Below are 72,089 nucleotides of genomic sequence, written 5' to 3'. Positions count from 1 at the left end.
CGCATTTAAAAACCCCGATCAAGGAGAGAAACGAAACGAACAACTTCGTGTACCTTCACTTCTGCGTGTCATCCAACCGCTCCCTCGGGCCCCCGTGGCCCCCGGGGTCCTACTGCATCCACAGCGTGGGCCAGTGCCCCAGCGGCTCCAACCAGGGCTACGTCTACGCCACCAGCGAACACACCCACCCGGCTTCAACCAAATCCGGTCACCTCCCCACCATGAACGCCGGGCTGGACTACACGCAAACCTTTTTCTGTTGCCGCTCCGACGGTCCGGCATCTGAGCCGGTGTACCTCCCCACCGCCCGCCCCTTCTACCTGTACAGGTACAAGGGCGAGTGTCAGAGAGTCGAGGGGATGTCCGTGTCCAGCGAGCGCCTGGTTCTAGACACGGATGACGTCAACACAGACGTGTTCCAGAACCAGTTCCACCCAGATGGTGACATCAACAACTGGGAGATAGAACTCTGCTACTATCAGTAGACATGAAACAATTATTTAAAGTTTTTATAATCTCGCTGATAAGCTAGATACATTAGAAATGATACATTAGCTCCTGCTTATAAGTTATGCTACTTTAGACTTTTCAAATAAAGTAAAACAAGCTTGCTATAACTATAAGGTAGGCTTGCATGGTTTACAAGCTATAAATTGTATCATAGTTTACGCTAAGGTGGGCTTGCATAGTTTACACGCTGTAATTGTATCAAAGTTTACGCTAAAATAGGCTTGCATAATTTATACGATGTAAATGGTGTTAAATAAGCTGTGCATATTTTAGACTCTTTTAATTACATTGTTATAAGGCTCGCCCTCGCGTGTTTCAAAGCCATGAACATTGTTTTCATTGTCGAGAGTTAAAAATTTGTAAACAGAGTTTTGTAAATGTTGTATTCTTTTAATTATTAGTTAGAACAGTTTCATGCTTGTTAATAGTAAAGAAATAAAAAAATACAATCAAGCTTTCCGACTTTCTTGGGCCTAAGTAAAAATTGTATTTTCTTCAACTTCAAAAGCTCCAGAGAACTCTCTTTATTTCCCTCAATACAATAAGAGCAGATGAAGTAGAGTTAACCTGTTTCTGTGACCTCGGCATATGAAGAGAATGTAGTCAGAACTACCCCCAGCTGCCTTTACTTTCCCTAACCTGAGTCAGGTACCTATTAGGTACCTATTAGAGCTGAGTGGACTCAGGCTCGTCCTATAGAATTGATCCCGGATTCGAACTGGGGACTTTCAGGTTAGTAGCCATGCGCTGTACCATCCGGCCACGTCGTCCCGTACATTGAAGACTGGGCAACGTCTTGGCTGCGTTTAGTACCTTAGTCTACCCGGAGATGATGTGTACCTAGCCTACTGACCAGAGAAACTGATGAACTCTACTTCATCAAGCTGACTAATACCCTCTGGACCCATGAGACAGACCTACATTAAATAATATAAATTGATCTGGTTAAAGTAAGCATGATACTGCTGAGACCCAGAGGCGTAGCGACCTTTCCCGGCGCCCGGGGACAAACTTTCGATTTGCACCCCCCCCCCAGGGGCGGAACTACAGTGCCGCCAGACCCCGCAATGCGGGGGGCCCACGCCATTTAGGGGCCCAGAGCCGACCATAATACATTTTTTTATAGTTAAAAAAAAGTAAATTTTCTTTCATTTTTGACTTGATGGTTGTTTTGTAAAAAATTACCGTAGCTGCGGTTGGATTATCTTTATTCTATAGACACCACCCCACGCTCTTGTTTCATCTTTTTCCCTTTGTTTTTAAACAACTTTGAAAGCCGAGTATTTCTCCTACAATTAAACTTATCAAAGATAAGCAAATGTTCAAACCACTTCCATGACTTATTTCCCTTTTTAAAAAAAATTGTCAAATAGGGGTAATCATAAGCTCCTTTTAATAGATTTGTACTAAACAAATTAAAAAGCAATCACTTCTCTTAATTATTATTGTTTTATAAGTAATTACTAAAGAATAATATTGTATAAAAGGGAAATGTATTGAAATGTATTAAATCAATAATATTTTAAACATTACTAATATAATTACGAGAAAAAACATAAAAATAAACATAACACGAGACACCATTACTTATACAAAGCTTTCATATTTTATATTATTTTGACCGACAGGATGATAAGAGGGCTTCTATCAAAAATTAATTAAAACTGATTTCACAAAACACGCTAATGACTCCTGCTGTCACGTGCATTTGACCTTCACCCCCTTTACTGTTATGCCCCTCAATTTTGTATAATGATATACATGACATCTTGTAAATATTCATTGTGTACATTTGTAAAACCTTTCGTTTTCATTTGATGTTCGAAATTATGTCTAGAATTTGATGTTGATGTACTTGTTTTAAATTGCAAATAAAAGTATTTAAAAAAAAAAAAAAAAAAAAAAAAAAAAAACACGCTAATGCACTTACACACATGACATGATGTTGAAATTTTTTTTTTATTGATGCTTTTCAAATCCCGAACAGGACAGAAATGAGTATCCTATGTTCGTATTATGTGATTGCATATATATATATATATATATATATATATATATATATATATATATATATATATATATATATATATATATATATATGGGGGGCCTAAAAAATTTTTTTGCGGGGTGGCCCTTTTTTTCTAGTTCCGCCACTGCCCCCCCCCTCGAACTTTTCATTTGCACCCCCTCCTCAAACTTTCAATTTGGCGCCCCCTTAGGTCGGCAACCCGGGGACATATGTCCCCCCCCCCCCCCGCCCCCCCCCCTCGCTACGCCTCTGCTGAGACCCCAAGCTTTGGGGGACCAATACTTTATCCCTTCAGGTCCACTACCTTACACAAGCACAGGCTGTGTGGCTGTGTGTAATCAAACATCAAGGTAAGCATTACACCCTGATATTACAGTGAAATGTAATCAAACATAATAGACATCATTACCCCCTGATGTTACACACGCCATTACACCCGGATATTACAGTGTAATGTAATTAAACATCATCGACATCATTAGACCATAATATTACAGTGAAATGTAATCAAACATAATAGACATCATTACACCCGGATGTTACACACGTCATTACACCCGGATAATATAGGGTAATGTAATAAAACATGGTATTACACTCTCATTACACCCGGATAATATAGTGTAATGTAATCAAACATCAAGGTCATCATTACACCCTGATATTACAGTGTAATGTAAAACTGCTACACCTGTCCAGGTGTTGCTGGTGACCCACAGAACCCAAGGTTTACGGTACCGTCTGCAGGACGGGCGGATGTTACGTCACATCCCCCCCCCCCACAGGATGTTTATCTAAGCCAACCAGCAACCACCTGGTTGGACTGATAACCAGTTCTAAGACAGGCTAAACTGATAGGGCGTTGTTTATCTGGGGTCAACCGGAAACCAGGACCTTAGCCATCATTACCATGGCAACGAAGGCTAAGGCGCAACACGCGAACACAATAAAAATAAAAATCTAAAAAAGGATATGGCCAGATAAACATTTTTTCCTGTTGCCAAAGATATGAGCGCAAAATCAAGTGATTGTAACAAAAATGGCGCATATTTTCAAATCAACGAGTCAGGACATCATGTGTCTAGAAATTTCAAAAATCGTAACTCGTGTCACAACCAAATTATGATAAGAGTGTTTTCATTAAAAATTAAGTTTTAAAACTTTCCTTAGCATAATTGAGGGGTCTCCAAACTACGGCCCGCGGGCCAGATGCGGCCCGCTAGGTCCTCTCATCCGGCCCGCGGCGATCTTTTTGTCCACGGAATAAATGTTTGCTAGAGTTAGCTGAGAAACTTGCCCAGAAAATTCAAAACAATTTGAAAATGTAGCTTTGGGTGCAAATACCATTGGCCGCCGAGTTGCAGAAATCGGTGAAAACATAGTGACTCAAATAGGGAAAATGCAAGCAAGTTTGGCAATTTTTTAATTGTAATGGATCAGTTGCTGGACAGCTGTTCCACATCTCAACTGCTTATGTTCATTAGAGGTGTGGACGAAGACATAAACATAACACAAGAGCTGGCTTCCCTACATAGAATGTATGGCACTGTTACAGGAGAGAATATAAATAGTTCAAAGACAAAGTTAAAAGACAGAATCGCAAGATTTACCATATTTCACAGCAGTAAGATGGCTAATTTGCGAGAAATATTTTTGAGCAGAGTATTTCGTTAAGAAAGAAAAAGGTGACTTCCTTGAAAGTACAGTCAAGCCACAAGCTGATGTACTTACTGTCTGATGAAGAGTGGGTATAGAAATTGGCCTCTGCTGCAAACATAACTAGTTATTTAAATTTTCTGTACCTAAAACTACAAGAGATAGAAATTTAGTTTCTGATCTATACACCCACCTAAAGGCTTTCAGATCCAAACTTGTCATGTTTTTGTAAGCAACCACTGCATTCCCCACGTCATTTACATACGAGATCATCAAAGACGTCAAGCTGCAGTTTCAGTAGCGGTCTTTGGACTTGGATTCAAAGGCAAAAAAAAGTGAGACTGTTTCAGAACCCATTTGAAGCAAATGTGGCCAGTTGCAAAGGTTACCTGCAGCTGGAGGTCATTAGAGACACGTTCAAAGAAGGGCGGGTGGGTTTTTATAAGTTTTTGCAAAAGGAAGATTTTCCTAATATTAAAAAAATTGCATCAAAGTACCTTTCAAATTTTGGAACAAGATACCTGTGTGAACAAATATTTTCAAGATTGAAATACGTGAAGAACAATTTGAGAGCAAACTTGGACCTTAAGTGTGGTTTTGGCCACCGACAGTGTTTCTTTCAGACTTTTTCCTCCGGGGGGGGGACACTTGAAATTTGTATATAGTTCTATATGAATTATATTTCGTTAAGGGGGGGGGGGGGAGGTACACGTTCTTCGGGGAAGGGGGGGGGGGGGCGCTGCCACCCCGAAGAGATGTCTTGAAGAAACTCTGGCCCCCGAACTGATATTTGATAGTTAATGCGGCCCTCGGGCTGAAAAGTTTGGAGACCCCTGCAAATGAAGCAGGCGAAGCAAGGACTCTAACTCCAGTTGTATAATAAACACAATCCAATGGATCGGTTATGTCCCTTGTTTGTTGGATGGGAGGAATGGGTGGGAAACATAAGAGGGGGGGGGGGGCTACCGCCTTTTACAAGATTTATTACATGGTCCAAGGCCTAGTTATCAAGCCGCCTTTAGCCGGATAGTTTTATTAGTTCTATTATTTCCGTTAAGTGGTCTAATTAAGGAGGGGTTAGCCACAGTAAGGTAGGGCGTTTTAGTTATGTGAGAGATTAACACAGTAGCATATGGGCAGGTGATGGACCACAGTAGCACATGGGGTAGGTGCTGGACCACAGTAGCACACATGGCTGGACCACAGTAGCACACATGGCTGGACCACAGTATAACATGTGGTATGTGATGGACCAAAAGACCACAGCAACAGGACCACATTGACAGGACCACAGTCACATATGACATAGGGCAGCTGTGGCAAGACCACAGTGATTGGACAACGGCGACAGGCCCACTGTAACAGGACCACACTGGGCTAAATGTGCCAGCACCACAGTCAAACCTCACATCTCAATCCCTTTCAATCCCACTCAATCCCTCAAACACCACCCAACAATCATCGCTTGTCTACCTGTCTATTTACCAAGTCACCACCACAACCGACCACGTCAACCATTGACCAACCAATGATTCAACAATTGAAAAAAAAATAATCTCCCGTTAGTTCTCCACCTGCGGCTAAGTCAAGCCTTTAAAAAAGCTCAGCCTAAGCCACTCATGTCGCCAACCAAACCAAACATTTGACCTTCTTTATCAATTCATTGTTTCGTTATTTGACCTGTGTCAACCGGTTTCAACACGAGTTGTCTACCTGTACTGGAGTTGTCGCTCTTTGTTAATTAGTTGACATTTCGCCCTTGCTATCGACCTGTGGATCTGGTGAATGTTTCACGGGTGTGTTGATGTGTTTGGTGGTGTTGGTGGTGTTGGTGGTGGTGTTTGTTGATTTTGATGTGTGGTGGGGTTTTGATGTTTAGTGGGTGATGATTTTGGTGGTGTTGGTGGTGGTGTTTGTTGATGTTGATGTGTGGTGGGGTTTGATGTTTAATGGGTGTTGATGTTAGGTGGTGTTGGTGGTGTTGGTGGTGGTGTTTGTTGATTTTGATGTATGGTGGGGTTTGATGTTTGGTGGTGTTTGATGTTAGGTGGTGTTGGTGGTGTTGGTGGTGGTGTTTGTTGATTTTGATGTATGGTGGGGTTTTGATGTTTAGTGGGTGTTGATGTTAATGGTGTTTTCGGTGATGTTGTTTGTTGTGTTTAGTAGTGTTTGTGGTCCTGCGATGTATTATGTGAAACTAACTAAAAAAGTGAAACAAATTAAAAAAGTGAAACAAACTTTAAAAAGTAAAACAAACTAAAAAAGTGAATCAAACTTTAAAAAAGTGAAACAAATTTAAAAAGTGAAACAAACTTTTAAAAAGTAAAACAAACTAAAAAAGTGAAACAAACTTGAAAAAAGTGAAACAAACTTTTTAAAAGTGAAACAAACTAAAAAAGTGAAACAAACTAGAAAAGTGAAACAAACAAACAAAGAAAGTGAAGAAAAAAAGTGAAACAAAAAAAAGTGAAAAAAAAACTAAAAAACTTAAACAAACTAAAAAAGTGAAACACTACAGTGACGTAAAGCTGACAGATAAGAAGCCAACAAAACGGAAGCCTGGCCCAATGGTTTAAGTAAGCCAATAGATAACGTCATCGTATGTGTAGATTAGCTTGTATTACATTCACTACACACTAGGAAATACTAGGAATTACATTAGTCACTATACGACACACTAGGAAATACTAGGAATTACATTAGTTATTATACGACACACTAGGGAATACTAGGAATTACATTAGTTATTATACGACAAACTAGGAGTTATATTAGTCACTTTTGACACAATAGGAATTATATTCGTTAGAAACACTAGGAATTACATTAATCATTATACGACACACTTGAAATTAGACCCTATATTAGTATCTATTTGACACTTTCATATAGGGACATACATTGACACTTTCGTATATCATATATGTAAGTGTCAATGTCTGTTCCTATACGAAAGTGTCAATCAGTCTGTCCATACATGATATATGGACAGGCAGTGACATAGACAATATTATATAGGGACAGACATTGACACACTGCGACTAGTTTGACTTCCCCAACCACTTCCCCTCCCCTTTCGCTTCCTTTAACAACAACAAACAAACTGCATTCAACAGCTAGCCCTAATGTGTTACAAATTCCTGACTAGGAAGTGCAATTAACACAATTAATTTTAATCAGCGCCGTCATTGAAGACTGTTGTGGTTTGTGGTGGGGTACGGAAGGGGAGGTAAAGTGCGAAACACCCACTCTCTAAAGCTGTTTGATTTTTTTTGTTTCTAGTAAACAAAGAAGGACCACGCACTAAGGATAAATGATAAATGATGATTGTGAAAATTAATTGGTTATCGTTATGTTTTTTCTCTCTACCTGACGCAACCTCCCCCGCCCACCCCCTCTCTCTCGCTCCCTCTTTCCCCGCCCCCTCTCTTCCTCTCCCGTCCTTTCTCTCCCTCCCTACCCCGCCCCTCACTCTCTCCTCCGTCATTTCTCTCCCTCCCTCCCTCCGCCGCCCCTATATCCATCCCCGCCCCCTCACTCCCTCCCCCGTCATTTCTCTTCCTCCCTCACCCGAGACCTTTGAATGTCCATATTTTTACGGTCGGTAGATTTAAACATCATTAAAACTACACAACAGATGGTGAGTTAAAACCAAACAAGAGATATGTGACATATTGTAAACAAATATTCCATAACAAAATAGTGGCAGTAAAAAAAACGAAGACTGCGATGGTTTATCATTTACTATGAACACCACTTCGCCTAGTTAACTTTTTCTCTGAATAAACTTTCAACCTCCGCATAGGATTGAATCAGTAGAGCAAATATGTTAAAACGGTAAAAAGCTAACACCAAATGACTATTTTATAATAGGCCTATGTTCAGCTAAATATTAGTCCGTGGGCCACGTGTTTTTCATTGATCACGTGACCTTAAAACTTCGACTTTTTACCTGACTAGGGTTGAAATTTTGATATAATTCAGTCCCATTAAAACACTGTAGGTGATACGGCAAGTTGCTTTGTATATTGCACTTTTGTCCATCAGGCCAATTTTTGTGCCAATTTTTGTCCATTGGCCCAAGTTTTGTCTATTAAACCAATTTTTGTCCATTAAACCAATTTTTGTCTATTGGGCCAGGTTTTGTCCCTTGAACCAATGGTGCTACACACATATAATACCCTGGTACTAGCTACTCAATATTTAACCCACCCAGAGGCGTAGCGAGGGGGGGGGGGCGGGGGGGGGGGACATATGTCCCCGGGCGCCGACCTTAGGGGGGGGGGGCACCAAATTGAAAGTTTGAGGAGGGGTGCAAATGAAAAGTTCGAGGGGGGGTGTGCAAATCAAAAGTTTGAGGGGGGGGGGTGCAAATGAAAAGTTCGAGGGGGTGCAAATCGAAAGTTTTGTCCCCGGGCACCGGGAGGGGTCGCTACGCCTCTGAACCCACCAATCAAACAGCACCGGCCCAACAATTGAAACAATCGCCCGATTGTCCCATATTCATAATGAAACTAGAGAAGAATACCCAGATTTATATCTACACTTAAAACACTGAAGATTTCCAAGACAGCTCGTCACAACACAGAACTAGTGATAAGTATGTTTTGATTAATATCAATCAAAAGTACGCTCATTGTTGGACAAACATTTTTAGTTTTCAATGGCGAATATAGAGAGAGAGAGAGAGAGAGAGAGAGAGAGAGAGAGAGAGAGAGAGAGTGTGTAAATATAAATATAAATAATATAATATATATTTATCATATAATCCTATATATGCAAGTGTATGTATATATTTTTTAGTGTTATAACCTGTACACCATAACTTACCACACTTTCTCACGACGATACCGCCCCCCTCCCCACCCCAGCCAAGTCACCGCGACATTTAAATAATTTCTTTTAAAAACATTTTGTCATGGAACCACATGCTGGTTAATATTTGATCAGGCGAACAGAAAGAAAGCATCTACAGCAGGCGTAGATCGATAATGCTTTGAACGGGTGCCGCACCGTGCAGCGCTGCGGGGGAAAAGTGCAAAAGTCAAGGGCGATAACTTGCCGGTCTGATAGTTACGAAGTCTTACCCAAATAATCAATGCACACATTGTAAACAAACATGTAGGCCTATATTAAAACAGTATGGTTTTATTTGTATGAACAGGGGTCAAATGTAAAGCAATATGCAGCGTTAAAAAGGATAGAAGAAAACAAGACCTTTTCTGTGGAGTAGCTTAACAATATATTAACACACACGGGAAGTGCGAAATATAAGATAGAATGCATGCTAACAAACAGACTTCTATAAAAATAGACACATAAACACACACACACACATATATATATATATATATATGTATATATATATATATATATATATATATATATATATATATATATATATATATATATATATATATATATATATATATATATATAGTCTTTCCTGTGTGTACTTTTTTGTAGCACTTTCAATACACACACAACCCTTGTGACAACCCATGAAGTAACCTATAAGGAAACCAATAAAGTAACCCATCAGACAACCCCTGAAGTAACCCACAAGACAACCCACTAGACAACAGGATCAACACTTCCGACCATAGTCATCCTCTGTGTTATATTGCAACACATTCTTTCATCGTCCGGTGCGTGTAAGCCCCCGTCACCCATCAGTGAACCTGTAATGCTTTATCCTCCATTCCACCCCCTCCCTCCTCCACACCTGACAACATACCAGCAGACGTAGACACGCTTCACCTGACACCTACACCAATCCCCACCCGAAGAACTAAAATCACTGATGCGCGTCAAGCTACGACCTGTCTAGTGAAACACTGGTATCCGGTAATGATCGGCTTCTGAGAATTCACCCGTGACCTTCAAAGTCACGTGATGATATAGTGTGAAACGTCATGGTCGTCTGCCTCGATCGATCGGCTAGTATCGATAGCACTGTTATCAGGAGTATAGGATAGGTAATCAAAATCACATAGCGTCGTCATACACACATATTGATATGAGAGATTTGAATGTCATGGGTACGTTCACGTCACCTTTGATATGTGCTATACAAGGTGACATACCACACGTGTTATCATATTAAAAACATGCGTGCATCATTTACACGCTATATACAATATTATACAATATATACATCGTACAAATAATAAATAAATCGTGTATTTAATTAAAAAATAATTGTCATTAAATATTAAACACGCGCACAAATATTTACTCGCATAGATACATACATACACGCAGTGGCGTAGGCAGGGGGGTTAGGGGGGGTGTGCAAATCGAAAGTTTGAGGGGGTGCAAATCGAAAGTTTGTCCCCGGGAAAAAATTGGACCCCCCCCCCCTTGAGACGATCCTGGCTACGCCACTGCATACACGCATGCCGTAATACACAAACATATAGGCGCAAAATACAACACGTACATATTCATAAGTATGAGAATCTTATAACTACAAGTGTTGCATGTCTAAAAAAAGCCCCCCCCCCCCCCCCCCCACACACACACAAACGCACAATGTGTTTACACCAAGAGATTAAAGCATTACATCTAACATATATGGCTTTGTATGTGTGTGTGTGTGTGTATGTGTGTTAAAATGTAGGCCTACAGGGTTACATCTAAAATGTATGTGTGTGTATGTGTATGTATGTAATGTATGTATGATAACATGTAGGCATACGGGGTTACATCTAAAATGTATGTGTGTATGTGAGTGTATGTGTATGTGTATGTGTGTATGATAACATGTAGGCATACGGGGTAAACTAGGAAAACAAGAGATTGTGTGTATGTGAGTGTATCTATGTGTATGTGAGTGTATGTGTGTATGTGTGATAACATGTAGGCCTACATGTAGGGTTAACTGGGAAAACAGCCAGCCCACACAGTCTGTCATGTTGTCGTCTTTGTTCAATTGTGACAAATCGTTTTATTTAACCTAATCTGTTTTATCAGGTTTTTCATCATGAGATCTAATTACGGAGTAGCTGTGTAGGTGTGTGTGTGTCTGTGTGTAGATATGCCTGCATGTATACAGGTATATCTATTGGCCTATATATATATATATATATATATATATATATATGTGTGTGTGTGTGTGTGTGTGTATATTCATATACACACATATGTATATATGTATATAACTTTCACTTATAGGCTTAAAAATATATACATACAAATATATACATGTTTTGTAAATACATACACACACGCATATATATATATATATATATATATATATATATATATATATATATATATATATATATATATATATATATATATATATATATATATATATATATATATATTTATATATATATACATATACATATACACGTATATATAATTACATTACCGAATGTTGGAAAAGATGTGAACAAAGAATATAATGAAGCTTTAAACTTTAATGTACTACAAGTAAGCTAAAAAATAACAGCGGGGCATTATAGCTTCTGTTACTACTTTGAAATGGGTGTCCTTAGATTGGAAGGCTTAAAGGCGTAGGTACGTGACAACGTGGCACACAGTTCGGATGTTTTGTTTACATTCAGTGTGGTTCACCTGTTCTCTGTTCCGATTGGGCCGCCTAGATCTACTTGTTTGTCTCATTTTGATTAGACAAAATCGAAGGCCGTACCCACTTTTAAAATAAAAGTACTTTGGGAATAATGTGAGAAATGGTTACGTGCAGTGGCGTAGGCAGGGGGGGGTTAGGGGGTCATAAACCCCCCCCCCCCCATAGACCCCTCGGTATATATAAAAAGTATAAGGGGGGGTGCAAATCGAAAGTTTGAGGGGGGGGGGGTGCAAACCGAAAGTTTGAGGGGGGGTGCAAATCGAAAGTTTGAGGGGGGTGGGGGTGCAAATCGAAAGTTTGTCCCCGGGTAAAAATTGGACCCTCCCCCCTTGAGACGATCCTGGCTACGCCACTGGTGACGTGGAAAATGTGTCCGTAAGGCCACATAGTCACATATAGTCGCAAAAAGTCCGACCTCACTCAAATGACGTCACACGTCTGCCTCTTATGCAAATTTTGTCAATAAAAATATCGCTTATTATTATTTTAGGTTTAAAATTTTGACAAATGCAAGTCAAGATTAGGTAGCCTACTTTTATATAATTGTATTCCAATGTATTAAAGTGTTGTTAAAAAATGAAGTTTTTGTTACTGAAATAAACCTGTTATACTGTGTTAAACTATGAAATTAATTTATTTCTAGTCAGACTGACAAACACAGCTAGCTATAGGCTGCTTTTCGGAACTATAATAGTAATTTCTTTTGGACTTCAAAATATTACATGTATTTAGTAATTTAGCCTTCAGTATTGGCATATAATGTTGGCCCAAATATTAATATTAGTATTAGGCCTATAAAAAATAATTATAATATGGGCTGTATTGCCCCAGTGGGGTGTCTAATGTGGTGTGGGATCCCTACTGTTACAGGCATTATTTACAATTATATCTAATAAAGAACTACTTTAAAAGGAGCCCATGCAAAATATTTTTATTAACTATCGATATGAATATATTGCTGATTTGTTGATATACTTTTGTCCCGCATTTTGACATTCGTTTGGCACTGCGCTCGCAATCAGCTGAGAGGATAAATAAATATACCATGTGATCAATGCTCTATTTTTACACTGAACTATGCGACCAATGGTAGCATGCAGTGGGAGGTCACATGATGCGGAACACTGAAAGATATGACATCACTTAGTACAAAAATAACATCGTTGAAGAAAGGCGAATGGAAACAATAACATTCATAGAATAGGATAGACGTGTCGAATTCGAAAGTGTGTTGCAAGGTGCAGGCATTTGTGTAGTTTATAGCTAACCGTTCAGGTAGGCAACACACGACTAAAATAATGCCCTGCTATTTTCAGTGGAACATTATTAATGCTGAATAATTTATTATATTTATATTGATTAATAAATCTTGCTAGATCTAGATTTCGTTTTCTTTCTTACTTAAAAAAAATTACGGAGGCCTAAAAATTATTAAACAATTAATTCAATTTTAAACCCAAGCGATTGGATTCTAGTTTTGCAAAAGCTTTAGAATTAGAAATAAAAAGAAAACTAGGTCAATGGTTCACCAGGTGGTTGCTTGAAAATATTAAAGTATTTCATAAAATAGTGAAAAAGGTTAGGCCTGCCAATAATAAACGGCACGGTAGGTTGACATCTGAGATCAGGGTGCGCTACTGCTGTGTATCTTGAACTAGAATCTAGAATTTAGATTCTAGTTTTCTTATCTTATTTATACCTAAACAGGCCTACACACTAGCCTACATTAGTAGGTGACTAGGCTACCGAACTGCTACTGTTGTAGACGTAGTGTGGAGGTTTTAGTGTTAAATGTAATGTAAGCTAGTGATCTAGATCTAGATCTAGATTCTATCATTCTAGAATCTAGCTAGAGTAGAGAAGTCTGGAGCGCAACAGCTGGGCGTTGGATCTTCTGTGTAGATCTAGATCTAGATCTAGTCATTGGTCAAATAAAAATAATCTAACTTTCATCAATCAATCATTCAATGGTGGTAGAAAAACAGATGTTTACTTGATTGTGTTGAGTGTTGTAATATTACCGTTAATATTACACGCATTATTAGCCTGTTAGCTGTTACTAATCTAGAATCTAGATCTAGACTCTAGAAAGTCTAGATCTAGATCCTATTGATTTAGTTCTGTATCAAAGTCACCAACAGTGGATTTACTGATCTGTGATAATTTCTGCTAGTTAAGACTTAAGTACTTTAGGTCTTAGATCTAGATCTAGGTCCTAGATTCTAGTAGATCTACTTAAGAGTAAGAGAAGAGTGTAGTTTAGACTGTAAGTGTAGATTATAGGGCCTAGATTAACTAATGTAGTAATGTAGGCCTAACTATTTTAAATAATTTTAGATCTTTTATTCTTTAGACTTAAAAATAAAACTAAAATCTAGATTCTAAGATCTAGATTCTAGTTGTTGGGCCTAACTAAAAATAATTAGGCTTATTGACATTGACTCACTGAGTTATTTATTCATTTTATTGCTACCCACAATTTTAAAGTGAAATAAAAATTAATGTAGATCTAGATCTAGATCTAGATCTAGATCTAGATTTCCTCTAGATCTAGAACTAAAAGTTACTTTTTTTTAAAGCAGAAAGTGAAAGGCCCTTTTTTAATGATATAGGCCTAATTTAGGCCTAAATAATTTATATAGGCCTAAAGTCCTAAAGTCATAACCTTTTCTTTTTTTTAGTCTAGGTCTAGAGTCTAGAGTCTAGAAATCTAGATCTAATGACCTTCATTAAAATATTTGTACAGTATAAAATGTTAGATCTAATAAGTTAAACAGCCTAATCTAGATAATATTCTAATTTATTAATATTATTAATTTCAAGAGGGTATAAAAACTGTTAAAATTGTGTTCCTTACAATAGTTGATAGGCCTACATTTTTGGATATGAAGTCTGTTCTTGAACAGAAGATCGCTGTGATTCCAAATTTAAGACTTAAAATGTAACACCTGAGCTAACAGGAGAGTGTCCAGCAGCCAGGAGTATCAGGTTTTTACAGTTCTGAAAGGCCGTACGAAAACAAGATGGGATTTTTTCATCAGCTGAGGCTGCTCTTGTGGAAAAATTTCACCCTGAAAAAGAGAAGTCCGGTAAGTTTTTTTATTTTTATTTTTTTAAAATTGGGTTTATACAACTAAGCTACACGTTACCATGTAACTTATTTGTAAGTAAATGATGCATGCTGCTTGTAAATGATGTATGGGTTTATGTTATACAACAAAGTTACATAGTACACTATAACTTATGTGGATGTAAATGATGTATGCTACTTGTAAATGATGTATGGGTTTATATAACAAAGTTACAGTGTATGCTGCAACTTATATGGATGTAAATGACGTATACAGTCACAACAACTACTTAACTTATGTTTATGCTGTTGTTGGCTTCTAGAGAAAATTTGGGCTGCTGAAAAACATCCTAAGTTTGCAAGTTGGAATTATAAATTACTTCTTACAGATTTCATAATGTAATATATTATTTGTCACATAAATTACCTCTTACAGATTTTATAATACAACACATTCATTTGATACCCCTTTGTCTTACAATGTCTGTTTTTGTGGAGAGGCCTAGTGATGTGTTAATGTTGTGTTGATAGGCCTAGTGATGTGTTAATGTTGTGTTGATAGGCCTAGTGATGTGTTAATGTTGTGTTGATAGGCCTAGTGATGTGTTAATGTTGTGTTGATAGGCCTAGTGATGTGTTAATGTTGTGTTGATAGGCCTAGTGATGTGTTAATGTTGTGTTGATAGGCCTAGTGATGTGTTAATGTTGTGTTGATAGGCCTAGTGATGTGTTAATGTTGTGTTGATAGGCCTAGTGATGTGTTAATGTTATGTTGATAGGCCTAGTGATGTGTTAATGTTGTGTTGATAGGCCTAGTGATGTGTTAATGTTGTGTTGATAGGCCTAGTGATGTGTTAATGTTGTGTTGATAGGCCTAGTGATGTGTTAATTTTGTGTTGATAGGCCTAGTGATGTGTTAATGTTGTGTTGATAGGCCTAGTGATGTGTTAATTTTGTGTTGATAGGCCTAGTGATGTGTTAATGTTGTGTTGATTAACGAAGTGATGGTTTTTTTATGTTGATTCAGATAATTATGTGGTACTATTGTTAATTTGGATTCAGGTTTTCAGGTTGAGATATACTGTTGTTAAATGTTGATTCAGGTTGGGATGCACCATTGTTAATGTTGATTCAGGTGTGATGTACTGTTGTTAATGTTGATTCAGGTTGGGGTATACTTTTGTTGATGTTGATTCAGACTGTGGTTTGGTATTATAGTTTAAGCCTACCATGTAAACACACCTTCAGATTGCACAAGTGCAATGTCTGCTGTCCCATTATTATTTCTGCACTCTTGAGTGACTTACTGAATTTTAAACAAGAGCCTTCCCCCCCCCCCTCCACACCCACCCCCCACCCCACACAGAGTACTGGCTTGCTGCCATATAGGAGTAATTATTATTCTGGGAAGTTTCTTTCACACTAAGGGTGTATAGTCAAACACTGAGACAGCATGCAGTAGTACATGGTAGACATTGAGCACACCATAATTTTACAATGCAGGTAGAGCACACAGCTCACAATAAAAAAATGGAACAAGAACTAAAGAATTACACCTTACATTGATCCAATATCTGTTATAACAAGGGATATAGAACAACTTGCTAATGGGATATAGAACAACTTGCTAATGGGATATAGAACAAATTGCTAATGGGATATAGGACAACTTGCTAATGGGATATAGGACAACTTGCTAATGGATATAGAACAACTTGCTAATGGGATATAGAACAACTTGCTAATGGGATATAGAATAACTTGCTAATGGGATATAGAACAAATTGCTAATGGGATATAGGACAACTTGCTAATGGATATAGAACAAATTGTTAATGGGATATAGAACAAATTGCTAATGGGATATAGAACTAAAACAACTTGCTAATGGGATATAGAACTAGAACAACTTGCTAATGGGATATAGAACAACTTTCTAATGGGATATAAAACAAATTGCTAATGGGATATAGAACAAATTGCTAATGGGATATAGAACAAATTGCTAATGGGATATAGAACAACTTGCTAGTGGGATATAGAACAAATTGCTAATGGGATATAGAACAAATTGCTAATGGGATATAGAACAACTTGCTAATGGGATATAGATCAACTTGCTAATGGGATATAGAACAACTTGCTAATGGGATATAGAACTAGAACAACTTGCTAATGGGATATAGAACAAATTGCTAATGGGATATAGAACAACTTACTAATGGGATATAGAACAACTTGCTAATGGGATACAGAGGCGTAGCGACCCTTCCCGGCGCCCGGGGACATACTTTCAATTCGGCGCCCCCTTGGGAGCAAATTTTCGATTTGCACCCCCCCCCCCCCTCGAACTTTTCATTTGCACCCCCCCCTCAAACTTTCAGTTTGGCGCCCCCCCTAAGGTCGGCGCCCGGGGACATATGTCCCCCCCCCCCCGCCCCCCCTCTCGCTACGCTACTGATGGGATATAGAACAACTTGCTAATGGGATATAGAACAACTTGCTAATGGGAAATAGAACAACTTGCTAATGGGATATAGGACAACTTGCTAATGGGATATAGAACAACTTGCTAATGGGATATAGAACAACTTGCTAATGGGATATAGAACAAATTGCTAAGGGGATATAAAACAACTTGCTAATGGGATATAGAACAAATTGCTAATGGGATATAAAACAACTTGCTAATGGGATATAGAACAACTTGCTAATGGGATATAGAACAAATTGCTAATGGGATATAGAACAAATTGCTAATGGGATATAGAACAAATTGCTAATGGGATATAGAACAACTTGCTAGTGGGATATAGAACAAATTGCTAATGGGATATAGAACAAATTGCTAATGGGATATAAAACAACTTGCTAATGGGATATAAAACAACTTGCTAATGGGATATAGAACAACTTGCTAATGGGATATAGAACAACTTGCTAATGGGATATAGAACAAATTGCTAATGGGATATTGAACAAATTGCTAATGGGATATAGAACAAATAGCTAATGGGATATAGAACAACTTGCTAACAAAGTGCACCTAACATAACAGCTGAATGTAACCTTGCTTTGATACACAATTTAATATAAACAAATTACAATTCCTAGTTTGCTTTAATTAAGTCTGAATTTACCCCCCCCTCCTTTATGCAGTGTGAGTTTGTAAACCAAAACAAGTTTAATTAAAATGAATTAATTTGTACTTTAATTACCTCAAGGGTTTTCAGTGACAATTAATTTTCAGTGACAATTAAATTCGTCACTTAATCTGAGACATGGATAATTGTGGATTATCATAACTTTGTATAACCAGTGTACAAGGCTGCAGGCTAAATAATTTATTCTAATTTATGTAATGAACTACATGGTGGGGTTAGTGAGGATTCTTATTGTGAATTAATAACATGGTGGTGTTAGTGAGGATTCTCATTGTGAATCAATAACATGGTGGTGTTAGTGAGGATTCTCATTGTGAATCAATAACATGGTGGTGTTAGTGAGGATTCTCATTGTGAATCAATAACAGGGTCAACAATTCTGTGAAACAAAGACCTTGACCCCTAGCATATTTTAATGTAGTGATGTCAGTAAAACCACAGCTAGATGAGAAATATTAAAATACCACAATGTGAAGTACAGTTTGTTGGCTAGAAATAATGGTGAGATAACAGTGAAATAATCTATAACAAAACTTGTGTGATATCAGCCACTCCTAGATTTCTGGTGTAACAGTTTGATAAAGGGGTTTTACCACAAGCAAGTTATATTTAACAAAAAAAAAAAGGTTCAGCTGAGTTTAATACATGTAGTTATGGCAAAATGGTCTATGTGGCCTATTGCATATTGGTGGCACAATCTACACATAATTTTGTCAGTATGTGGCCTATTGCATATTGGTGGCACATCTAAACAAGTGTAAAATCTTATGTTTTCTTCATTATTTTCTTGACTTGATGCTGACCACCACCCCACCCACTCTTCTGTGTATCTGCTGTTTTAAGGTCAAACTATAACTTAAACCCATTTCTTTCAGAAAATTGCAGTGGTTTATTTACCTATTCTATCATACATATAATCATATTTTAGGAGTGTGGTGCACTACTCACACACACCATAACACCATGATCCACTACTCACACACACCATAACACCATGATCCACCACTCACACACACCATGCTCAACAACTCACACACACCACAACACCATGCATTACCACACAAACACACACACCCTAACACCATGCTCCACCACACACACCCTAACACCATGCTCCACCACTCACACACACCATCACGTCATGCTTCACTACGCACACACACACACACACACACACGCACACACACTAACTATAACATCATGCAATACCCCACACACCATAACACCATGCTCCACCACTCACACCATGATATTGATCCACTGCTCACACACACCATGATCCACCACTCACACACACCATGATCCACCACTCACACACACCATGCTCCACCACACACACACACCATGCTCCACCACTCACACAGACACCATGCTCCACCACTCACATACACACACCATGCTCCACCACTCACATACACACACCATGCTTCATCACTCACACACACCATGCTCCACCACTCACACACGCCATGCTCCACCACTCACACACACCATGCTCCACCACTCACATACACACACCATGCTTCATCACTCACACAAACACCATGCTCCACCACTCACACACACCATAACACCATGCATTAGCACTCACACACACCATAACACCATGCTCCATCCCTCACACAAACACCATGCTCCACCACACACACACCATACTCCACCACTCACACACACCATAACACCATGCATTAGCACTCACACACACCATGACACCATGCATTAGCATTCACACACACCATAACACCATGCTCCACCACTCACACACACACTATAAAACCATGCAATACCACACACACACCATGCTCCACCACACACACACACCATGCTCCACCACTCCCCCCACACACACTATAACACCATGCAATACCACACACACCATGCTCCACCACTCACACACACACCATGCTCCACCACTCACACACACCATGCTCCACCACTTACACACACCATGCTCCACCACTCACACACACCATGCTCCACCACTCACACACACCATGCTCCACCACTCACACACACCATGCTCCACCACTCACACACACCATGCTCCACCACTCACACACACACCATGCTCCACCACTCACACACACACACACAATGCTCCACCACTCACACACACCATAACACCATGCATTAGCACTCACACACACACCATGCTCCACCACTCACACACACTATGCTCCACACACACACACACCATGCTCCACCACTCACACACACCATGCTCCACCACTCACATACACACACCATGCTCCACCACTCACATACACACACCATGCTCCACCACTCACACACACCATGCTCCACCACTCACACACACCATGCTCCACCACTCACATACACACACCATGCTTCATCACTCACACAAACACCATGCTCCACCACTCACACACACACTATAAAACCATGCAATACCACACACACCATGCTCCACCACTCACACACACACCATGCTCCACCACTCACACACACCATGCTCCACCACTCACACACACCATGCTCCACCACTCACACACACCATGCTCCACCACTCACACACACACCATGCTCCACCACTCACACACACACACACAATGCTCCACCACTCACACACACCATGCTCCACCACTCACACACACCATGCTCCACCACTTACACACACACCATGCTCCACCACTCACACACACCATGCTCCACCACTCACACACACCATGCTCCACCACACACACACACACCATGCTCCACCACTCACACACACCATGCTCCACCACTCACACACACCATGCTCCACCACTCACACACACACCATGCTCCACCACTCACACACACACACAATGCTCCACCACTCACACACACCATAACACCATGCATTAGCACTCACACACACACAATGCTCCACCACTCACACACACCATGCTCCACCACTCACACACACCATAATACCATGCATTAGCACTCACACACACCATAACACCATACATTACCTCTAACATAACATACATTCAATACTGCAATAATATTTCAGTAAAAGCAACAATCTAAACATAAACATATATTAATTAATTAACCATATTTTTCTTTACAAAAAAATTGTCACACAAAAACAAGCAAATTCCTTGTTATTGATTAGATAATAAATGAACTCCAGGCATTGGTTGAAGGGGAGGGGATGAGTCAGTTGTTTGTTACAACCTGTTACCTGGTGTGGAGAAGTGTTGTTAGCATTGTTTACTGTAACAATGTGGGACTGCATGGTCTAGTGGTAGAGTGCTAGACTGCTAACCCAAAAGTCTCTGGTTTGAATATGGGTTCAAATATGTGGAACTTCCCTGAGTCCACTAAACTCTAATGGGTACTTAATTTTAATTCACGTTAGGGAAAGTAAAGTTAACTGACCACACTATCTCTTCATATGCCGAGGTCACAGAAACAGGTGAACTCTACTTCACTTGCCCCTATGGACTGTCAGGTCCAAAAAGGGAACTTAACTTACTTTACAGTATAATACCTAATATAACAATGGCATCTCTTGTTGCTCACAGTATAAATGATGTAAGATTGTCTAAAGAAAACACACAAAAAGTTGACTTGCCACACCTGGTTTTATAGGTGTGGAAATGTTTGATTGTTGACAGGTGTACAGGTAAACTTGAGGGGTTTACATCTCAGTGTCTTTAGGCAGGTTTCACATTTTGATGGTCAAACTCACACAAACACACACATACACATACACACACACATACATAAACACACACATCAACCCACACACCAACACACACACACATACCTGCTGGCCATTAAGCTAATTTAAGTGTTTAATTGCTGGTCAGATTTAATGAGCTTGTGTGATGTGAGAAATGTCAGTAGCATGTGTGACACTTCACTTAAACATACCATCTTCAATATAGGGTCACTTAATACCTTCAACATAGGGTCACTTACCACCTTCAACATAGCGTCACTTACCACCTTCAACATAGGGTCACTTACCACCTTCAACATAGGGTCACTTAACACCATAACCATAGGGTCACTTACCACCTTCAACATAGGGTCACTTAACACCATAACCATAGGGCCACTTACCACCTTCAACATAGGGTCACCACCTTCAACAAAGGGTCACCACCTTCAACATAAGGTCACTTACCACCTTCAACATAGGGTCACCACCTTCAACAAAGGGTCACCACCTTCAACATAAGGTCACTTACCACCTTCAACATAGGGTCACTTACTACCTTGAACAAAAGGTCACTTACTACTTTCAAAATAGGGTCACTTACTACCTTCAACATAGGGTCACTTACCACCTTCAACATATGGTCACTTACCACCTTCAACATAGGGTCACTTACCACCTTCAACATAGGGTCACCACCTTCAACATAAGGTCACCTACCACCTTCAACATAGAGTCACCTACCACCTTCAACATAGAGTGGGTCACCTACTACCTATTCAACATAGGGTCACCACCTTCAACATAGGGTCACCACCTTCAACAAAATGTCACCTACCACCTTCAACATAGAGTGGGTCACTTACCACCTTCAACATAAAGTGGGTCACTTACCACCTATTCAACATGAGGTTTCTTCACTTATAAAGTTTGACTATGATGAAATAATTCTGTAAAATAAACATCCCAAGCAATTGTACACACATAACAGCAAGCCTTTTTCTATTCTAAGAATTTTACACTAATTATATGTATCACTAGGTCAAAGGTTAATTGGTCAACCTAGCTTAGTTAATGCACTTTACAGCACATGTTTGTATCACATGGAAGTCATTCAGCTAATGCAGACCTCAGATCTCTAATTGGAGTCAACAGTTTTATCTGTGGTTTTTCTTTTTTTTTTAAAAGAGTTGCTGTTAAAATAAAAACCTCAAGTATATTTGTTTAATGGGTTGTGGTAAACTGAAATGTATATTTGAATTTTGTATACAGTTTTCTTCTCTACTAGCATTTAAAAGTTTAATTTTATTAATTTGTACAGGTATATATGGGGTAGGGAAGGCACCCTATGATTGGGTGAGGTTTGGGACCCTGCACCCCCCCCCCGTCCTGTGAGCACAATGGCACCTACGTTTGTTTTAAAGAGTGCCATACAATAGGGATAAAGTGGCACACACCATTCAATGATTAAACTAGGGGTTGTACCCAGTGCCCCTGCAGTAGTGTAACTGGTGGCCCCACAGAACAACCCATAATGCCCCTGACACCTGGGTGGTTGCGGAGGTGTGTTCTAACTATTACACAGTTTTAAAAAGCATGATTTAGTTTATAGATAACCTCTGAAATGGTTTTCACTAAAAATGAGACACTGTCTAAGAATATGCTATCTATTTTTATAATCTTCAATGGTGTTGTAGGGCTTGCACTATTTTTGTTTGTTAAATATGCACAATCCCTTAATGTGTGTGGTTGTTTGGTTGACTAGTAGGCTTACTTTACAGTGTGTGGTTTGTGGTAGACCAGTACCTTAAAATGTTGGTGTATGGTTGAGCAGCATGTGGTGTGTGGTTTGACCAGTGTGTGGTGTGTAGTTGACCAGCATGTGTTGTGTGGTTTGACCTGTGTGTCGCTTGTGGTTTGACCAGTGTGTGGTAAGTTGTTTGACCAGTGTGTGATGTGTGGTTTGAGTAGTGTGGGGTTTGACCACAGCATGTGGTTTGTGGTTTGACCATCATGTGGTGTGTGGTTTGACCAGCGTGTGGTGTGTTGTTTGACCAGTGTGTGATGTGTGGTTTGAGTAGTGTGTGGTTTGACCACAGCATGTGGTTTGTGGTTTGACCATCATGTGGTTTGTGGTTTGACCAGCGTGTGGTGTGTTGTTTGACCAGTGTGTGATGTGTGGTTTGAGTAGTGTGTGGTTTGACCACAGCATGTGGTTTGTGGTTTGACCATCATGTAGTGTGTGGTTTGACCATCATGTGGTGTGTTGTTTGACCATCATGTGGTGTGTGGTTTGACCATCTTGTGGTTTGATCATCGTGTGGTGTGTAGTTTGATCAGTGTGTGGTTTGACCATCATGTGGTGTGTGGTTTGACCACAGCGTGTGGTGTGTGGTTGACCATCGTGTGGTGTGTGGCTACATGGTGCCATGTTTTCTCCCCAGCTTGTCGTGGTCTTTGAGCTGTTCATCCCTCTGGTGCTGTTTGTGATCCTGCTTTTAATCAGGAAAAAACTCCCAGCCTCCAAAATGCCCATTGGTCAGTATTTGATACGTTGGCTTTTAAATCCTTTGACAAGTAAAAGCCAAAATGCCCATTGGTCAGTATTTGATACGTTGGCTTTAAATCCTTTGACAAGTAAAATCTGTCTAGATCATCCACACATACACTTTATTCAGCAGTTACAAATAAAAATTAACATTTTTTAGAAATAAAATATTTTTAAAGTTATAAACAATGGAAGCTTAAACAAGGTTCCAACTCTTATAAGCTCAATAAATGAAATTAAAACAATACAAATAATGTATTTAACAAGAAGAAAACACATTTTTTAAGGTTTTTATTAGATGTTTCAATAATTAAAGTGTTAACTGAAATCAATCAATGTTTCAGAATTTTTAAAATTAAAACCAATCAATGAGAAATAATGTGTTAATTAAAATCAATACATTTTAAATGAATTTTTAAATTGAAACCAAATAACGTTTTTTTTTCTGTGTTCTGTTTGCTTTAGCTTTGAACCACGCCCGAGCCCTACCCTCTACTGGCATGTTGTCCCTCATCCAGATGTTTTGTGAGGGGGAGGGAGAGATTGACCAACATGGCTTTCTCAATTTTTCCACTGAAAAGTAAGCGCCACATAATGCTCCACATAATGCTCCACATAATGCTCCACATAATGCTCCACATAATGCTCCACATAATGCTCCACATAATGCTCCACATAATGCTCCACATAATGCTCCACATAATGCTCCACATAATGCTCCACATAATGCTCCACATAATGCTCCACATAATGCTCCACATAATGCTCCACATAATGCTCCACATAATGCTCCACATAATGCTCCACATAATGCTCCACATAATGCTCCACATAATGCTCCACATAATGCTCCACATAATGCTCCACATAATGCTCCACATAATGCTCTAATTAATTGAGTCAATTAAAAATATTGTCATAATTATTATTTTAATGTTTATTATTATAGATACAATAATAAACATTAAAATAATAATTATCTACAACTGAAATGAACTTATTTTTAATTTTAACATTGACTTGAGCATGAAGATTTGTTCCATTAGATAAGACAGGTGCTAAAAGTAAATTGTGTTTTTGTATGAACCAGTTGATTTCAGTAGCTGTTTCTGCAGACTGACAAGTTAGGCCAAAACTTAAATCAGTAACAATTTGTAGTCAGCAAATAGGACTAATGTTATAGCCAACAACTGTATTGAATTATGTCTCTGTCCAAATGGGCTTACATTTAAAACTGTGTAACTCTGCTGCACCTTCTCTCCAGCCAACTTGGTCGCCTCCTGGAGCAGCTGCAGATTGTAGCAGAAGACCACGACTTCTTCAGGCCTGGCATGTCTCCTGAGGAAATGGATGAGCTACCAGAGACCTACCAGGCCGTCATTGATGACTCGGCTTTCATGATCGATTCTTTCAAGAATGCTTCAGGTGGGTCAGCATGTGATCATCAGTGCAGTGTTGTGCTGTCTTCATCAGTCATGTGCTGTTTTCATCAGTCATATACTGTGTACATGTACATTTTGAATTTGGAATAATTCACTTTTAATACCCACTCAAAGTAAAATTAGAACTGACAGCAGAGGCGTAGCGACCCTGGGGACAAACTTTCAATTTGGCGCCCCCCTCGGGAGCAAATTTTCTATTTGCACCCCCCCCCCCCCAAACTTTTGATTTGCACCCCCCTCCACAACTTTCAATTTGCACCCTCACCTCAAACTATTTATAATTCAAAAATGCAGCTAAAATGACATTTTAATTTGTTTTTACAACCCATTTTGGCGCCTAAGGTCGGCACCCGGGGACATATGTACCCCCCTGCCCCCCCCCCCCCCCCCATCGCTATGCCTCTGACTGACAGTCCATGGGGTGATTATGTGCTCAGCTCTATGCCTGGCTTTTGAGTACCCATTATAGCTGGGTAGATACAAACTTGATGGTCTGCAGTTATGTGCTTGACCATACAACCACATCATCCCACATACCAGTAATAATGAATGAATATTTTTATTCCCATATACTATGTTTTAAATAGAAATGATTTCTGCCACAGATATTCTGTTTGGCTCTATCCTGCGAGATCCTGGAAGGTTTGAGAATTTCCTGATGAATAACTTGTCCATACCAGAAGATGAGGCCAAGGGTCTGATCAATGCTACTATACATGTCAAAGAGGTGAGAACTCTTTTTTTTCAAAGTTTGATGAAAGCCCTGCGGTGGAGATGGTGTTCTAGATGAGAGTTATATCCCTTAACTAGCTTATAATGTCTTGTTGACATTTTCTAACCCCTAGTTTCAGCTGTTATTGATTTTCCATGTTGTTTTTCCATATCTTTTTTTTTTAAATGCTGGTATGTTAGCATTGGAATTACTGTGTTAAACCTAGGCCATCTGTATGCCTGAATGCTTGCCTTTGATGTCTTGATAACTTTAATCCAAGCAAGCCCATGTTTTCTTGTCTAAAAGAGTTTGTTCCATTTAGAATTTTTTAAAATTAAATTTAATGATGAATAATATTTTTTTCAATGTAATTTTCCCATTATTTAACTCCTGCAGATCTACCATTACTTGTTGGTTCCATTTACAATTTTTTTATTTAAATTATTTGATGGATAATATTTTTTTTAATGTAATTTCCCCATAATTTAACTCCTGCAGATCTACCATTTTAATTTTCCCATAATTCAACTCATGCAGATCTACCATTTTAATTTTCCCATGATTTAACTACTCCAGATCTACCATTTTAATTTCCCCAAAAATCAACTCGTGCAGATCTACCATTTTAATTTTTCCATGATTTAACCCCTCCAGATCTACCATTTTAATTTTCCCATGATTTAACCCCTCCAGATCTACCATTTTAATTTTCCCATGATTTAACTACTCCAGATTTACCATTACTTGTTTGGTGGCCAACTTGAGCACCTAGAGACCCTGCGTGTGCGGAGAAGTGCAGATGGCCCATCAGGTGGCCAGATAGATGGCCTGCCCTGGTTTGACCTGCTGAACAATGGCCTGGGCGGCCCCTTGAACCTGTCCTCCGTGCTGCCTCTGGTCAGCAAGCCTCTGATGATGGCGGCCATGAAAAGTGTCTTCATGGCCTGGCTGACCAACCAAGGGAAGACAACTCCTGGTCACCCGCAGGTACCGGCCAGCTTGGCTCTTCTGATGGAAGAAATCCTGGCACTGAACGACACGGAGAAACAAAATCAGTTCTTGGATCAGTTGATACAGGGGTACAGAAAAATTGAGTTTTTAAAATTCATTAATATGTATATATATATATGTTCTTTTTTAGCTTTCTTGAATACATTTTTAGACTGCTGTTAAGTTGCTGAATTAATTTTTTAGACTGCTGTTGTCATAACTTGTCATTTGTAAATGTATCAGTCTGCTATTATTATAAATTAACATTTGTGAATGTTTCAAACTGCTATTATTATAAGTTGTCATTTGTGAATGTTTCAGACTAGTGTAGTCATAAGGTGGTGTTTGTGAATGTTTCACACTGTTAAGGTCTAGATAGGTTGTTGAATGAATTTTTAGACTGCTGTTTTCATAAACTTGTGTTTGTGAATGTTTCAGTTTGCTGTTGTCATAAGTTTGTGTTTGTGAATGTTTTAGACTGCTGTTATCATAAATTGGTGTTTGTGAATGTTTCAGTCTGCTGTTGTGATAAGTTTGTGTTTGTGAATGTTTCAGACTGCTGTTCTCATAAACTTAGGTTTGTGAATGTTTCAGTCTGCTGTTGTGATAAGCTTGTGTTTGTGAATGTTTCAGACTGCTATTATCATAAGTTGTCGTTTGTGAATGTTTCAGCCTGCTGTTATCATAAGCTTGTGTTTGTGAATGTTTCAGTCTGCTGAAGTCTGATGTCACACTCAAAGACGATACATCCAGGTACCTGATCCAGACGGTGATGGAAGTGGTGGAAGGGCTGAAAGACACCAATAACTCTGTCATCATCCAGCCACAGGATGTTGCTGCCACCATCAAGGTAATCAGCTGACCTTTAATCACCTGACCTAACCCAGCAAGGTAACAACTGGACCACCAAGATAAAGGGAGACAAGTGGCAATGTTTTTTTAAAAATTTCCCTTGTCTAAGAGAAACTTAGTCCAAAAAGTGTTTAATTTTTCAAGTGTTTTATCCGTTAAATTAAAAAAAAAATTTTTGTCCGATATTTTTGCTAAATTCAAAAATTAAATAATTATATTTTGTTTTAGTTATTAAACAAATCCTAGTTGTTCATTCAATATTTTTCCCCCAGAATATTTTCAAATCCAACATTTTCCTGCAAGATATCGCCTGTGACAACATGACCTTTGAGATTGTCATCATCCCCGAACATTTCCTGAACAGGTCACAACTGGTGAGTCCTGTCAAAAAAATGCTGTCAGACAGTTCAAGGTCACAATGGCATTGTCATTTTATATTCTGACATTTTTGTTCAAGGTCACAATGGCATTGTCATTTTATATTCTGACATTTTTGTTTACGGTCACAATGGCGTTGTCATTTTATATTCTGACATTTTTGTTCAAGGTCACAGTGGCGTTGTCATTTTATATTCTGACATTTTTGTTTACGGTCACAATGGCATTGTCATTTTATATTCTGACATTTTTGTTCAGGGTCACAATGGCATTGTCATTTTATATTCTGACATTTTTGTCTGTGGCCATAACAATGTGGTCAGTTTAAAAAATAGAATGTTTCTGATCTGTGTAGTTTTACCTTCCTTAAGTGTATTTCTACTTTAAATCTAGAGATGGATTCTTCTGGTTACTTATTAATACAGTATATATTGGGGGATCATGTTTTCATCATAAAGGTTGAAACACAAAATCAGAGCTTTCAGATGTGTTCTTATTTACTGTATTTAAAACATGATTTGACATCATCATCATCTTTTCTTTTTTAGTTGCCCTATTTGCAGGATTTTAAATAGCTACAAATCTTGTAAACTTTCAGAATGACCTCCAGTACCGGCTGTGTCACCTGAACCAGTCCCAGCTGACAGAACTGTCACAAGAGCTGTATTACCAGGTGACCACAGATGAGATCATTCACCTGGTAGGTGTTTACATTGTTTTAATTAGACCCAATTTGAATGGTGGCCGTAGTGAGGTACACTTCTCTCAAGAGGTGTTGACATTGTTTTAATTAGACTCAATTTGAATGGTGGCCATAGTGAGGTACACTTCTCTCAAGAGGTGTTGACATTGTTTTAATTAGACCCAATTTGAATGGTGGCCATAGTGAGATACACTTCTCTCAAGAGGTGTTGACATTGTTTTAATTAGACTCAATTTGAATGGTGGCCATAGTGAGATACACTTCTCTCAAGAGGTGTTGACATTGTTTTAATTAGACCCAATTTGAATGGTGGCCATAGTGAGATACACTTCTCTCAAGAGGTGTTGACATTGTTTTAATTAGACCCAATTTGAATGGTGGCCATAGTGAGATACACTTCTCTCAAGAGGTGTTGACATTGTTTTAATTAGACCCAATTTGAATGGTGGCCATAGTGAGGTACACTTCTCTCAAGAGGTGTTGACATTGTTTTAATTAGACCCAATTTGAATGGTGGCCATAGTGAGATACACTTCTCTCAAGAGGTGTTGACATTGTTTTAATTAGACCCAATTTGAATGGTGGCCATAGTGAGATACACTTCTCTCAAGAGGTGTTGACATTGTTTTAATTAGACTCAATTTGAATGGTGGCCGTAGTGAGGTACACTTCTCTCAAGAGGTGTTGACATTGTTTTAATTAGACTCAATTTGAATGGTGGCCATAGTGAGATACACTTCTCTCAAGAGGTGTTGACATTGTTTTAATTAGACCCAATTTGAATGGTGGCCATAGTGAGATACACTTCTCTCAAGAGGTGTTGACATTGTTTTAATTAGACCCAATTTGAATGGTGGCCATAGTGAGATACACTTCTCTCAAGAGGTGTTGACATTGTTTTAATTAGACTCAATTTGAATGGTGGCCATAGTGAGATACACTTCTCTCAAGAGGTGTTGACATTGTTTTAATTAGACCCAATTTGAATGGTGGCCATAGTGAGATACACTTCTCTCAAGAGGTGTTGACATTGTTTTAATTAGACCCAATTTGAATGTTGGCCATAGTGAGGTACACTTCTCTCAAGAACTATCTGACCTAATGACAATAATTCATTTGATGGGTTTTTTTTTTTTTACATTTTTTAAATTAAAAAATTAGAAATATTATAACTAGATTAGGGGTAGGTATGGTCGAGTCGGTAAAGCTTATGGTTGCTGAATGGAAAAGTCTTGAGTTCGAACCCTCTGGCAAATAAGCTTCCATAGTCTTTGTCTATCCAAGAACAAACTACAATGCAGCTTGGAATTTTCTCTCCTTGATGAGTTGCTGTCCCCAGTTCAAACTGGGAACCCCCCCCCCCTCCTCTCCACCATGCCTACCCCAAAATTAAAAAAATAGTTTCCATGCATTTAGCTTGAGCTGAGCATTTTAAAAATGTGCCTGTCAGAATCCTGCATTGTGTTAAGTTCCTTATCATCTTCTGCTTTATGTCTGCTGGTCAACCAGTTGAAATGTTTTCACGTTTGTCCCATTTCCCCCCCCCCCCCCCCCCCCCTCAGATTTATTGAACCATTTCACTGAAATATCCCAGTTATTTTACCATCTCCCCACCATTTATTTCATCTTTTCCCCACCATTTGTTTCTCTCCCAGCTCAACTTGAAACAAATCAACGTGACAGCCACTGTCATCAAGCTGGATATTTTTCTTGATAAAGTAAGCTCAAATACCTTTTATTTTTTATTTAGATTCTTTCTTTTTTTAAAATTAAGTTTTCATGTAAATATTTATTAATTTAAAAACGTTAGTTTTGTTATAATTATTTTTACATTTTAAAAAAGTTTAATATTAAAAATTTGTATATTTTTTTTATCAATATCTCCCCTTTTATCCTTGAGAGCCTGTGTAACATGTGAGATTAATAGCCACTTTCCATGTGTTGTTTTGTGCAGCTTAACAGGTTCATCAAGTTTCAGAAAGAGCTGGATGAGATTGCTAAGTTGATTTCACTGCTCCCATTTGATGAAAACGTCACTGATACTAGTACCGTCAACATGACAGTCGTGTCCCCTGATAACTCAACTACAGATTCAGATACTGATCAGGTGGGTTGTTGTTGTTAAACACTTCTGACAGTTGGTTTTCCCCACAACTACAGATTCAGATACTGATCAGGTGGGTTGTTGTTAAACACTTCTAACAGTTGGTTTTCCCCTAGGTATTTTAAATTTAGCCATGATAGTAGTTTCCCCTTATTATTTAAAAAAAGTTAACTCCCCTGGTGATTGTTGAAAATGTTTTCTTCTCCCTTCTATCTCACTCCCCCCCCCCCTCCCCCCCCCCAACAGTGTATGCACAAAGAAATATTGTTGGTTTAGGATTGTTGTTCATAGTAAAATATGTACACTATAGAATGTGTACATGAGTACATAGGCACCTAACCTTTTTGGATAATAACACTAACATAAATGTTTTGGTAGTAACAGTGGTGTCGCTAGGTCGGGTGTCACCCGGTGCGGCACTTTGTGGTGTCATCCCCCACCCCCCAAAAATAAAAACAACAATTAAAGTATATATCTATATTTATTACTAAATTTGTACTTAAAATTATACATGGGACATGTAAAAAGCATTTTTCTTCTGAAAATTTGGCAATTTTTTGCCTTGGTGTCACCCCCTAAATGGTGTCAACCGGTGCGGACCACACCACCCCCCCTGCCCTTACTACACCTCTGGGTTGTGGTAAGTGTGTGTACATAAAGAAGCATGTAAACTTAAGTAAACCTATATGTACACCTGCTCTTGAAGATGTGTACACCACTGTGCTAGCTGATGCATACACCACTGTCTAATGTGTTCGCCACTATCTTATGTGTACACCACTATCTAATGTGTACACCACTATCAAATGTGTATACCACTATCTAATGTGTAGTGTACACCACTATCTAATGTGTACACCACTATCTAATGTGTACACCACTATCTAATGTGTACACCACTATCTAATGTGTACACCACTATCTAACGTGTACGCCACTATCCAATGTGTACGCCACTATCTAATGTGTATGCCACTATCTAATGTGTACGCCACTATCTAATGTGTACGCCACTATCTAATGTATCTAATGTGTACATCTGTGTGTTTAGAGTGGAGACAGAAGGAAGAAGAGTGGCTGGATGAAGATGTGGGACTTCCTCCATCAGACGGTGTGTGGCAAGAAGGTGGTCCCGCCCCCAACAACGCCACACCCACCCAAAGGAAAGGGGAAGAAAGACAAGGATGGTGGAGATGAAGAAGATAAAGAGAAAGTTGATGAGGGTTTGTGACATTTTCTTTTCTAATTGATGTTTGAAGTCAGAGCATCACAACACTATTCAACATAAAATAGTGCTTAAAAGTTACCCTTTTGGACCTGGTGATCTATTGGGCTGGTGAAGTAGAGTTCACCTGTTTCCTGTAGTTTGGCATATGAAGTGATAGCGTGCTCAGCACTATGCCCGGCTACCTTTACTTTCCTAAACTAGAGTCAGGTACTCGTCAGAGTTGGGTGGACTCTAGGATCTGAACTCAAGACTTTTGAGTTAGCACTTATGAGCTGTGCTTTCCTAACTTGCCACCCCATAGATATTGTCCTTACCCCCTGGTCATTATCTTTCCCTATAACCCAACACTGACCCCAGCAGTCCTTGTATTACCTGGCCAGTTGTTCACTCCAAAGTCCAGCACCACCACACCAACTTTAATCACTCCCATTCTTTAAATCAACAGGAAGAAATTTTAAAATTACTTTATTCCTACTGTTTCTTACTTCTTGTTAGAAGTAATCCCCTGCCTGAGCTAAACATTTAATGTAACCGTTCCATAATTCCCCCACCATAGCTAAACATATGATATAACTGTTGTCTCAGATGCCCTGGGGATGACACAAGCCCAGCGTGACAAGTTGAGCATCATACAGCACTACCTCTACTACAACCCCACTGTGCTCTACGCACCCAACGGCACAGCTGCTGACAAAATCATTGAAAAAGTTTGTTTCATTTTTTTAATTTTTTGTTACCTCATTCGTTTGTTAAGCAAGTCTAAATATAACTAGAGTTTTTTTATTCATTATTTTAGAAACATTCTAGATACAAGTATAGTTTTTTATTAAAAAACTTTCTATATTTAAAATTTAAATAAATAAAATACATAAATCTCCAATTCAGCTTAAATGCAATATGCTTAAAAACACAAGTTTTAAAACCTACATGTTCTAACCTCTTCCTCTCAAAACTAAAATGTACTTATGTCTACCTAAATTTTGTTGTGGTAATCTTAACTAAGCGTTGACCACAGTTTTATGAACTAAACTAAAAACTTAACACATAGAAAAAATCCCACCTTAAACTGATGTTTTCACGCCAACACGACCATAGCCTTTGTTGATCTGATCAGTAACTAAAAACTTAACACATAGAAAAAATCCCACCTTAAACTGATGTTTTCACGCCAACACGACCATAGCCTTTGTTGATCTGATCAGTAACTAAAAACTTAACACATAAAAAAATCTCACCTTAAACTGATGTTTTCAGGCCAACACCACCATAGCCTTTGTTGATCTGATCAGTAACTACGCCACCGTCTGGCTGAACATCTCCCGCAGGATGCACGCCTACCTGCACGAGGAGAAGACAGCTCGCAACCTGCAGCTGGTCAAAAAGGTCAGGGTTAGTCATGGTGGTATTAGTGTTAGTGTTTGGATAAGTCGTGATAATATTAGTGTTAGGGTTTGGATTAGTTGTGACTTGTTAATGGTAGTGTTTAGATTAGCCATGACAAATTAATGGTAGTGTTTATCACAATGTTTGGTTGGGGTGTTGGTGTCAACATTTTTTCTAAAATATTGCTCACTAAATTCATATCCACCAGCTGAAAGTGTATATATATATTATATAAGAAATTTTTAACAGAAATTGTTCTAATTAAGTGAGTAAAGGCCTTAGCAAATTAAGTAATTAAAGTTTCTATCTATGTAATTGCCTCTTGCGAACTTTGCAATTAAAGCCTCTAAAAATATGTCTGTACAATTGTTAATGAGCTCTCTGAATAAAGCTACTAACGAGCTGTATGTAACTAACGAAGTCCACACCTTGATCAGATGCAGGAAGACATCCAGTCGTACCGGAGCGTGGTCTCCTGGCTGCTGCAGTGGAACAAGTTCTCCTCCTACCTCAAGATGAACATCTACGACAGCCAGTTCTATGAGCACCAGCTTAATCTCATCGACAGGGCTGCCAATGGTTGGCTGACTATGATGAAAGGTAAGGTTGGCTGGCCAGAGGGTTGTTAGTTTTCTAAATTTTTAAACTATTTAACTTTCCAGGCATAAATCTCAATTTTTTCCTACTTCAACTTTCCAGGCATAAATCTCAATATTTTCCTATTTTGATCAACTTTCCAGGCATAAATCTCAATATTTTCCTATTTTGATCAACTTTCCAGGCATAAATCTCAATATATTCCTATTTTGATCAACTTTCCAGGCATAAATCTCAATATACTCCTATTTTGATCAACTTTCCAGGCATACATCTCAATATATTCCTCTTTTGATCAACTTTCCAGGCATAAATCTCAATATTTTCCTATTTTGATCAACTTTCCAGGCATAAACCTCAATATTTTCCGGGGTTTCTCCACTGAGGATGACATGCTCAACTATTTTTTGACCCAGGCATATCAGGATAATGCCAGTATAATTGCAGGTAATTAATTAAAATAATTAAGGGATCAGACTAAACGTTTTTTTTTAAATTTCCTGTAAAAAAAAGGAACACATTCTTTAGTTCTGTGAAAGTTATTTCAAATGTTTCTGTGAAATCCTTGCCCAGGCGTGGTGTTTCAAGATCTCCCTGAGGATGGGTCCATCCCCAACCACCTGCGGTACAAAATCCGCCAGAATGCCACCTACCTGCCCTCAACCAAACAAGTGAGAAAACCCACCTGGGTACCAGGACCTGGCCAGAATTTTTACCCATACTACCAGTTTGGCTTTGTCTGGGTACAGGTAAGAAAATTGTGCAGGCTCAAACATCAGTTTCTAGTCATTGGGACTATTTTTTTAATAAAATTTTGTTACACTTTGTTTTCTTTGTTTAGTTTTTGTGATTTTAAAATATTTGATTGGCTTGTAGTCAAATAATCTGTTTCTGTTTTATTGTATATTGTCAACTCATTGTGATTTTAATGTTACATTTATGTCATAGTATTGTTTTATATTTTGGTTCAAATGTTATTTTTTGTTTGGTATGTTGTGTTGAAGTTTGGTTTAAATGTTGCCGTCTAATGTATTAGCTCTAACATGTGTTGCCTTCCACTACACCCTGTATGAAGTGTCTGTTTGTCTCCCCACCAGGACATGATAGAGAGGGCAGTGATTGACCTGCAAGTGGGGAGAGATGTGGTGGAGCCTGGCAGCTACATTCAACAGTTTCCCTACCCCTGCTATGTCTGGGACCAGTAAGTTAGTCATGTGACTTTGTTTTTGTTTTGGATTGCTGAGTCACATGACCAGTAAGTTGGTCATGTGACAATGTTTTTCTTTGGGATCATCGAGTCACATGACCACATTTATGTTTGGGATTGACTCATGTTTATGATTGAGCATGGTACACCTCATAGTTTGATTAACCCTCTATGTCCTGAACTCACCAGACTCATGCTTCTATAGCTTGATTAACCCTCTATGTCCCAGGTTCATGTTTATGATTGAGCATGTGATGCCCCATAGTTTGATTAACCCTCTATGTCCTGACATCCCCAGGTTCATGTTTATGATTGAGCATGTGATGCCCCATAGTTTGATTAACCCTCTATGTCCTGACATCCCCAAGTTCATGTTTCCATAGTTTGATTAACCCTCTATGTCCTGACATCCCCAGGTTCATGTTTATGATTGAGCATGTGATGCCCCATAGTTTGATTAACCCTCTATGTCCTGACATCCCCAGGTTCATGTTTATGATTGAGCATGTGATGCCCCATAGTTTGATTAACCCTCTATGTCCTGACATCCCCAGGTTCATGTTTATGATTGAGCATGTGATGCCCCATAGTTTGATTAACCCTCTATGTCCTGACATCCCCAGGTTCATGTTTATGATTGAGCATGTGATGCCCCATAGTTTGATTAACCCTCTATGTCCTGACATCCCCAGGTTCATGTTTATGATTGAGCATGTGATGCCCCATAGCTTGATTAACCCTCTATGTCCTGACATCCCCAGGTTCATGTTTATGATTGAGCATGTGATGCCCCATAGCTTGATTAACCCTCTATGTCCCAGGTTCATGTTTATGATTGAGCATGTGATGCCGCTGTGCCTGACGTTCAGCTGGGTCTACACGGTAGCCATGTTGGTACAGAGCATTGTCTATGAGAAGGAACAGAGGCTCAAAGAGGCAAGTCACATTTTCTATCACCAGCCACCATTTTCTATGGCCAGCCCCATTTTTATGGCCAGCCCTATTTTCAGGGGTAGTGCATGTATTTGGTGGTCACCAACTGATGGTTTTTAATTAAAGATTCACTTTTTCTTGGGTTGTTCCTTAAAATTGAGGTCAATAATTCAATGATAAGGCATGACACTACCAGTTTATCTGCTAACTCAGTAGTTTTACTTTATATCCAGTCCATAAAAAATATTCTTGTTAAATTTGTAATTACAATAATATTTTTATAACATTTTCTCATGACTTGTTACAAAAATAGTTTAAGGTTTGGTCTTTTTTATCCAGCTTAAAAGTTTGTTGAAGTTATGATACTGTAGTTAATAAATAGTTTACAAAGAGTTTTAAAAATTAATTTAATAAAATTTGTTTCATGTCTTTGTTGATTCTATTTTTGGAATGTTACCCAGGTGATGAAGATGATGGGGTTGAGCAACGCCGTCCACTGGTGCGCCTGGTTTGTCACCACCTTCCTCCAGATGACCATGTCCGTCCTCATCCTGACCGCACTGCTCAAGATGGGCAACGTCCTGCCCCACAGCAACACATTCATCATCTTCTTGGTGCTGGAGGTCTACATCTGCGCCATCATATCCTTCTCGTGAGTATCTGTGCCATCATATCCTTCTCGTAAGTCTTTTGGTCTACATCTGCGCCATCATATCCTTCTTGTAAGTCTTTTGGTCTACATCTGCGCCATCATGTCTTTTTCGTGAGTCTTTTGGTCTACATCTGTGCCATCATATCCTTCTCGTAAGTCTTTTGGTCTACATCTGTGCCATCATGTCTTTTTCGTGAGTCTTTTGGTCTACATCTGTGCCATCATATCCTTCTTGTAAGTCTTTTGGTCTACATCTGTGCCATCATGTCTTTTTCGTGAGTCTTTTGGTCTACATCTGCGCCATCATGTCTTTTTCGTGAGTCTTTTGGTCTACATCTGTGCCATCATATCCTTCTCGTAAGTCTGTTGGTCTACATCTGTGTGATCTTATCCTTCTCGTGAGTATCTGTGCCATCATATCCTTCACGTAAGTATTTTGGTCTATGCCTGTGTGATCATATTTTTTGTGTGAGTTTTTTTGTGTTTCAGCTATGATCAGTGTCCTCTATTAGCTGATATTTAACCTGTGTTTCTGTGTTTCAGCTATGATCAGTGTCCTCTATTAGCTGATATTTAACCTGTGTTTCTGTGTTTCAGCTATGATCAGTGTCCTCTATTAGCTGATATTTAACCTGTGTTTCTGTGTTTCAGCTATGATCAGTGTCCTCTATTAGCTGATATTTAACCTGTGTTTTTGTGTTTCAGCTATGATCAGTGTCCTCTATTAGCTGATATTTACCCTGTGTTTCAGCTTTCTGATCAGTGTCCTCTATTAGCTGATATTTAACCTGTGTTTCTGTGTTTCAGCTTTCTGATCAGTGTCCTCTATTAGCTGATATTTAACCTGTGTTTCTGTGTTTCAGCTTTCTGATCAGTGTCCTCTATTAGCTGATATTTAACCTGTGTTTCTGTGTTTCAGCTTTCTGATCAGTGTCCTCTATTAGCTGATATTTAACCTGTGTTTCTGTGTTTCAGCTATGATCAGTGTCCTCTATTAGCTGATATTTAACCTGTGTTTCTGTGTTTCAGCTTTCTGATCAGTGTCCTCTATTAGCTGATATTTAACCTGTGTTTCTGTTTCAGCTATGATCAGTGTCCTCTATTAGCTGATATTTAACCTGTGTTTCTGTGTTTCAGCTATGATCAGTGTCCTCTATTAGCTGATATTTAACCTGTGTTTCTGTGTTTCAGCTTTCTGATCAGTGTCCTCTATTAGCTGATATTTAACCTGTGTTTCTGTGTTGCAGCTATGATCAGTGTCCTCTATTAGCTGATATTTAACCTGTGTTTCTGTGTTGCAGCTATGATCAGTGTCCTCTATTAGCTGATATTTAACCTGTGTTTCTGTGTTTCAGCTATGATCAGTGTCCTCTATTAGCTGATATTTAACCTGTGTTTCTGTGTTTCAGCTTTCTGATCAGTGTCCTCTATTAGCTGATATTTAACCTGTGTTTCTGTGTTGCAGCTATGATCAGTGTCCTCTATTAGCTGATATTTAACCTGTGTTTCTGTGTTGCAGCTATGATCAGTGTCCTCTATTAGCTGATATTTAACCTGTGTTTCTGTGTTTCAGCTTTCTGATCAGTGTCCTCTATTAGCTGATATTTACCCTGTGTTTCTGTATTTCAGCTTTCTGATCAGTGTCCTCTATTAGCTGATATTTACCCTGTGTTTCTGTATTTCAGCTTTCTGATCAGTGTCCTCTATTAGCTGATATTTAACCTGTGTTTCTGTGTTTCAGCTATGATCAGTGTCCTCTATTAGCTGATATTTAACCTGTGTTTCAGCTTTCTGATCAGTGTCCTCTATTCAAAAGCTAAAGTTGCCGCAGCTTGTGCTGGTATTATCTACTTCCTGTCGTATGTCCCGTACATGTATATAGCTATCAAAGAAGATATAGCAGGGGACAACATATCCGGTGTGTGGAAAAGTCTGGCAGTAAGCATTCAAACATTTTCAAGCTAGTTTTATTTACTTTTTTTTTCACTTATAAAAAGGTTTTAATTAAACAAACTTTTTTTTGCTATTGTTAATTAAGTATAATTTTTTGCTATTTTTGATTAATTATATTTTCTTGTTAGTTAATTAAAAATGTTTTATTATTAACAAATGAAACACTTTTTAAAAGTATTTTCTGATAAGATTTTAAGATTTTTTTCATGTTATTATTTAATATGTATGTTTGAACTAATTATTTTAATCATGCAGTTTTGTGTGATTGCTGTAGTTAATTTTTTAATTTTTTTTTTCTTTAGTCACTGTTTTCAACTACAGCTTTTGGACTGGGGGCAAAATACTTTGCTTTTTATGAAGAAATGGGCATCGGAGTCCAGTGGAAAAATATCGCTGTTTCGCCCGCGGAACATGACGAGTTTAATTTGTTTATGGTGACCATGATGATGGTGTTTGACTGTTTCCTGTACGCCATACTTGTCTGGTACATCGAGCATGTCCATCCAGGTTTGTCCTGTGTTACATAGAGCTTGCGTACACCTACTGTACACCTACTGTACACCCACTGTACACCCACTGTACACCTACTGTACACCCACTGTACACCCACTGTACACCTACTGTACACCCACTGTACACCCACTGTACACCCACTGTACATCCACTGTACTCCCACTGTACGCCCACTGTACACCCACTGTACACCCACTACATCTACTGTACACCCACTATACACCCACTGTACACCCACTCACCACAGTGCTCACACTTAACAGAATACAAACTCCAACTATTACAACTATCAACCAAACAAAAGCCCACATTATAAACTATCACAATATAAACAAAGGACATTTTAAGTATGATATAAATTATCTGTTTATTTAAAGTTCAGTGTCTTTATCTTTAGGCAGCTAGCCATTCTGTAAGATAGATATCCTTTCTATTTATAAAGTTTAATGTCTACTTTCTTCCAGGTTCCTATGGTCTACCTAAGCCCTGGTATTTCCCATTCATGAAGTCATATTGGTGTGGGGGCAACAAGCACGTGGAACACAGTGGCTTCCCTTGCTTGCGGTGTTGTCTCGGTGGCGTGGAGCAGCTGTCTGTTATGGATGAGGATCAGGCCTGTGCTATAGCACATCATAGAGCAGGTCAGTGAAGGTCTTATATAGTAGGTCAGTGAAGGTCTCATATAGTAGGTCAGTGAAGGTCTCATATAGTAAGGTCAGTGAAGGTCTCATATAGTAGGTCAGTGAAGGTCTCATATAGTAAGGTCAGTAAAGGTCTTATATAGTAGGTCAGTAAAGGTCTCTTATAGTAGGTCAGTAAAGGTCTTATAGAGCAGGTCAGTAAAGGTCTCTTATAGTAGGTCAGTGAAGGTCTTATATAGTAGGTCAGTAAAGGTCTCAAATAGTAGGTCAGTAAAGGTCTTATAGAGCAGGTCAGTAAAGGTCTCTTATAGTAGGTCAGTAAAGGTCTCTTATAGTAGGTCAGTGAAGGTCTTATATAGTAGGTCAGTAAAGGTCTCATATAGTAGGTCAGTAAAGGTCTCATATCATAGGTCAGTAAATGTCTCATTGGTTTGTCTGTAAAGGTCTTAGGTCAGTCAGTAAAGATACTAGAGATCAGTCAGTAAATTTACTGGAGGTCAGTAAAGGTCATTTGGCCAGTCAGTAAAGTTTCTATACATCAGTCCAGAGGTCTTTGAAGACATCCAGCTTCAGATAAAATAAAAGTCTTCAATGTTAAATCTGTCGGCTGTCAAGTTTTAACACAATCCTAAATAGATTGTGTGTGTGTGTCCCATTGCCCTATGTCAAGTAACTAATTAAACTTTGATCCCCAGAGAGTGCTCATCGCTTTGAACCAGACCCAGTCCACCTCCCACTGGGAGTTTGCATTGACAATTTGTCTAAGGTAGGTTTCCACTCTTATTTATGGTACAACGACACCTGCCTTGAACTCTTATGGCAATAAATGTAACTTGCTAAAGGCTGTCATTCTTAGAATTTAAATTTTTTAGTTTGTGTTTGAAATATTTTTTTAAAAATTGAAGCCATTTGGATATAGTTATGACATAAAGGATTGAAATATTTTTAAATAAAATGAAGTCATTTGCATATAGTTATGACATAAAGGAACTGGAATACTCCTTAGGTTTACAAACTTGGCAAAAAGACAGCAGTAAAAAATTTAAGTCTGAACCTGTATGAGGGGCAGATCACTTCCTTCCTGGGTCACAATGGTGCAGGCAAAACTACTACCATGTGAGTAGAGGAAACAATTCTTTTAAATTTAATGAAATGTTGGACTAGTAAAGAAAGTTCAACTGTTAAGATTTATTTAAGCCAATGGTGACAATTTTAAATCCCACCCTCTTCTCTGATAGGTCAATGCTGACAGGTTTGATCCCGCCCACAGCAGGAACCGCCTCCATCTACAATTATGACATCAGAACAGACATGGATATTATCAGACAAAGTCTGGGCATGTGCCCACAACACAATGTACTTTTTGACAAGTGAGTCACTTCAGTCATATGTGCCCACAACACAATGTACTTTTTGACAAGTGAGTCACTTCAGTCATATGTGCCCACAACACAATGTACTTTTTGACAAGTGAGTCACTTCAGTCATATGTGCCCACAACACAATGTACTTTTTGACAAGTGAGTCACTTCAGTCATATGTGGCCACAACACAATGTACTTTTTGACAAGTGAGTCACTTCAGTCATATGTCCCCACAACATAATGTACTTTTTGACAAGTGAGTCACTTCAGTCATATGTGCCCACAACACAATGTACTTTTTGACAAGTGAGTCACTTCAGTCATATGTCCCCACAACATAATGTACTTTTTGACAAGTGAGTCACTTCAGTCATATGTGGCCACAACACAATGTACTTTTTGACAAGTGAGTCACTTCAGTCATATGTGCCCACAACACAATGTACTTTTTGACAAGTGAGTCACTTCTGCCATGGGCTTTATGTCATGTCAGTATCAGAATAATATAAACTCATTAATTTTAGTTCCTTATGTTTAAATACAATATTTGTTTACCCTGCCCTCTATTGTTTTAATGAATTATGTCCCTTAGTATGGATGCATTGTGGTGAAAGGGTTAAGTCTACAGTTCCATAATTAAACATTGCATAGAGAGATATTGTAGAATAAAATATACCTTTTTCATATTATTTATTGCATTATTTAACTAACATTAGTTTTTAAACAAGATGAAATGACTGCAAGTTTGTGGTACATTAAGTTGCTGCTGAATTGATTTCAATATTTGTTTACAATTTTAGTTTTTAAACAAGATAAATGACTGCAAGTTTGTGGTACATTATGTTGCTGCTGAATTGATTTCAATATTTGTTTACAACTCTAGGTTCACAGTTGAGGAGCACCTGTGGTTTTTTGCCAAGCTGAAAGGGATGAAAGCAGAAGACATACAGACAGAGACCAACAAGTACATTTTCTTCTCATGTCATTTTACTCATTCTTTTAGACTTGGTTTTTTTTTAGTTGTGGAATCAAAACATATTTGGGATAAAATATGTTAGGGAATACTGTGAGTTATAAAGTTTTATTTGCCTGTCTAAATGGAATCCCTTGTCAAAGTTTGGGAAATTCTTAGCTAGTACCTATGAATTTATGAATTTATTTAACTGAAAAATATATTCCTTAGGAGGATTCTTTATGCTTTGTTTTAGAATGATTGTTTTGGGCTTTTTAAGGATGATTGATGACTTTTGCTTGTTTTAGGATGATTGATGACTTGGGCTTGTTATGATTGATGACTTGAGCTTGTTATGATTGATGACTTGGGCTTGTTATGATTGATGACTTGGGCTTGTTATGATTGATGACTTGGGCTTGTTATGATTGATGACTTTTGCTTGTTTTAGGATGATTGATGACTTGGGCTTGTTATGATTGATGACTTGGGCTTGTTATGATTGATGACTTGGGCTTGTTTTAGGATGATTGATGACCTGGGCTTGTTATGATTGATGACTTGGGCTTGTTTTAGGATGATTAATGACTTGGGCTTGTTTTAGGATGATTAATGACTTGGGCTTGTTATGATTGATGACTTGGGCTTGTTTTAGGATGATTGATGACTTGGGCTTGTTTTAGAATGATTGATGACTTGGGCTTGTTTTAGGATGATTGATGACTTTTGCTTGTTTCAGGATGATTGAGGACTTTTGCTTGTTTTAGGATGATTAATGACTTGGGCTTGTTTTAGGATGATTGATGACTTGGGTTTGTTATGATTGATGACTTTTGCTTGTTTTAGGATGATTGATGACTTGGGTTTGTTATGATTGATGACTTGGGCTTGTTTTAGGATGATTGATGACTTGGGTTTGTTATGATTGATGACTTGGGCTTGTTTTAGGATGATTGATGACTTGGGTTTGTTATGATTGATGACTTTTGCTTGTTTTAGGATGATTGATGACTTGGGTTTGTTATGATTGATGACTTGGGCTTGTTTCAGGATGATTGATGACTTGGGCTTGTTATGATTGATGACTTGGGCTTGTTATGATTGATGACATGGGCTTGTTTTAGGATGATTGATGACTTGGGCTTGTTATGATTGATGACTTGGGCTTGTTATGATTGATGACATGGGCTTGTTTTAGGATGATTGATGACTTGGGTTTGTTATGATTGATGACTTGGGCTTGTTTTAGGATGATTGATGACTTGGGTTTGTTATGATTGATGACTTGGGCTTGTTTTAGGATGATTGATGACTTGGGTTTGTTATGATTGATGACTTTTGCTTGTTTTAGGATGATTGATGACTTGGGCTTGTTATGATTGATGACTTGGGCTTGTTTCAGGATGATTGATGACTTGGGCTTGTTATGATTAATGACTTGGGCTTGTTATGATTAATGACTTGGGCTTGTTATGATTGATGACATGTGATTGTTTTAGGATGATTAATGACTTGGGCTTGTTATGATTGATGACATGTGATTGCTTTAGGATGATTGATGACTTTTGCTTGCTTTAGGATGATTGATGACTTGGGCTTGTTTCAGGATGATTGATGACTTTTGCTTGTTTTAGGATGATTGATGACTTGGGCTTGTTTCAGGATGATTGATGACTTTTGCTTGTTTTAGGATGATTGATGACTTGGGCTTGTTTCAGGATGATTGATGACTTTTGCTTGTTTCAGGATGATTGATGACTTTTGCTTGTTTTAGGATGATTGATGACTTTTGCTTGCTTTAGGATGATTGATGACTTTTGCTTGTTTCAGGATGATTGATGACTTTTGCTTGTTTTAGGATGATTGATGACTTTTGCTTGTTTTAGGATGATTGATGACCTGGGCTTGCCAGACAAAAGGAAAGTCAGAGTTGACTGTCTGTCTGGAGGGATGCAGAGGAAACTCTCTGTAGCCATCGCCTTTGTCGGAGGATCTCGTACTGTCATACTGGACGAGCCGACCGCTGGGGTGGACCCTTATGCCAGGAGGGCCATCTGGGACCTCTTGGTCAAACTAAAGAAAGGTATGTGGGGGCGTTGTTTTCAACTGTAAGGATAGAAATCCTCACATATTAAAGATATACATGTTTTTAATAATTATAATTCCATTACTGAGCAGTAAAAAAAGTTTCAAAATTGTAGTAGGCAATATGGTTAGATTTTTATTGTCCATTTTATTTTTGTCACCAGATTTGTCTCCACTTGTTTTTTAACTACATCAGACCATAAACTGATTGGTTGTCTCCCTTATTACATTTATTTAAGCTGAAACGTTCACTTATAGTCATCCCTCTGACCATTCCCTTCTTGCAGGCCGCACCATCCTGTTGTCCACCCACCACCAATCCCTCTGACCATTCCCTACTTGCAGGCCGCACCATTCCCTGTTGTCTACCCACCACCAATCCCTCTGACCATTCCCTACTTGCAGGCCGCACCATTCCCTGTTGTCTACCCACCACCAATCCCTCTGACCATTCCCTACTTGCAGGGCGCACCATCCTGTTGTCCACCCACCACCAATCCCTCTGACCATTCCCTGTTGTCCACCCACCACCAATCCCTCTGACCATTCCCTACTTGCAGGCCGCACCATCCTGTTGTCCACCCACCACCAATACCTCTGACCATTCCCTGTTGTCCACCCACCACCAATACCTCTGACCATTCCCTGTTGTTCACCCACCACCAATCCCTCTGACCATTCCCTGTTGTCCACCCACCACCAATCCCTCTGACCATTCCCTACTTGCAGGCAGCACCATCCTGTTGTCCACCCACCACCAATCCCTCTGACCATTCCCTACTTGCAGGCCGCACCATTCCCTGTTGTCTACCCACCACCAATCCCTCTGACCATTCCCTACTTGCAGGCCGCACCATTCCCTGTTGTCTACCCACCACCAATCCCTCTGACCATTCCCTACTTGCAGGGCGCACCATCCTGTTGTCCACCCACCACCAATCCCTCTGACCATTCCCTGTTGTCCACCCACCACCAATCCCTCTGACCATTCCCTACTTGCAGGCCGCACCATCCTGTTGTCCACCCACCACCAATACCTCTGACCATTCCCTGTTGTCCACCCACCACCAATACCTCTGACCATTCCCTGTTGTTCACCCACCACCAATCCCTCTGACCATTCCCTGTTGTCCACCCACCACCAATCCCTCTGACCATTCCCTACTTGCAGGCAGCACCATCCTGTTGTCCACCCACCACCAATCCCTCTGACCATTCCCTACTTGCAAGCTGCACCATCCTGTTGTCCACCCACCACCAATCCCTCTGACCATTCCCTGTTGTCTACCCACCACCAATCCCTCTGACCATTCCCTACTTGCAGGCCGCACCATCCTGTTGTCCACCCACCACCAATCCCTCTGACCATTCCCTGTTGTCCACACACCACCAATCCCTTTGACCATTCCCTACTTGCAGGCCGCACCATCCTGTTGTCCACCCACCACCAATTCCTCTGACCATTCCCTTCTTGCAGGCCGCACCATCCTGTTGTCCACCCACCACCAATCCCTCTGACCATTCCCTACTTGCAGGCCGCACCATCCTGTTGTCCACCCACCACCAATCCCTCTGACCATTCCCTGTTGTCCACACACCACCAATCCCTCTGACCATTCCCTACTTGCAGGCCGCACCATCCTGTTGTCCACCCACCACATGGACGAGGCTGACTTCCTTGGGGACAGGATCGCCATCATCTCCAACGGCAAGCTCAAGTGCTGCGGCACGTCCATCTTCCTCAAGAACACCATCGGAGAGGGCTATCACCTGACCCTCTCTAAGGAGGAGCCTCCTGTCTTTGATGACATCAGTAAGCTCGTTTGTGTCCTGGGTGGGATGAGTTCAAAGGTCATACAACTTGTGTCTGGGGTGGGAGGAGTTCAAAGGTCATACAACTTGTGTCTAGGTTGGGCCTAGTTCAAAGGTCATCCAACTTGTGTCTGTGTTGGGATTGGTTCAAGGTTATCCAACTTGTGTCTGGGTTGGGCCTAGTTCAAAGGTCATTCAACTTGTGTCTGGGGTGGGATTGGTTCAAAGTCATACAACTTGCATCTGGGGTCATCTAACTTCCTGACTATTTCTGTCTGGGGTTAAACTTGTTTAAGGTCAAAGGTCACATAGGATGCCATGGTTGAATGTAAAAACCCATGACTGTAAACCCATAAGTCCAGAGTTCAGTCTGTAGAAGTAGAAGGACCCTGTGTCCAGCAAGCAGTGATGGGAGACCTTGGTAGTCTGGGCTAGTGGAGGTGGCGGGGCAAGGTGCTGACCACCCTATCATTTAACACATCACTTAGAAAGACATCTTCATTTCATTTGCTAGTAAATACATTGTTTCTGTTGTTCTATTCTTAGGTGAACCCGTGACAAGAACTCAGCCCTTGTGTCAACAGTCAAAGGTCACGGCATTTGTTCAGAAATATGTCTCCAGTGCTTATCTGGTGTCAGAAAATACAAGAGAGCTCCACTACATTCTCCCATTTGAGGAGGTGAAAAAAGGGGGATTTGAAAGACTTTTCAGGTACTGATTGTTTTTGTCCTGAGGTCTGGATGAGTTGGATTAAATATGGCCAGTATATTATGGTCCATTTTCTTTTGACACAGTATGTAGATTTTGTTGAACACTGTTAATCTCACTGTACCAGATTTTTGTGGTTACAAGATTAGGGTATGGGTTATGGTTATATAAAAGTGGTAGGGTTTATTAAAGGTTAGGGTTTTGTCAGGGTTTGCTATGGGTACGGGTTAACTAGTGATCAACAAACTTGATGGTAAGCAATGTTGACCTGCTACACAATAGCAGAAAAACTGAATTTGACAAAGTTTCAATTTTTTCTTTACTTAATCCATGAATCCAAACTGTTGTAAATCTGTTTTTTGACAGAGCTGTAAAACATAATTTTATTCCTAGAGGCATTGTTGAATGTTATATTACATAAAATAAGAAAGTGTAAAAGGATGTTTCAAAAGCTGTGAAATAATTCAAAAGATTTTTGTTCTCTATTACCTCTCCAGTAACCTGGACAATGCTTTAGCTGCCCTAAGGATGTTCTAAAAGTTTTGTTCTCTATTACCTCCCCAGTAACCTAGACAATGCTTTAGCTGCCCTAAGGATGTTCTAAAAGTTTTGTTCTCTATTACCTCCCCAGTAACCTAGACAATGCTTTAGCTGCCCTAAGGATGTTCTAAAAGTTTTGTTCTCTATTTCCTCCCCAGCAACCTGGACAATGCCTTAGCTGCCCTAAGGATGTTCTAAAAGTTTTGTTCTCTATTACCTCCCCAGTAACCTGGACAATGCTTTAGCTGCCCTAAGGATGTTCTAAAAGTTTTGTTCTCTATGTCCTCCCCAGTAACCTGGACAATGCTTTAGCTGTCCTAAGGATGTTCTAAAAGTTTTGTTCTCTATTACCTCCCCAGCAACCTGGACAATGCTTTAGCTGTCCTAAGGATGTTCTAAAAGTTTTGTTCTCTATTACCTCCCCAGTAACCTAGACAATGCTTTAGCTGTCCTAAGGATGTTCTAAAAGTTTTGTTCTCTATTACCTCCCCAGCAACCTGGACAATGCTTTAGCTGTCCTAAGGATGTTCTAAAAGTTTTGTTCTCTATTACCTCCCCAGTAACCTAGACAATGCTTTAGCTGCCCTAAGGATGTTCTAAAAGTTTTGTTCTCTATTACCTCCCCAGTAACCTAGACAATGCTTTAGCTGCCCTAAGGATGTTCTAAAAGTTTTGTTCTCTATTACCTCCCCAGCAACCTGGACAATGCTTTAGCTGTCCTAAGGATGTTCTAAAAGTTTTGTTCTCTATTACCTCCCCAGTAACCTAGACAATGCTTTAGCTGCCCTAAGGATGTTCTAAAAGTTTTGTTCTCTATTACCTCCCCAGTAACCTAGACAATGCTTTAGCTGCCCTAAGGATGTTCTAAAAGTTTTGTTCTCTATTACCTCCCCAGCAACCTGGACAATGCTTTAGCTGTCCTAAGGATGTTCTAAAAGTTTTGTTCTCTATTACCTCCCCAGTAACCTAGACAATGCTTTAGCTGTCCTAAGGATGTTCTAAAAGTTTTGTTCTCTATTACCTCCCCAGCAACCTGGACAATGCTTTAGCTGTCCTAAGGATGTTCTAAAAGTTTTGTTCTCTATTACCTCCCCAGTAACCTAGACAATGCTTTAGCTGCCCTAAGGATGTTCTAAAAGTTTTGTTCTCTATTACCTCCCCAGCAACCTGGACAATGCTTTAGCTGTCCTAAGGATGTTCTAAAAGTTTTGTTCTCTATTACCTCCCCAGTAACCTAGACAATGCTTTAGCTGCCCTAAGGATGTTCTAAAAGTTTTGTTCTCTATTACCTCCCCAGTAACCTAGACAATGCTTTAGCTGCCCTAAGGATGTTCTAAAAGTTTTGTTCTCTATTACCTCCCCAGTAACCTAGACAATGCTTTAGCTGCCCTAAGGATGTTCTAAAAGTTTTGTTCTCTATTTCCTCCCCAGTAACCTAGACAATGCTTTAGCTGTCCTAAGGATGTTCTAAAAGTTTTGTTCTCTATTACCTCCCCAGTAACCTAGACAATGCTTTAGCTGTCCTAAGGATGTTCTAAAAGTTTTGTTCTCTATTACCTCCCCAGTAACCTAGACAATGCTTTAGCTGCCCTAAGGATGTTCTAAAAGTTTTCTTCTCTATTACCTCCCCAGCAACCTGGACAATGCTTTAGCTGAGCTGAAAGTTGGCAGCTACGGTGTCATGGACACCAACCTGGAGGAGATTTTTCTCAAGGTCACAGACGCAGCTTACACTGAAGAAGAAGGTCAGTTAATGTTGTTTTAATGGGTTAATGATTTATTTTTATTTTTGGTTTTTTGTGAACATAAAGTTATTTACTTTTTTTTTATGTAACTACTGTTTTGGTATTTAGACCTCTGGTTTTATGTTTTTGCACTTCTGGTCATTTGTCCACTGTTTTGGTCATTTGTCCACTGTTTTGGTCATTTGTCCACTGTTTTGGTCATTTGTCCACTGTTTTGATAATTTGTTTACTGTTTTGGTCATTTGTCCACTGTTTTGGTCATTTGTCCACTGTTTTGGTCATTTGTCCAGTTTTGATCATTTGTCCACTGTTTTGGTCATTTGTCCAGTTTTTATCATTTGTCCACTGTTTTGGTCATTTGTCCACTGTTTCATTTTTCCACTGTTTTGGTCATTTGTCCACTGTTTTGGTCATTTGTCCACTGTTTTGGTCATTTGTCCACTGTTTCATTTGTCCACTGTTTGGTCATTTGTCCACTGTTTTGGTCATTTGTTCACTGTTTCATTTGTCCACTGTTTTGGTCATTTGTCCACTGTTTTGGTCATTTGTCCAGTTTTGATCATTTGTCCACTGTTTTGGTCATTTTTCCAGTTTTGATCATTTGTCCACTGTTTCGGTCATTTGTTTTCTCCTGTACCAGCCTCAGATGTAGCCAAACCTCTGGAGGTTTTTGTGGCAGATATGGGGGTGGGCAGGAGCCACTCCCCCCCTCCCCCACCCCCGTACGCTGCAGCAGCTGGCTCAGACCCACCACGAGCCACAGAGGAACCCCAACCCTTCCCTGGCCCAAACAAAGGCAGGGGCCAGTACAGAAGTGAGTCAGGAGGAGACAATCTTATCCTGGAGGACTTCACGTGTGATCCCCCCATGGGGGAGGATATGCTGATGAATAATTTGTCCAGACACAACCAGGGTAAGTTGATTGAGAGGACATTTCTTTAAATTAGTTTAATGCTCTTTACAGGCATGACAACAACTTGCTTTTCTCTTTCAATATTCATGGGAGAGCTCTTCTGTTGGAGGAAAATAAAATTGGATTGTTTTTATTTTTGTTTTGGGGATGATAATAAGTTAGAGATTAAAAAAATAAATAATAAGTGGAGCTCTTCTGTTTATCTGGTTATGTAAAGTACTCCTGCCTGTTCTATTTAATACCTAAAAAAATATGTTAAAAAAGTCTGTTAAATCTTTCAATTTTTTTTTCAAGTAAAGCCGTTTTAATATTTAATTTTCTTGTTTAAAAACAGCGTAACTATGACACATAACTCCCTCATTAATCATGGTTCGTTATTTTCAAAATGTTGACTTTCCCCAGCCATTTTTAATGAAGCTCCCAGAATTCTACTGGAGGGTCGAGGAGGTCACATGATGCACCCCAAGCTGGTCCTGCTGAACCACTTCAAGGCCGTCATCATCAAAAGGTTCCACTACATCACCCGCAACTGGCGCAGTCTGTTCTCCCAGATCATCCTGCCCGCCATCTTTGTTGCCATCGCCATGACCGTGGCCCTGGCGGCGCCCTCTGTGGACGACCTCCCACCCCTGGAGCTGAGCACCTTGCAGTACACCAATGTCACCCAGCCGCACGGAAACTTTGTGCCATTCACTAACGAAAGGATGAGCCACATGTGAGTTTTTTACCCTGGGGTATTTAAAAAATTCCCTTCACGTGGGAGGAGTTATGTGTATCTTGTTGTTTGTTCAACTAGCGGTTGGCGTGGTCGACTCGGTAAAGTCTTGAGTTCGAACCCTCGGGCAGATAAAGCTCGTTAGCTGGGGACAGCCACTCTTCTAGGAGAGACAACCAGTTTACACGTATACTTGTGTTGGAGGGGGATCCCTTCCAACACGAAGAAGAAGTTCAACTAGCATATTAATCACACTAATCACAGAAGTACTGCTATAATTTTTCTCCAGAAGTGTTTGTTTATATAACAAATTAAAAATAAAATCTGCATAAAAAATTTCTAGAAAAAAGCAGTTCTATTTAAAAATATTATTGTGCGCTGATTTCTATTTTTTTAAAATTTATTTCAAGTAATTAAAAAAAAAATAAAAAACCCTACAGTTAAATTAGACCTCAGACTAACGAGTCCTGGTGTTTACTTTGGTCAGGTCAAAGGTCAACCCCTTGGATGCCAGTGCCCACCTGCTACAGGCCACCCTGGCCTTCCCCTCTGGTCTGGGCTCCAGCTGTGTGCTCAGCTACCCCAACATCACCAACGTCACCTCCCTCATGGACTACGAGCCCAGCTGCCATTGGATGGTGCACAAATACCTCAGCCTGACCAATCAGCAGCGACCAGATTTCAGATATGGCCATAACCCAGGTCAGACCGCCATTTTGGTGACATCTATTGCATTGACCAGTGTTTACTGCAGACTTGAAGAGAATCTCTTCATAAGTTTCTCATTGTGTTGTTTTTCTTAAGGCACTGATCACTAGACAAGTCTTTAATTAAACCTGAGTCCATCTTTCTAATGTGGGTCTAGGACTTTACTTTCCCCTTCCCCCCCATCAATTACGCACCCTCAGACATTCCCTGACATTCCCCACTGAACCTATTCCCCCCTGTCAATCATACCTTCAGGAAAGTGTCATCCTGAAAATTTTTCTAACCCTAACATTGTAAAATTTTAGGTTTAAGGTCAGTTCCTACTCCAGTTTCGTGGGCGGTATTTCACATGAAAGAAGGGGGGGGGGGGTGGGTTTCATGTCCTGCCACCCTTCAATGCTTATGTGAGTCATAGGAATCTGATAACCATATCCTTGTAAATTGTAATGTTTTAGAATTTGAATCCATCTTAAACTTCGTTATTGTAATGGATTTCCCCTCTCCCTTTTTGTCTGTATATTATTCTGACTAGACTATCTTGTCTATCCCAAACCTTACCCTGATCACGTCAAAAGATTATTTTCCCATGAACAGATTGGCACCTGAGCCCCAATCTGTTCTACCCCAAGAACTGTGCCTGCAAGGAAGATGGCACCGGCTTCACCTGTCAGCAGGACTCGTACGAGAAACCGCCCAGCTACAGGGCCGTATCACTGGACACCCTGCGCAACATCACTGGCCAGAAGACACAAGACTACCTCCTCTACACCACCTACGACATGGAGATGCACAGGTCACTCTTCACTTTCAGAGTTCTCTTTTCTTGCCTTTATAAAAATAGGCTTACATGCAGTTGAATGTAAACACAACTAAAGATTTGAATTATAGCCTTACCTTGACCACTAATCATCAATTTTTGTTGTTGACCTCAGTCAAATATTTGATGAGTCAGACCTCGGCTGTAAGATTTGGTAAATAAAAAAATTAAAATAACAAAATTACTCAACAACATTTGACCAAATATAATATAAATTTAATAACAGAACAGCATTTATTGCCATGCTTGGACATGTACATTTAAAATCTTTTCTATTATTTTAAATTAATAAGTTTCCATTAGTTTAAATTAACACTTTTACAACAGTTTAAATTATTTTCTCATTGGCCGAAATTAATTAATTTGCCATTAGTTTAAATTTTTCATCTCTCCTAATACTATTACAATTTTATTAATGTAAATATTTTTTTAACTGTAGGTATGGAGGCCTGTCATTTGGATTAGTCCAGAACTATGTACCAGAAAATTTTGGCCTAAATGCTCCAACACTTTTCAAAAAACTGGCAGTGAGAAATGTGGCCACAGTAAGTCAACAGTAATGAAATAATTTGCTTCAGTACTTTCACATTGTATTTTATACCAACAGAGGGGTTTATCTTAATTCTTAACTGTAGCTTTTTTCTTACCTGCTTATTCAATTGTAGTTTTTTAAAACTATCTTCTAAAACTGACAACAAATTGTAAATGCAGGGATTTATAAAAAATATTGGTCCAATATTTTTATTGGCCAACTGTCTGTATTGGTCCAGTGTCTATCGGTGGTTTCAATTTTTAAAAGATTTCTCAGATGTGGTAAAACTGTTTAAGGCTAGGTGCTACACCAAATGCACTTTTTCGTTATTATTCAAGCTAATCCATTAAAAAACCATTCAAGCTAATTAATATATACTGAAAGTTATTTTTAAAAAATGTATAAGAATCTATTTTATCATATGGTTGCCATGGTAATGGCCGCCATATTTGTTTTTGTTTATCATTTTCAAAATGCTAAGGCTCTATAACCACAAGTGCTAAACACACCAAAATGCATGCATTATATAGGGCGATTTAAGCTTATTAAGTTCTATGTTTCACATTTTAAGTAAAGCCAAGCTAACTTTTTTTTCTAAAAAAAATTCTATCAATCTGATAAAAAATGCTTAAACGTGCACAAATGTAGCTTATTTCTGGCTTTAAAATCAAAATAATGCAAGTTTTGATAGAAATTGAACATAGAAGTTATGTGTATGTATCTGTAGAATAATAAGGTAAAGTTTCAGTAAGATACAGTAGAACTAACTGAGGAGTAGCAATTTGAAGTGTAAAATTTGTAATTTTGAGAAAAACGCAAAAGAAGTAAAAAAAAAATTTTTTTTTAAAAACTACCCAATAAATACAAAATACAAATCACTATTTTCTAGTAATAACTAATATGTTTTTATGTTTAGAAATGAATGTATTTAAATAATTAGGTCAAAACTGAAATTCTACATCAGGCACCCGATACACCTAAATTTGGTACCGCACCTAGCCTTAAATTGTCTGTTCAGATGTGGTTTAAATTGTGCAAACTGTCTATTCAGATGTGGTTTAACCACAAGGGCTATCACTCTATGGGAGTTTTCCTGAATTCCCTGAACAACGCCATCTTGCGAGCCAACCTGCCACCAGAGAAGGGCAACCCTGCAGCCTATGGGATAACTCTGTACAACCACCCATGGAACGACACCAAAAGTCAACTTTCTTCCTTTGACTACATGTAGGTCTTGCTGATTTTTTTTAATGAAATTGAAATGTGTAAGCATGTAATTTTTTAACAATTAGCTTAGTAACATTTTAAAAATTTCTCTTTAAATAATATTCAACCTTACTATTATAATAAGTGAAGATAATGTACTGTTCTTAAAACTTTATTTTCTGTATGTATTGTATTGCATTCTACTTGTCCAATGTCTTATCTCCCCAGTCTTGAAGGGTCTGATGTACTGATCTCTATCTTCATCATTGCCGCCATGTCTTTTGTGCCGGCCAGTTTTGTTGTTTTCCTGGTCTATGAGAAGTCGACCAAGTCCAAACACCTGCAGTTTGTCACAGGCATGAACCCTGTCATGTACTGGATCGGGAATTATATCTGGGACATGGTCAGTGCTGATGTTTGATTGGGGGGGGGGGGAGGGGGGAATTATATCTGGGACATGGTCAGTGCTGGTGTTTGATTGGGGGGGGGAGGGAGGGGGGGAATTATATCTGGGACATGGTCAGTGCTGATGTTTGATTGGGGGGGGGGAGGGAGGGGGGGAATTATATCTGGGACATGGTCAGTGCTGGTGTTTGATTGGGGGGGGGAGGGAGGGGGGGAATTATATCTGGGACATGGTCAGTGCTGATGTTTGACTGGAGGGGGGGGGGGGGAGGGAGGGGGGAATTATATCTGGGACATGGTCAGTACTGATGTTTGATTGGGGGGGGGGGCATGGTCAGTGCTGGTGTTTGATTGGGGGGGTGAGGGGGGGTGGAAATTATATCTGGGACATGGTCAGTGTTGATGTTTAACTGGGGGAGGGGGGGTGGAAATTATATCTGGGACATGGTCAGTGCTGATGTTTGATTGGGGGGGGGGGGGGGTGGAAATTATATCTGGGACATGGTTGGTGCTGATGTTTGACTGGGGTGGTGGTGTGGAAATTATATCTGGGACATGGTCAGTGCTGATGTTTGACTGGGGTGGTGGTGTGGAAATTATATCTGGGACATGGTCAGTGCTGATGTTTGACTGGGGTGGTGGTGTGGAAATTATATCTGGGACATGGTCAGTGCTGATATTTATCTTAGGTGGTTGGGGAGGGGGGGGGGGGGGGTCAGTGTGCCTAGTGCTGTTGTTTAACTGGTGTAGTTGGGGGGGGGGAGATAATATCTTAGACATGTTAATTAAATCTGCTGCTAAAGTTAAATATTTAATCCCTCAGTAACAAAACTTCCTATAAGTTATCTTGAGTTGTTTTAAAAAGTTAAATAGATTCCAATCAAATCAGTGATACAGCCAGTCTTCCCATTGTGAATAATGATTTCACTTCTAATCCCAAAATTCTTACAGTAAAAAACACAATTGTTGTTTTTTCTCCAGGCCAACTATGTCATCCCAGCATTCATGTGCATTATGATTCTACTCATCTTCCAAATCCCAGCCTATGTGTCATCTGCCAATCTGCCAGCTGTTGTGGCATTGTTTCTCATGTATGGGTAAGTAGACCATTCCCTGTTAAAACTTTTTTAATCTTCCAGAAAAAAGATTTACCAACACTTCACTACTTTAATAAACCAATTTAAAAAAATGACTATAATCCCACAATTCTGCCCTACATTGTGTTGTGTCTTCTGCCCTACATTGTGTTGTGTCTTCTGCCAGCTGGTCCATGACCCCCTTGATGTACCCAGCCTCTTTCTGGTTCAAAGAGCCCAGCACGGCCTACATTGCCTTGATTGTCATCAACCTCTTCACTGGCATCACCTGCATTGTCTGCAGCTTCTTGTTGGAGATTTTCTCTTATGATCATGTGAGTGGTACAGGCTAAAAATAGCCCAGTCAGGTGTTTGTTTACAAGGGCTAGGATTGGATGGCAGGTTATGAAAGGAAAACTTAAAGGATTAAATATCTTATTAAGAAAAGTACTGTTTTAAAGAATTATTTTCAAAAAATTAATTTGAAAAAACAAATAGATTATCCAAAATGTATTATTTATTTTATAACTAAGGCTAACCATATGGGTTTAAGTAAATTATTCATTCTTGTGATTCGAAAATGCTGTTTTCAAATCAGATTTTAAAAGTAAAATATATTTTTATAAGTGGAAAAAATGTTAATTTTGTGTCTGTTTTTAAATAAATATAATTCATTAAATTTAGAAAAAAAGATTGTTTTGTGCTTAATTTCAAACTATTGTAACCTATGGTTGGTACGTAGACATGACCTGATCACATGATCTGATTACAGGACCTAGAGAGAGTCCACAAAGTTCTGAAAGTCGCCTTCATGATGTTCCCCAACTATTGTCTGGGGCGTGGCCTCATGGATCTGGCTTTCAATGAATACAAAAATGAATATTATTTTAAAACAGGTAGGTCGAAACATTCTTTGTGTGTACTCTAATTTCCAAAATGGACACTCAACTAGACCAATTTAAATTGGGGAACTCATCAAGATTGCTTGTCATTTCCATTAGTTTAGTGCTGAATATGTTGATATTTGTTTCACATCGCTATACTGTAGTGCTTTACCTAGAATTATTTTTCTAAACCAAATTTGCAGTTTATTACAAAGGCTATTACATCGCCTGTGTAGGCTATTACTTAGGTTTGCTGTTACAAAAACTTCCCGAACAAGTATTATATTTTAGAACTTGATTTAAAAATAACTAGATTAGAGTTTTAATGTGTATTTTTTTATTCTGAAAATTTAAAATAATTTACATAGATTTAAGTAAAGGTCTGTTCTGTATTAAATCAATGAATACAGTTAGATTGATATCAGTAGGCCATGTGTATGTGTGAAGCACTAAACAAGAGATATGTTACAGCAACTTTCTGTCTGTATCCTCCCATAGGTCAACTTTCTGTCTATATACTCCCATAGGTCAACTTTCTGTCTGTATCCTCCCATAGGTCAACTTTCTGTCTGTATCCTCCCATAGGTCAGCTAGATAATGTGTAGAGTGGGTAGCACTAAAGGTCAACTTTCTGTCTGTATCCTCCCATAGGTCAACTTTCTGTCTATATACTCCCATAGGTCAACTTTCTGTCTGTATCCTCCCATAGGTAAACTTTCTGTCTGTATCCTCCCATAGGTCAACTTTCTGTCTGTATCCTCCCATAGGTCAGCTAGATAATGTGTAGAGTGGGTAGCACTAAAGGTCAACTTTCTGTCTGTATCCTCCCATAGGTCAACTTTCTGTCTATATCCTCCCATAGGTCAACTTTCTGTCTGTATCCTCCCATAGGTCAACTTTCTGTCTATATACTCCCATAGGTCAACTTTCTGTCTGTATCCTCCCTTAGGTCAACTTTCTGTCTGTATCCTCCCATTGGTCAACTTACTGTCTGTATCCTCCCATAGGTCAACTTTCTGTCTGTATCCTCCCATTGGTCAACTTTCTGTCTGTATCCTCCCATTGGTCAACTTTCTGTCTGTATCCTCCCATACGTCAACTTTCTGTATCCTCCCATTGGTCAACTTTCTATCTGTATCCTCCCATAGGTCAACTTTCTGTCTGTATCCTCCCATAGGTCAACTTTCTGTCTGTATCCTCCCATAGGTCAACTTTCTGTCTGTATCCTCCCATAGGTCAACTTTCTGTCTATATACTCCCATAGGTCAACTTTTTGTCTGTATCCTCCCTTAGGTCAACTTTCTGTCTGTATCCTCCCATAGGTCAACTTTCTGTATCCTCCCATAGGTCAACTTTCTGTCTGTATGCCCCCATAGGTCAACTTTCTGTCTGTATCCTCCCATACGTCAACTTTCTGTATCCTCCCATTGGTCAACTTTCTATCTGTATCCTCCCATAGGTCAACTTTCTGTCTGTATCCTCCCATAGGTCAACTTTCTGTCTGTATCCTCCCATAGGTCAACTTTCTGTCTGTATCCTCCCATAGGTCAACTTTCTGTCTATATACTCCCATAGGTCAACTTTTTGTCTGTATCCTCCCTTAGGTCAACTTTCTGTCTGTATCCTCCCATAGGTCAACTTTCTGTATCCTCCCATAGGTCAACTTTCTGTCTGTATGCCCCCATAGGTCAACTTTCTGTCTGTATCCTCCCATAGGTCAGCTAGATAAAATGAGGTCAGCCATGGAGTGGGATCTAATACCATGTAACCTGGTTGCCATGGCATCCATTGGTTTACTCTTCTTCTGCATCACCCTCATGTGTGAATACAGGTTTTTCTTGAGGCCAAGGTCAGTCTTGTCAAGCTGAATGTACGCAGCCAATTACTTTATTTTTTGCTATTTATTTATATGGAGTTACTTTGCCATATTTAAAAACAGATAGCTGTACATTTCTATCTCATTGTGTCTATACAACATACTTACTTTCTTTTCTTTTCTTCTTCGTTCTTAATTATTAGTGTTGAAGGGGATCGAGATTTATCTGCCAGTGGGTTTGAACTCGAGACTTTGTTGGAATTTATCAACCATGAGCTTTTTGCCGACTCGACCACGCCTCCAACACAATTAAGCGTTACGTATCAACTGGTTATGCGCCATTGAGGCCATTGACTCCGATTTCAGCCTGCTTTTCTTTTTGGATTTGCTTCCATAGCCTTTGTCCAACCAAGAACAAACTACAAGGCAGCAGTTGTTTAATTTTGGAGTTGTCTCTCCTAGAAGAGTGGCTGTCCCCAGCTAACGAGCCTCATCTGCCCGAGGGTTCAAACTCGAGACTTTTCGGTTTAGCAACCATGAGCTTTACCAACTGGACCACGCCGACCCCTTTCTTTTGAAATGAACAATTTTAATTCTAAATATTCATTCATACCATATCTGACATATTTATATTACTACAAATTTAAGTTACTTTTCCTAAAAAGGGAAATCTTAAAACTGTATTTAATCTTGAGGCAGGATATGTAAAATTTGCAACTATATCTGTATATGAACATCTTTATATGAAACAAATAAAACTCTTCAGGCAGAACAAAGTCTCTTTAAGTTCACTGGCTGGGGAAGACAATGATGTAGCCATTGAAAGGAAAAGAGTTTTAAAAGGCAATGGAAAATATGACATGCTAGTTCTGGAAAATTTGACCAAAGTAAGTCATTCTTTGTTATAATTTATCCAGCAAATTTATAATTTCAAAATAAAATTAATTTTAATCAATCATATTATAAACTAATGTATAGGAATCTAATTGGAAAACTACATAATTAACCAATTACCTTGAAAAGAGATTAAGATGGATCTATTTATCACACATTAAGTGCGTGTGCATTTTGTAAGGATGAACATGATGGCAAAAAATGGCCAGATCAAGATAATTGTTTTCAAGCCAATTTTGTTTCGTCTTCAGGTTTACAGAACCCGAAGACTAGGGCGCCACCTGGCTGTGGACAGGATTTGTTTAGGAGTTCCCCCAGGGGAATGTTTTGGTCTGCTGGGTGTCAATGGTGCGGGTAAAACAACAACCTTCAAGATGTTGACTGGAGACCTGGTGCCCACCGCAGGGAATGCTTACCTCAATGGTTACAGGTGAGTGATGCTTAATGTTACAGGTGAGTGATGCTTAATGTTACAGGTGGGTTATGCTTACCTCAATGGTTACAGGTGAGTGATGCTTACCTCAATGGTTACAGGTGAGTGATGCTTAATGTTACAGGTGAGTGATGCTTAATGTTACAGGTGGGTTATGCTTACCTCAATGGTTACAGGTGAGTGATGCTTAATGTTACAGGTGAGTGATGCTTAATGTTACAGGTGAGTGATGCTTAATGTTACAGGTGGGTTATGTTTAACTTAATGGTTACAGGTGAGTGATGCTTAATGTTACAGGTGAGTGATGCTTAACTTAATGTTACAGGTGGGTTATGCTTACCTCAATGTTACAGGTGAGTTATGCTTAACTTAATGTTACAGGTGGGTTATGCTTACCTCAATGGTTACAGGTGAGTGATGCTTAATGTTACAGGTGAGTGATGCTTAACTTAATGTTACAGGTGGGTTATGCTTACCTCAATGTTACAGGTGAGTTATGCTTAACTTAATGTTACAGGTGGGTTATGCTTACCTCAATGGTTACAGGTGAGTGATGCTTAATGTTACAGGTGAGTGATGCTTAACTTAATGTTACAGGTGGGTTATGATTAACTTAATGTTACAGGTGAGTTATGCTTAACTTAATGTTACAGGTGGGTTATGCTTACCTCAATGGTTACAGGTGAGTGATGCTTAATGTTACAGGTGAGTGATGCTTAACTTAATGTTACAGGTGGGTTATGCTTAACTTAATGTTACAGGTAAGTTATGCTTACCTCAATGGTTACAGGTGAGTTAAACTTAATGTTACAGGTAAGTTATGCTTACCTCAATGTTACAGGTGAGTTAAACTTAATGTTACAGGTAAGTTATGCTTACCTCAATGTTACAGGTGAGTTAAACTTAATGTTACAGGTAAGTTATGCTTACCTCAATGTTACAGGTGAGTTAAACTTAATGTTACAGGTAAGTTATGCTTACCTCAATGTTACAGGTGAGTTAAACTTAATGTTACAGGTAAGTTATGCTTACCTCAATGTTACAGGTGAGTTAAACTTAATGTTACAGGTAAGTTATGCTTACCTCAATGTTACAGGTGAGTTAAACTTAATAGGTAAGTTAAGCTTACCTCAATGTTACAGGTGAGTTAAACTTAATGTTACAGGTAAGTTATGCTTACCTCAATGTTACAGGTGAGTTAAACTTAATGTTACAGGTAAGTTATGCTTACCTCAATGTTACAGGTGAGTTAAACTTAATGTTACAGGTAAGTTATGCTTACCTCAATGTTACAGGTGAGTTAAACTTAATGTTACAGGTAAGTTATGCTTACCTCAATGTTACAGGTGAGTTAAACTTAATGTTACAGGTGAGTTATGCTTACCTCAATGGTTACAGGTGAGTGATGCTTAATGTTACAGGTGGGTTATGCTTAACTGAATTTTACAGGTGAGTTTTGTTGGTAAAGCTGGAATAATTGTGTATAGACTGAATTTAATTACGCTGGAAAAGTAATTCAGTAAGAAATCTTAAGAAGAATTTGTCATTTCATTTTTTAAAATATATGAACTTTCTTTAAGCCTGTCCATTTTTGTAGCAACTTAAATTTATTTTTTGGAGGATAAATACTGATAATTTTTTTACTTATCTGAAGTACAAACAACATTTTTTATATCATCAAAAAATGCACAGAAAGTGACTGAAAAGAAAGTGTCAGATTCAACTAAACAGCTTTTGTGTTTCCAGTTGATTGTCTCCTACTGTCTAATGTTCACTTAAATTTCACTTTTCTCTCTGGTGTGTTTTGCTTTTCTCCATGGTGGGTTTCACTTTTCTCCATGGTGTGTTTCACTTTCTCCGTGGTGTGTTTTTTTTTCTCCATGATGTGTTTCACTTTCCTCTGTGATGTGTTTCACTTTTCTCTGTGATGTTTCACTTTTCTCTGTGATGTTTAACTTTTCTCTGTGGTGTTTCACTTTTCTCTGTGGTGTTTCACTTTTCTCTGTGATGTTTCACTTTTCTCTGTGATGTTTCACTTTTCTCTGTGATGTTTCACTTTTCTCTGTGATGTTTCACTTTTCTCTGTGATGTTTCACTTTTCTCTGTGATGTTTCACTTTTCTCTGTGATGTTTCACTTTTCTCTGTGATGTTTAACTTTTCTCTGTGATGTTTAACTTTTCTCTGTGATGTTTAACTTTTCTCTGTGATGTTTCACTTTTCTCTGTGATGTTTCACTTTTCTCTGTGGTGTTTCACGTTTCTCTGTGGTGTTTCACTTTTCTCTGTGGTGTTTCACTTTTCTCTGTGGTGTTTCACTTTTCTCTGTGATGTTTTACTTTTCTCCATGACGTGTTTCACTTTTCTCTGTGATATGTTCACTTTTCTCCATGATGTTTAACTTTTCTCCATGATGTGTTTCACTTGTCTCCCTGATGTGTTCAAGTTTTGTTTTCCCTCTGCCCCAGTGTGGTGAAGGAATTGAAGAAGGTGCAGCAGAACATCGGCTACTGCCCCCAGTTTGATTCCCTCTATGACGAGCTGACAGCCAGGGAACACCTGCAGCTGTACTGCCGGGTCAGGGGGATTCCCCCAAGTGATGAGAAACAGGTCTGGTTGCTCCCCTTTAGTGCTGGCTATGTGTACAGACATTGTTGAATTAGGAGACAATTATTTTTTAACTGTTGGGATTTAAATATAATTTTTTGCTCCTCCACATGATCAGGTTGTGGAGTGGGCTATAAATAAACTGGGGCTAACCAAGTTAGCTGACAGGCTATCAGGCACATACAGCGGAGGAAATAAAAGGAAACTTTCAACAGCAATAGCTTTGATTGGTCACCCTCCCATCATTTTTATGGTGAGCCGTTGTTTTCAAACAATTTTTAGTTCAGTGGTTGTTGTCTTTTTATCATCACAACCATCATTTTTATGGTGAGCCATTGTTTTCAAACAGTTTTTAGTTCAGTGGCTCTAAGGTTGTTGTCTTTTTATCATTACAAGCTGCTATTTTAATAATAAAATGTGTAACAAGAAACATTTGTTTTAGGATGAACCAACCACTGGCATAAAATGTGTAACAAAAATTGTTTGTTTTAGGATGAACCAACCACTGGCATGGACCCACATTCTAGAAGATTCCTGTGGGATCTCATTCTACGGCTGGTACAAGATGGCCGCTCTGTCATCCTTACATCCCACAGGTAGGGGAATAACTGTGGCTAAATTTATGTCTTAAGGGGCGGAGTGGTCTAGCGGTAGAGAGCTGGACTGCTAACCCGTAAGTCTAGAGTTTGAATCTGGGTTCAAGTCAGAAGACGTCCCTGAGTCCACCCAACTCTGATGGGTACCTAACTCACGTTAGTGTGACCTTAGGGAAAGTAAAGGCAGCTGGGCATAGTGCTGACCACACTATCTCTTCATATGCCGAGGTCACAGAAACAGGTGAACTTCACTTGCCCTATAGACCGTCAGGTTTGAAAAGGGAAATCTACTTTTTTTTTTACTTTAAATTTGTCTTAAGAGGGGTATAGCTTTCAGCAGTTTAAAAATTATGTTCAAACTTGAAAGAGATGCAGCTATGGTTATAATGTCATACAGATAGAGATAAGGTTTATCAGTGTGAACATTCCTTAGAGATTAGGTTTATCAGTGTGAACAATTTCTTATGCCCAGCATGGAGGAGTGTGAAGCTCTCTGCTCGCGTATGGCCATCATGGTCAACGGCCAGCTGAAATGTCTGGGCAGCTCCACCCACCTGAAGAACAGGTTTGGTGACGGCTACACCTTCACCATCAGAATTAAAGGCCCCAACCCTGATAGGGCGCGCCGGGATATCGTGCGCTTTGTGCAGAGAAATATACCAATGGCTGAACTTAAGGTGAGTTTATCATTTATAGCAAGAGTCAAAATTCTAGTTCAGTTCTATGTCCATGCATAGTACGTCATCTATAATGCAATATTTAAAAAAAAAAGGTTACAATTTTGTGCAAATTTTCAGGAAGAACATTACAATTTTGTGCTATATTTTTAGAAAGAACATTCTACAATATTGTGCAATATTTTCAGAAAGAACATTACAATTTTGTGCTATAATTTTAGAAAGAACATTTTACAATATTGTGCAATATTTTCAGGAAGAACATTACAATATTGTGCAATATGAATTTTTTTCAATATTTTCAGGAAGAACATTACAATATTGTGCAATATTTTCAGGAAGAACATTACAATATTGTGCAATATTTTCAGGAAGAACATTACAATATTGTGCAATATTTTCAGGAAGAACATTACAATATTGTGCAATCTTTTCAGGAAGAACATTACAATATTGTGCAATATTTTAAGAAAGAACATTACAATTTTTTGCAATATTTTCAGGAAGAACATTACAATATTGTGCAATATTTTCAGGAAGAACATTACAATATTGTGCACTATTTTCAGGAAGAACATTACAATATTGTGCAATATTTTCAGGAAGAACATTACAATATTGTGCAATATGAACTCAAGACACGCCCCGTTGATCTGGCCATGTTGTTCTCCAAGCTGGAGGAGGCGGCGTCAAATCTCGAGGTCGAAGATTTTTCTGTCAGTCAAAACACCTTGGACAATGTGAGTAGTGTCTTGTCACAGAATCTTTCAGCTTTTTGATACTTATGGTATCAATTCATCTTTTGCTATTGTATAAAATAAATTGTTTAAATATTTTTGTATATTTAGAAATGCATTAAAATAAAAAAAAATCCCAATACATTTTTTAATAATCTCAACAGTCTGCTACTTCTTGAATTACTGTATAAAAATTCACCAATACACAACTTCTTTTTAACAGAAATATTTCCCCAAAAAAACCATTATTTTCCTATAGATGTATCAACAGTTGTTCTTAAGATGCAGATTACAATAATTGGTTATAATGTAATATCTGTTTGATGTAAATAGTTTCGATGTAATTTTTGTTTCAGGTTTTTATCAACTTTGTGAAGCAGCAGAATGACCAGGGACACCGCGAGGCTGAGCGCAGCACTGAGAGCCACCAGAGGACCAGAGCCTCGGACCCTTTCAGCCCGGGGGATGAAGACCTGCTGACCAATGTGGACCAATCAGATGAAAGCTTTGATCTCAGTGATGACGATGTCATGTTGTCATTTGAAACTACTGATGGGGTGAGTACTCGGATGGCATTACTATATGTCATGGCCATGTCATGTCATTTGAATCTACTGCGGTAATGAGATCTCAAATAACATCAGTATTCATTTGAATCAATTGGTGCAATGAGTACTCAAAAGCCATAGAAATTATTTTTTTAAAAGCCTCTGACATTAAGGTTCAGGAGAGACCTAGATCAAGTACTGGCTTAATTTGTGGAATCATTAATCATAGCTGTACAGTTCAGTGGTTTTTACAATGTTTTTATTTATCAATGGTTAATAGTTTGTAATAAACCTGTGTATCCAAAGATTAACTAGTTGTGAATCTGTTTAGTGACCCTTTTAGACTTTATTAGTGATTTCAAATTATATTTTTAAATATTATTAATATTATATTATCTTTTTTAAAATTATCTTTTTAAATTCATTTTGTATTATGTTGTATGTTGCTGAAATGAGGTAGAATTTTTTGCTTGTTAAAATTGTAGGTTTTGTTTAGAGTTCCAACATTAAAATAACATATTCCAACATTAAAATGACAAGTTTGACACACTAAAATAACAAGTTTGACACACTAAAATAACAAGTTAGACACACTAAAATAGCAAGTTCCACAAATTAAAATAACAAGTTCCATACATTAAATTATTATGTCACAAGTTAAAACATCATTATTTATATGTAGATGACAGGTCTATTGTGACTGTTTGATTCATCCCTCTAATGTGACTGTTTGATTCTTCCCTCTAATGTGACTGTTTGATTCTTCCCTCTAATGTGACTGTTTGATTTACCCTCCAGAATCGTCTGAGCCTGATGCCACTGTGATCCCCAACTGTGATACAGCTAGCTTTGTACCATTTATCTTTCAGTCAACCACTGACCTACAACCAGCCAACCACTGACTTTCATGGCGTCAACCATCCATTGACCTACTTAATTGTGATTGGTCCAGATTTCAGTTTTCTTTGAGGAAAAAAAAACCCCAGTAGCGCAGCTGGAGGTGGCGTCACAGTGTTGCTCAAAGTTCTCAGTGCCATTTTCTCCTCTTAATCTCATTTGTAGGATCTCAAGAGTTTGGGCAAGGGAGGTAACACACATTGAAAAGGGCAAACTTATAAGGGAAACAATCAAGAATTTGACCAAAGTTGATCTCATTTTCATATGCTCACTTGCACAGACTTCTGAAAAAAAAAATTATATTCTATTCTTGTTCAAAAGGTAGCTAAAAATATACCATTGCTAAACATTAACACAAATTAATTCGCAGGCTGCATGGAGTTTTGAATGTCAAGGTTATTCCTTGTTCATGCACTCATCACATGACACTGCATGTTGTTTAGTCCCCATACATTTGTTTGAAAATATTTTTAGCTCATTGTAAATAAAATGTAACCCAATGTATAATTGATATTTTTGGCATCTCAACACATGTGATGAGTTGTTTCCATCTAGAATTGAATTGTTCTCATCTCTTACCAATTTTTTATGGACCATTGAGCATAAAAATAATGTAGTAACCCACTTGAATACCGTTAACACAAGATATAATAAAAATATAATTGCAGCATAGCTGCTTTGTAACATGCCTTTTTTAAAATCATTTTGTTAAATGTTTGAAAATGTGTTTTGAATTAAGTGTCCTCGTTTAAGAATTCCATTCAATAAATTATAATTTTATTTCTTGGTTGCATATTACGTTTACTGGGAGGAAATGTTCTCTGCTTGTTTTGCCTTTCATTAAAAACTTTTCCTCTCCTTTTAAATTAAAGATAGCCATATTCTGAAAGAAAGTTTATTAGATTAAATTAAATTTTTAATTCATATACTCATATGTTAAATATAAATACTAGGCTGTAGTAAATTTCTCTCAGACAGCAGATGTAACAATTTACAAACAACACGAATATTTCATTCATTTGCACTTATTGTGTAGACTAAGATATGACTATTCCTTGTCTTTTACTGCAAATTTTTTTTTTTTTTGTAAATATAATTTTTAAAAATAACTTCTTTATTTGAATTACAATCTATTTTATTACAAGTGATTTTAAGTGCATTTTATTTTGCTAAAAACTTACATCACAACTGGTTTAGCTTATTGTGATAGGGTAGAAGGGAGCTAACTCTTGATTTGGATTCAGCACTGAGCAATAATGTCTCATTGAATGATATTGTGTATTACATCATGGCCCACACATTACATTTATGATGATTTGCCTTTGTGCAAGGATATTAATCTACTGGTCACTTGAATTGCTAAATGAAATAATGTTGTCATGTCATGACCTTTGCTATTTGTATGGTTACAGTCAACACACTCAGCATTATAAGAGAAATTTTTCCTTAAGGCTCTCCATACTTTTGGTTGGGAGGGGTGAGGGGACGGGGGTTCGACCTGACCACAACAATACACAATTGGATGGGTCTAAAGTAACTCCATTAATTGGTGTCATTTAGGTAGTTGAATTTACTTTGAATAGTGTACTAAAATAGATGTTTATAATAGAGTTACCTAGATATTGTAGGTATGTATCTTATATACTGTGGTTTACTGCATTAATTTCTTGATGCAAGCTAGTTTTATACATGCACATGAACACATACATATACATTCATTAACTTAACCATACTACAGTCATAGTGATATTTTTTAAAGTTGGTTATCTAGACATTGTATTTACATATCCTATATACTGTGCTTAACTGCATTTACTTCTTGCTCAAGCTAGTTTTATACATGCACATGAATACATACATTCATACAAATGAGCACATTAACTGAACCATACTACAGTTATATTGATAGTCTTTTTATTTATCTAGCCTAATTAACTTACTAATTAAGTTACTTTGATAGTTTGAGATATCTCATAATGAGCCCCAGACTAGCTCTAGTACTTGCATCAAGTAGTCTTGTTGGCATTAGTAGTTAGCAGTTACAGACCCATTATGCATTACCAAGTACAATAACTCTAGTGTGCTTTAAGTGAGCAAGTTGTTTGCATCTATTTATCCACTATACCAAGCAGTAACCCCATGTTGGTAGCAAGTTGACATTGTTTACAACTGTTTATCCACTATACCAAGCAGTAACCCCATGTTAGTAGCAAGTTGTCATTGTTTACAACTGTTTATCCACTATACCAAGCAGTAACCCTATGTTAGTAGCAAGTTGTCATTGTTTACAACTGTTTATCCACTATACCAAGCAGTAACCCCATGTTAGTAGCAAGTTGTCATTGTTTACAACTGTTTATCCACTATACCAATAAGTTACACCATGTTAGTAGCCAGTTGTCATGGACAGATACAGCAGGGGCTGCAGCCAGATCACTTCCTGGTCCACTACTGTGGCCTGTTGGGTCACATCATTAGCAGAGCTATGCAACTGTGATTCAGCTTTTGTCAGGTTGAGAAGATTAAAAAACTGGATTAAAAGATTTATTGATATGGGTATATTTCTATTCGTTACATGATTTATTGATATGGGCAGATTAATTTCCATTCATCACATGACTTATTGATATGGGCAGATTAATTTCCATTCATCACATGATTAATTGCAATGGGCAGATTAATTTCCATTCATCGTGACATTCTTGTATCATGACACTCATTTGATCTCATCTCGTTAATATTATTTTTTTTTGTTTAAACCATGGTGGTAGATGAATTTTTTTCAATTGATTTTTTTTTTTTGCGATTGTTTCCTTTTGTGTATAGGAAATGTTTTAATTTGATTTTGTTTGTGATAGTTTGTTTTTTTGTGTATAGGAAATGTTTTAATTTGATTTTGTTTGTGATAGTTTCTTTTTTTGTGTATAGGAAATGTTTTAATGTTATATATTTTATTATATGTTTTAGTTGTCATTCTGTGTAAAAATAAACTAATAATAATTTTTTTTTTTAAAGCATATAATTTTCTCAGGTTAAGCATACAAAATCCAGCATAATAAAATGTTCGATTTAAGCAATACATTTTCATGCAAAGTTTTTGTCATATTTCTCAATAGCAGTGTTTGATAATGCCATTAGTCGTGATGGAATCCTCAACAAACTGGGGTGTTGGCTTGCTAGTAATCGACTTAATTATACTGACAACTGACCTTAACACTGGAAAGTGATTTTACAATACTACTATCAACTTAACCTCCCTATTTTCAAAAGAGTCAGTTATCTGCCACTGATAGGTAAAAAGTGATAGATAATAAAATAAATAGTTGATATTTCATCATTATAGTAAAATTTAAAAAATTCATTAGGAAAGTTTAATTCGTTAAAAATTAATTCTAAATTTGAATATACTAGTAGTTTACAGACAGCCAATGAAATGACAGATTGTTATTTATAAATATAAACTGTTAAAGATTTTTAAGATTAACTAAAACCACCACTTAATTAAAATTCCACTCACATTTAAAATGTGATGCTTTGAAGAAATTATTTTGATGTTTTTAGAATACGTTATATTTTTTATTTAGAATATAATTATTTATCTTTATGTTTTTGATGATACTTGAATTATACCCATTGTTGAAAAAGTATAATTGACAGCAATTCATATTTTCTTTTTATTACTTTTAATTACAGTTGTGTTTATTCTACAGTTTCAAAAGGGTAAAACTATGGTTATATTATAGTTGGATCTAGTTTTTATTTTTACAAAATAATGGAGATATGAAAATAATAAAATTGATATGATATACCATAGGTCTAAGTTACTGGCCTTTGGATGTAAAAAGTGAACCAAAATTTTATCGTACAATCTCATGTACTTGGGTTTTTGTAAATATTTTCTATACTATTGTCGAGCTTGGTTTTAATTTGAATGAGTTCAAAAGTTTAGCATCGAGTTTGGTTTTCACTTCCTTTATGGCTTTATGGTGGGTTTGTACAGGAATGGCTTACGAAAAATGGCTTACAATAAAATTTTGATTTACTTTTAATGTGGTTGGCTTTTTCTGTCCTGTTGGAATGTATTTTGTTTCGACAGTTGTCTTCCACATTCTGGTTGCCTGGGTGACCGGAAAATGCGCATTTGAAAACTACGCACAAAAAAAAAGTGCGCTTGAGAATTTGTTTTTAAATCGATACCTGAGGACATTTAAAATGTAACATAATAATAAAAAAAAATGTCCTTGAAATACGAGAAGATAAATTTGTACTGGTATAAATAGTTTGTATTTGCGCATGTTTCTGTTTGCGCAGTTTTCGATAGCGCTTTTTTTTCTAGGAACTAGTTCTCTGCAATCCCATGAATATTTTTGAATATTGTGACTGTTGTGTGTATTGTGACTTGTGGGTATTGTGACTTGTGGGTATTGTGACTTGTGGGTATTGTGACTGTTGTGGGTATTGTGAAGGTTGTGGGTATTGTGACTGTTGTGGGTATTGTAACTGTTGTGGGTATTGTGACTGTTGTGGGTATTGTGACTGTTGTGGGTATTGTGACTTGTGGGTATTGTGACTGTTGTGGGTATTGTGAAGGTTGTGGGTATTGTGACTGTTGTGGGTATTGTGACTGTTGTGGGTATTGTGACTGTTGTGGGTATTGTGACTGTTGTGGGTATTGTGACTGTTGTGGGTATTGTGAAGGTTGTGGGTATTGTGACTGTTGTGGGTATTGTGACTGTTGTGGGTATTGTGACTGTTGTGGGTATTGTGACTGTTGTGGGTATTGTGAAGGTTGTGGGCATTGTGACTGTTGTAGGTATTGTGACTGTTGTGGGTATTGTGACTGTTGTGGGTATTGTGACTGTTGTGGGTATTGTGACTGTTGTGGGTATTGTGACTGTTGTGGGTATTGTGACTGTTGTGGGTATTGTGACTGTTGTGGGTATTGTGACTGTTGTAGGTATTGTGACTGTTGTGGGTATTGTGACTGTTGTGGGTATTGTGACTGTTGTGGGTATTGTGACTGTTGTGGGTATTGTGACTGTTGTGGGTATTGTGACTGTTGTGGGTATTGTGAAGGTTGTGGGTATTGTGACTGTTGTGGGTATTGTGACTGTTGTAGGTATTGTGACTGTTGTGGGTATTGTGTGTATTGTGGGTATTGTGAAGGTTGTGGGCATTGTGACTGTTGTAGGTATTGTGACTGTTGTGGGTATTGTGACTGTTGTGGGTATTGTGACTGTTGTGGGTATTGTGACTGTTGTGGGTATTGTGACTGTTGTGGGTATTGTGACTGTTGTGGGTATTGTGACTGTTGTAGGTATTGTGACTGTTGTAGGTATTGTGACTGTTGTGGGTATTGTGACTGTTGTAGGTATTGTGACTGTTGTGGGTATTGTGACTGTTGTGGGTATTGTGACTGTTGTGGGTATTGTGACTGTTGTGGGTATTGTGACTGTTGTAGGTATTGTGACTGTTGTAGGTATTGTGACTGTTGTGGGTATTGTGACTGTTGTGGGTATTGTGACTGTTGTGTGTATTGTAACTGTTATGGGTATTGTGACTGTTGTGGGTATTGTGACCGTTGTGGGTATTGTGACCGTTGCGGGTATTGTGACTGTTGTGTGTATTGTAACTGTTATGGGTATTGTGACTGTTGTGGGTATTGTGACCGTTGTGGGTATTGTGACCGTTGCGGGTATTGTGACTGTTGTGGGTATTGTGACTGTTGTGGGTATTGTGACTGTTGTGGATATTGTGACTGTTGTGGGTATTGTGACTGTTGTGGATATTGTGACTGTTGTGGATATTGTGACCGTTGTGGGTATTGTGACTGTTGTGGGTATTGTGACTGTTCTGGGTATTGTGACTGTTGTGGGTATTGTGAAGGTTGTATTATGGCGG

The 72,089-nt window shown here is 38.5% G+C and overlaps 2 protein-coding genes across 5 annotated transcripts in view; both read left to right on the top strand.

Moving 5' to 3' along the window:
* The window catches only part of LOC131954399 (uncharacterized), a gene marked incomplete at its 5' end in the record, with an annotated part of 1,091 nt that extends 157 nt beyond the window's left edge, over positions 1–934 (top strand). The window contains 1 exon segment of the mRNA XM_059318036.1: positions 1–934. This exon segment is cut by the window's left edge and continues 157 nt beyond it. Coding sequence (XP_059174019.1) covers positions 1–485 — 485 coding nt within the window.
* An 11,995-nt stretch (positions 935–12,929) lies between these two features.
* On the top strand, positions 12,930–66,257 carry LOC131954397 (ATP-binding cassette sub-family A member 2). 4 transcript variants are annotated; one of them, XM_059318030.1, is made up of 52 exons: positions 12,930–13,070; positions 14,658–14,884; positions 24,132–24,225; positions 24,701–24,815; positions 25,500–25,660; positions 26,283–26,404; positions 27,122–27,468; positions 28,091–28,229; positions 28,504–28,605; positions 29,208–29,309; positions 30,968–31,030; positions 31,267–31,419; positions 32,468–32,639; positions 33,230–33,351; positions 33,899–34,027; positions 34,465–34,627; positions 34,973–35,071; positions 35,198–35,373; positions 35,722–35,825; positions 36,653–36,767; positions 37,226–37,416; positions 39,204–39,354; positions 39,672–39,876; positions 40,347–40,523; positions 41,219–41,289; positions 41,530–41,639; positions 41,762–41,893; positions 42,771–42,851; positions 44,726–44,922; positions 46,555–46,737; positions 47,283–47,448; positions 49,618–49,730; positions 50,371–50,643; positions 51,046–51,358; positions 51,846–52,060; positions 52,661–52,859; positions 53,323–53,428; positions 54,467–54,642; positions 54,850–55,024; positions 56,008–56,123; positions 56,290–56,437; positions 56,875–56,998; positions 58,703–58,835; positions 59,569–59,689; positions 59,948–60,126; positions 62,595–62,736; positions 62,852–62,986; positions 63,226–63,329; positions 63,802–64,006; positions 64,609–64,746; positions 65,100–65,300; positions 66,090–66,257. In XM_059318030.1, the coding sequence occupies exons 2-52, from the start codon at positions 14,819–14,821 to the stop codon at positions 66,114–66,116; spliced, it is 7,551 nt and encodes a 2,516-aa protein (XP_059174013.1). In that variant the 5' UTR covers positions 12,930–13,070; positions 14,658–14,818; the 3' UTR covers positions 66,117–66,257. The 4 variants fall into 4 exon arrangements, with proteins under 4 accessions (XP_059174013.1, XP_059174016.1, XP_059174014.1 ...); XM_059318033.1 differs by having other exon boundaries at positions 12,944–13,033; XM_059318031.1 differs by having other exon boundaries at positions 12,944–13,070; positions 14,619–14,884.
* The last annotated feature ends 5,832 nt before the right edge of the window (positions 66,258–72,089 follow it).

The sequence above is a fragment of the Physella acuta genome, unplaced genomic scaffold, assembly GCF_028476545.2.
Source record: "Physella acuta isolate Inbredline_101_S28 unplaced genomic scaffold, ASM2847654v3 ptg000995l, whole genome shotgun sequence".
Classification (NCBI taxonomy): domain Eukaryota; kingdom Metazoa; phylum Mollusca; class Gastropoda; family Physidae; genus Physella; species Physella acuta.
This window is presented reverse-complemented; position numbering and strand designations above follow the sequence as displayed.

What these genes read in the sequence shown, in the direction of transcription:
- LOC131954397 (XM_059318030.1), top strand. Translation starts at nt 14,819, where the DNA reads ATGGGATTTTTTCATCAGCTGAGGCTGCTCTTGTGGAAAAATTTCACC. An exon ending in CAGATTCAGATACTGATCAG is followed by an intron (nt 31,420 to 32,467) that starts GTGGGTTGTTGT and finishes CTGTGTGTTTAG; the next exon opens with AGTGGAGACAGAAGGAAGAA. An exon ending in TAAAGAGAAAGTTGATGAGG is followed by an intron (nt 32,640 to 33,229) that starts GTTTGTGACATT and finishes CTGTTGTCTCAG; the next exon opens with ATGCCCTGGGGATGACACAA.